Source organism: Physcomitrium patens, chromosome 9 (assembly GCF_059467195.1).
Source record: "Physcomitrium patens ecotype Gransden chromosome 9, ASM5946719v1, whole genome shotgun sequence".
NCBI classification, from domain to species: Eukaryota; Viridiplantae; Streptophyta; class Bryopsida; order Funariales; family Funariaceae; genus Physcomitrium; species Physcomitrium patens.
This window is the reverse complement of record NC_143418.1, coordinates 11,945,615-12,015,748: the sequence shown is the minus strand read 5'-3', so window position 1 is coordinate 12,015,748 and position 70,134 is coordinate 11,945,615. Positions and strand designations below refer to the sequence as shown.

The 70,134-nt window shown below is 34.2% G+C and overlaps 7 protein-coding genes and 1 long non-coding RNA gene across 16 annotated transcripts; 4 read left to right on the top strand and 4 right to left on the bottom strand.

Annotated features, from left to right (window-relative positions):
• Positions 1-33,154: 33,154 nt before the first annotated feature.
• LOC112287035 (uncharacterized) lies at positions 33,155-38,278 on the bottom strand. 2 transcript variants are annotated; one of them, XM_090253179.1, is made up of 11 exons: positions 37,982-38,278; positions 37,287-37,529; positions 36,998-37,159; positions 36,512-36,727; positions 36,062-36,244; positions 35,648-35,869; positions 35,233-35,349; positions 34,920-35,063; positions 34,520-34,621; positions 34,228-34,296; positions 33,155-33,850 (listed from the first exon to the last, which is right to left on the bottom strand). In XM_090253179.1, the coding sequence occupies exons 2-11, from the start codon at positions 37,518-37,520 to the stop codon at positions 33,656-33,658; spliced, it is 1,644 nt and encodes a 547-aa protein (XP_090109305.1). In that variant the 5' UTR covers positions 37,521-37,529; positions 37,982-38,278; the 3' UTR covers positions 33,155-33,655. The 2 variants fall into 2 exon arrangements, with proteins under 2 accessions (XP_090109305.1, XP_024385403.1); XM_024529635.3 differs by having other exon boundaries at positions 37,897-37,994.
• Positions 38,279-39,482: 1,204 nt separating this feature from the next.
• Positions 39,483-40,682, top strand: LOC112286794 (uncharacterized). The gene is made up of 3 exons (XM_024529065.3): positions 39,483-39,757; positions 40,160-40,212; positions 40,404-40,682. Exons 1-3 carry the CDS (start codon positions 39,670-39,672, stop codon positions 40,557-40,559), a joined length of 297 nt encoding a protein of 98 aa, XP_024384833.1. The 5' UTR covers positions 39,483-39,669; the 3' UTR covers positions 40,560-40,682.
• A 1,008-nt stretch (positions 40,683-41,690) lies between these two features.
• Positions 41,691-46,331, top strand: LOC112286790 (thiosulfate/3-mercaptopyruvate sulfurtransferase 2). The gene is made up of 12 exons (XM_024529058.3): positions 41,691-42,016; positions 42,162-42,425; positions 43,026-43,085; positions 43,296-43,358; positions 43,554-43,678; positions 43,942-44,098; positions 44,450-44,509; positions 44,723-44,781; positions 44,861-44,942; positions 45,097-45,160; positions 45,737-45,804; positions 46,040-46,331. The coding sequence occupies exons 1-12, from the start codon at positions 41,825-41,827 to the stop codon at positions 46,148-46,150; spliced, it is 1,305 nt and encodes a 434-aa protein (XP_024384826.1). The 5' UTR covers positions 41,691-41,824; the 3' UTR covers positions 46,151-46,331.
• LOC149988375 (uncharacterized) lies at positions 46,150-47,169 on the top strand. Its single transcript, XR_016504882.1, has 3 exons — positions 46,150-46,160; positions 46,497-46,633; positions 46,926-47,169. It is a non-coding gene; the product is annotated as an uncharacterized LOC149988375 (long non-coding RNA).
• A 129-nt stretch (positions 47,170-47,298) lies between these two features.
• Positions 47,299-49,646, bottom strand: LOC112286793 (uncharacterized). Of its 3 annotated transcripts, none has more exons than XM_024529064.3 (6): positions 49,270-49,646; positions 48,730-49,020; positions 48,352-48,420; positions 48,092-48,167; positions 47,889-47,953; positions 47,299-47,540 (listed from the first exon to the last, which is right to left on the bottom strand). In XM_024529064.3, exons 2-6 carry the CDS (start codon positions 48,838-48,840, stop codon positions 47,436-47,438), a joined length of 426 nt encoding a protein of 141 aa, XP_024384832.1. In that variant the 5' UTR covers positions 48,841-49,020; positions 49,270-49,646; the 3' UTR covers positions 47,299-47,435. The 3 variants fall into 3 exon arrangements, with proteins under 3 accessions (XP_024384832.1, XP_090109308.1, XP_090109307.1); XM_090253182.1 differs by having other exon boundaries at positions 49,266-49,403; XM_090253181.1 differs by having other exon boundaries at positions 49,241-49,342.
• A 167-nt stretch (positions 49,647-49,813) lies between these two features.
• LOC112286792 (protein CHAPERONE-LIKE PROTEIN OF POR1, chloroplastic) lies at positions 49,814-51,993 on the bottom strand. Of its 3 annotated transcripts, none has more exons than XM_090253180.1 (2): positions 51,854-51,993; positions 49,814-51,277 (listed from the first exon to the last, which is right to left on the bottom strand). In XM_090253180.1, exon 2 carries the CDS (start codon positions 51,019-51,021, stop codon positions 50,140-50,142), a length of 882 nt encoding a protein of 293 aa, XP_090109306.1. In that variant the 5' UTR covers positions 51,022-51,277; positions 51,854-51,993; the 3' UTR covers positions 49,814-50,139. The 3 variants fall into 3 exon arrangements, with proteins under 3 accessions (XP_090109306.1, XP_024384829.1, XP_024384830.1); XM_024529061.3 differs by having other exon boundaries at positions 49,814-51,251; XM_024529062.3 differs by having other exon boundaries at positions 49,814-51,111.
• A 789-nt stretch (positions 51,994-52,782) lies between these two features.
• Positions 52,783-56,488, bottom strand: LOC112286791 (protein S-acyltransferase DHHC9). 2 transcript variants are annotated; one of them, XR_016504768.1, is made up of 10 exons: positions 55,901-56,434; positions 55,432-55,525; positions 55,129-55,223; positions 54,781-54,948; positions 54,592-54,664; positions 54,340-54,392; positions 54,001-54,092; positions 53,774-53,826; positions 53,339-53,625; positions 52,783-53,114 (listed from the first exon to the last, which is right to left on the bottom strand). XR_016504768.1 is itself a non-coding variant. In XM_024529059.3 (10 exons), the coding sequence occupies exons 1-10, from the start codon at positions 56,047-56,049 to the stop codon at positions 52,848-52,850; spliced, it is 1,170 nt and encodes a 389-aa protein (XP_024384827.1). In that variant the 5' UTR covers positions 56,050-56,488; the 3' UTR covers positions 52,783-52,847. The 2 variants fall into 2 exon arrangements, 1 of the variants encoding a protein (XP_024384827.1); XM_024529059.3 differs by having other exon boundaries at positions 53,339-53,464; positions 55,901-56,488.
• Positions 56,489-59,717: 3,229 nt separating this feature from the next.
• On the top strand, positions 59,718-66,486 carry LOC112287016 (protein MEI2-like 5). 3 transcript variants are annotated; one of them, XM_024529598.3, is made up of 11 exons: positions 59,718-59,859; positions 60,922-61,322; positions 61,648-62,123; positions 62,341-62,499; positions 62,735-62,851; positions 63,079-63,230; positions 63,493-63,584; positions 63,803-64,252; positions 64,434-65,127; positions 65,322-65,406; positions 65,593-66,486. In XM_024529598.3, exons 2-11 carry the CDS (start codon positions 60,950-60,952, stop codon positions 65,848-65,850), a joined length of 2,856 nt encoding a protein of 951 aa, XP_024385366.1. In that variant the 5' UTR covers positions 59,718-59,859; positions 60,922-60,949; the 3' UTR covers positions 65,851-66,486. The 3 variants fall into 3 exon arrangements, with proteins under 3 accessions (XP_024385366.1, XP_024385362.1, XP_024385363.1); XM_024529594.3 differs by having other exon boundaries at positions 63,490-63,584; XM_024529595.3 differs by lacking the exon at positions 59,718-59,859 and adding an exon at positions 59,971-60,039 and having other exon boundaries at positions 63,490-63,584.
• The last annotated feature ends 3,648 nt before the right edge of the window (positions 66,487-70,134 follow it).

Genomic DNA, 70,134 nt, shown 5'->3' with positions numbered 1-70,134 from the left:
GCTTATATAAAATTAATAAATCAAGAATCTAGGCATATTGCTAAAAAAGATAATTTGATAGCAAACAAGTTGTCTTGAATCAAATATGAAAAAGAAGATGAAATAATTAAAGACATTGATGATATAGGATCAAAATTCTATTCAATATCAAATCTTAGTAAGGAAGACATGATATTATTTGAAGAGTTTTTTGAAGAAGAATTATTGGATATTGATTATTATTTAAATACCTTGACTAAACAAAAAAATTGATCTATAAAAAAATTTAAATAAAAAAATTAAATAAAAAAAAAAACATATAGGTTTTTTCTTCAAAAAAATTTTTTATAAAAGAGATTAAAGAAAGGAATTGAGATGCTACAACAAGTGATAGGAAATAAAAAAAAAATAAAAAAAAATTACTAAAAAGATTTTATGATATTTTATGAATAGGCCATATGAAAATTTGGGCTACTTTTGTTAAACTCAAATAATAATATTGGTAGAAAAATATGTATTAAGATATACTTTTATTTGTAGATTTGTGTAAAATTTATCAAGCATTTTCTAATATACAACATTAAGATGGTTTATATCCAATATATCTTTTAGCTATTTACTTTAAATGGATTGTTGATTTGATTATTATAGCAATTAGATTATGAAAAATGACATATTTGGTCTTGGCTTGTAAAGATTTATTAAACCAAGTAAAAGATAGAGTATTGAAAATAAAGTTTATAAAAGAAATTTGTAGATTTTTACTTAAAGATGATATTTTCTACTATGGATGTATATAAAAAATCACTAAAAATTATAGAGAATTAAATGTAAAAGTAGCTCATGATTTCTTTGAAAGATGAGGAATTAAGTTATTATTCACTATTACTTATAATCTTAAAAGAAATGCAAAAAATAAACATAGTCATCTATCAATTATAAAAGTATTAATTAAAGCTTATAATAGAAAGATTAGAGAATATCCTTGACTTTTTTCATTTTTATTGTAGATTGATCAAACAATTCATAGTTTTATAACAAGATATATGCCTATTGAGCTCATAACATGTCAAAAACCTATTATACCAATTAAAAAAAAATACTTATTTGAAATATACTACCATAGAAAAATGAATTCAAAAGAAAAGAGCTTTTTGCTATTAGAATTCAAAAACTTAAGCAAAGACCAAAATATATGCAAATGAAATTGAAAAGGTTAAAAAGAGTAAGGTTATAAAATAAGGCATGGTTTGATAACATCAATTGAGACCTAAAGCAATTGAAGAAGGTAATTAGATTTTGGTCTATGATAGTAGCTTAGATAATTAACATAGTAATTTAAAGAATTTTTTTAAAGAATGGTTTGAACCATATATGGTAATAACTATTGAAGATAATACAACTTATTCATTACAAGATCTAGATGGAATACAAATAAAAATATTAGTTGTAGGAAAGTGAGTAAAGATATTTAAACAAAGACAAATAGAAATAAATATAAAAGACCTTATTAAAGACATAAATTTTTTAAGACAAAAAGATGATTTTGACTTGAATAACAAAAATGATGAAAAAGACTTAGATGAAGATATAGAAAATATAATATGAATCAAATAAGATTTGGATTATTTGGTGCATATCATAGGATACACAAGTTTATAGAGAGTGGATGTTTTGTAATAATAAGAGTATATAGTGAAAATTAAAAATATGGATGTTATTATAGAAGAGTCTAATAAAAAGATATAATAAAAAAAATAAAAATAAATAATAGAAAGATAATAAAAGATTTAGTCTTAATATTATTTTTTATAGAAGGAACTACTATTTATTTTATAATGGCATAATTAAGTCAAATAAAAGTAAATGAGATAAAAAAATAATATATAAATTTTAAAAATAGATTTAAAAATAGATTAAAGAAAAACTTACCTCAAATTATTAAAAATTGATATTTGGAGAGGACCAATTATTAATTTGGATCAAAACTAGACCCTAAGGCACAAAATTGTGCCTATATAGTAATTTTGGAATTCTTTGGTAGAACAAAGATCAAGGTTTAAAAGCAAACTTAAAGAGAGATTTTTGGACATTGGTTTTATATCAATTGAATCAATATTGAGGTTGTGAGGGATTTTTTAAATTAGTGATGTTCTAGGTTTATTTAGATTTTGAGAAATAAAAATATTTTTATAAATTTAAAGATTTCTTGAGTTTTGTGGTTTTTCTATAAGTTAATTTTAGGAAATATTTTGGTGTACTAGTTATAAATGTGTATGTAAATTTTAAGGTCAATCAAATAGTTAGATCAAAGTATGTAAAGGTTTTTGAAGGTTGAGGTCTCAAAAATTGAAGTTTGACAGTTAGTAAATGTTTGTAAGATTTTTAGTAAATTTTCAATTGGATTGAAGTAATTTTTTTATATTGATAGTAGACTTGATTTTTAATGTTTAAATGAAATTTTAGAGAAATTTAATAATTCAAAAAGGAGATATTAGCACTAGAAGTTTAGCATTAAGCTTGGAGTAGAAAGCCCCCCAACATTTGATTGGATTATCTTGCATTTCTTTCAATTGAGAAGTGTAATTAATTTTATCTTTCTTGTGCTTGTTTCTTATTAAATTATTAAAAAATGTGCAAAATTTGAGTTGATATCAATAGTTTAATCATTGGTTGTTGAAGTTTCAATCTGTTATAGAATTTGTTAAGCACTTATTTAAGATTTAGAATTTGATTAAGATTTGCTTAAGATTTGGTTTAAGATTTTTCTAGGGTTTAGGATTTCATTAGGATTTTATTACAGTTTAATATAGGATTTGGCTAAGTTTCAATTAGGATTTTAATTAAGATTTGATCTAAGATTTGATTAGATTCAATTAAAATTTTAATTAAGTTTTGATCTAGGATTTGATTAAGATTCATTAAAATTTTAATTAAGATTAAATTAAGATTTGATTAGAATTTATTTAATATTTTTATTTTTAGTATTTAAAATATTCTTGATTTTTTCTTTAAATTTTTCTATTTTTAGTATTTCTTTAAGATTATTATTATTTCTTTAAAGTTTTATTTTTTATTTCTTTAAGTTTTCTTGTTATTTTTCTTTGAGATTAGGTTAAGACTTCTTTGTGTTTCTTTTATAAATTCTTTTAAATTTATTTTGAATTGATTAAAATTTGATTAGAATTATTAAGGTTTACTTAAAGTTTAAGATTCTATTAGACTTGGTAGGATTGTTGTTGTATTTCTACAAACCTTCCATAGCAAAGAGCCTAATACATTCTCAAGCAAGAATACATGTAATATGACAATGTATTTGTAAGTGATTGATGATTTAAAAACTTGGCCACCAAGTTGGCCATGCATTGCACACGTTGGCTATTTGTAATATAAGTTGGACATATAGTGCACATTTAAGAAGTTTATATTGCAAATTAGATACATGTCTTACAAATTAATAATATGTTCGAGATCCAATTAAATGTCACTATATAGCTTCTAATTAGATGGTATATATAGAAGTAAGAATGAAGCCTTTTTGACTCTTGTCAATTTATTTTTATTTTTAATATAGTTTTAAGAATTTTGAATCTCATATTCTTTGATAATAGCTATTCCAACTTTTTTTTTGATATACATATCAATTTATTCCTATTTTTTATCTTTCTTTAAAAAAAATTATACTTATATATTTATATTCTTTGAATTCTTATTCTTAATAAATAAACATGATTACATTTATACTGTTAAATCTTTTTCTTTCTTTAAGTAAGAGTAGATTATTCCTTTCTTTTGATAAGACATTAATATATTAGAAGTTGTAGATTATCTACTTCTAGAATGATATTGTTTTTAAAATTTTCTTTGTTCTCATATCCTAGTTTCTACATGTTGTGAGTAATATTAGATATCTTTTTTTATTGTAATATTATTACAAAGCTTATTTAAATGAATAATATATTGACACAAATGTAATAACAAGTAAAAGAGAGAATGCTTGCAATGTATTAATTTAATTTACTACCACAAGAAACAATTAGATTGGTAAGAAGTAAAGAGATAAAGATAATTGGAGTTGCTTCAACATCTATATCAAATCATATTATTTATTTTATATTTGAATATTTTTTAAGCATTAGAAAACCAAAAGTAGTCTTCTTTAAGAAGTTTGATGGTGTAAGATCAAAGTTTTGTAGATTCATTAATCAAATATAACTAGTGATTAAACTTCAACCTCAAAGGTATCTAATTCCATGATCATAACTTTAGTTTATTAGAATACTACTTTCAAATTTCGATTTATAACGATTTTCATCTTCTTTTGAATAAAATAATCTAATATTATATAATTTGGAGTTTTTTAAAAAAAATTAATATATGTATGAAAAACGTGATAAAATTTATATTACAACCAATAAGATTTATATTTTGGAATAAGATAATAAATTATTAAGATCATATATTTTATAATTTTAAAAACTTGTAATATTTATTAAGTTTGATAATACTACACTCATCAATCAATTTCTCTATAGATTACAATATGAGATAACGAAGTTCATACTAAACTTATTTGATCTTAAGACATTAAATTAAATAATTAACTTTGTTGTGAAGTATAAAAATTGGTTTTTTAAATTTTGATCTAAGAATTATTTAAGTTTATTTTTAAAAATTTATAATTTAATAACAATACTTATATCTTTTCAATACATACATCTAAAAGTAGAAGATATGAAAATTAACATGATATGTTTTAAATCTCTTATTAGGTAAGAAAAGACTTGTCTATAAAGATTTTACTTATATTTTAGAGAACTCGAGAAAATTGCTCAATATTGTCTAAAGAAGCAATGTTGTCATATAGTATTTATGCACAATATATAAAAACTAAATAAAAACTATGAAATACTTTAGTTCTTAGTTTAATTTCTTTTTTATTAAAAATAAAATATTAAAAAAAATTAAGTAATAAAAATAAATAAATAAATGAATTATAGATTAAATGATTTTAAAAAATTATATTTAAAATATAAAAAAATATATAGGTATGTGAATTTTAGTAATAAAAAGTATCATAGTTGTTATAAAAACTAAGTTTATAAAAGGAAATTAGGATTTAGGAGTACTAATTATTAGAAAAAATATTTAATATAAAATTTAGTAGATATATTTTTAATAAGTCTATAAATAAATATATAAATTTTTTTTAAAAAATTATAGATTACAAAAAATAGAAATTTAAAGAATAGAAAGAAAATAAATAGCAAGCTTATAGGAAAAGAAATTGAAGCTTTGGACATCAAGTGGTGGCTTAGAGCTTGTAGAGATAATAAGATGGATTAATAAGGTACTTAGGTGGAACTTAGGAGGTTCTAAGTTCAAACCTCTATAATAGTATACTATACAGATAAAAAAAGAATATTCTTTAAAAATCTTTAATTAATTTATTGATGATATCTAGAGTGTTGGCCCCATGGTGCTTTTATTAGGAGATTATATTGGATAACAAAGATATTTTTCATGTACGAATAATAGTGAGAAATCTCTTTTAATAATAATAAGTTGTGTATGTAATCTTATGACATTTTATTTATGTATCTTCCTGACAAAATTAATATATAGCTTATTATAAAATAAAAAGGCCACAAGTTGGTAGTAGCTAAAGTAAGACTAATATTGATCTTCTAATATCTTCAAATCATTTTTTTTTAATATAAATAGACTTTAAATAAAATAAGATTTAAGTTTTAAGTTTCAAGATTTTGAAAGGATATCCAATAGCTTCATATGCCATAAAAAATCTTTAATATGAATTCTTATTGTATTTATGAAGAAAAAAAATAGATCATTATAAATGTGTATGGATTATTAATAGCTCAATAAGTTTATTATTAAAAATAGAAATATAAAATTATTGATATCTAAAATTTTTAATAAATTGAATTATATCAAGATTTATATAAAAATAGATTTATAAAGAATATATAACTTAGTACACATTAAAAAAAGAGATAAATGAAAGACTACATCTTTCACCAAGTATAGGCATTTTGAATATAATGTTATGCCATTTGGACTTATAAATGTATTATTTTTTTAATATCTAATAAATGATATTCTTAAAGTATTTTTAGATGATTTTGCTATCTTTTATATAGAAAATATTTTAATCTATTATAAAAATAAAAAAGAACATAAATTCTATATTTATCATATATTATAAGAACTTAGAGATGTCAAAAAATTTGCTAAGATGACAAAATTTATATTTTATACTATTCAAATTGATTTAAGATATATCATTTCAAATAGTCTTAAAATAGATTCTAAAAATATTTAGACAATCATAGATTAAAAGCTTTTGAGAATATTAAAAGATGTTTAATTTCTTTTAAAATTATTCAATTATTATTAAATATTTATTAAGAAAATTTCTCAAATTTTAGTTTTACTTTTATATTTGATATATAAGGAAAAATTTAAGTCTAATAAAGAAGATAAAAAAATATTTTAAGCTTCAAAGATAACTTCTATTTTTTATTAATATTATATTCTATTAACTTTTTTAAAGAATATTTTATAGAAGAAATGCATCAAACTTTGCTTTGAATGAATTATTATTACAAATGAAAATAAATGACATAATTCAACTAATAGCTTTTCAATCAAGAATATTATTAACAATTGAAAGCAATTACAAGATCCATGACTAAGAACTTATAATTTTTGATTCATTTGAAAAATAGTGCCATTATGTAGAGGGTACTTCTAATCTAGTCATTGTTTATAGAAATCATAAGAACCTTGAGTACTTTATATTATTATGCATTTTAAATATTAAAAAAAAAAAAAAAAAAAAAAAAAAAACTTTTTAAAATATGTTCTTATCAAGATTTATATTCAATATCATTTATTGGCTAAAAAAACAAAAGAATTTGTCAAATGTTCTTTATAGACATTCTTATCTTACACCAAAAGAAAGAGATATAGCTTTTGATCAATAACAAATTAGTGTTTTGAAGCCAAAGCAATTTCATCTTTAAGCAATAAAATCAATGTTGATTGTTGATTCAATTTATTTCAATCAAGTCCAATTAAATGAATCTTTAAATCTTTTTGTTTAAGATATTCAAAATAATTCTTTAAAATCTTATGATACAATTAAGTTTGAGTTGAAGAACAACCTCTTCTATTTTGAAAGATGCTTATATGTTCCAGAAGATAAAGTATGATTACAAGGTCTTAAAGCTTTTCATAATTTTTAAACTATAAGATATTTTGGATAAAATAAGATCTCTAAATTAATCTTGAAAGATTCTTAGTGGCTTCAAATTTGAAGGCAATTAAAAAAAATTTACAATCATGTAAGATTTTTTTAAGATTAAAAAATCCTTAACATCAACTTTATAGACATTTCTAACTATTTTGTATACCAATACAACCATAGTCTTTTCTTTCTATAGATTTTATCATGGATCTTTTAATCTCAAGCTCTTAAAATTATATATTTGTTATAATAGATTATTTTACTAAGATCTAATATTTTGTATCATGTCAAAAATCTATCACAAATAAAAAAATATATTTATTCATAATAATATTTATTATTATTATAAATTTCTAAAGAATAAAATATATTATAATGGAATTTAATTTTTATCAAGGTTTTGGAAAAAAATTAAATATTGAAAGAAAACATAAAATTATCTTTAGCTTTTTATTTTTAAATTAATAAACAAATAGACTAAAAGAATCAAGTTTTAGAATAATATCTAAGATATACCATTAACTATCATCAAGATGATTTGACAATACTTTTATCATTGGCAAAGTTTTTTTATAATAACATAGTATTTTTTTTATTCAATAGATGTATTTTTTTTATTAATTATGGTTATTATCTATAACTTCATATTTTTGACTTTTCAAAAGTTAATAAACTTAGAACTGAGGATTTAGTAAATTATTTATCAAAGCTATATATAAAAATAAATATTCAATTAAAATAAGTTCAAAAATAACAAAAAATCAACACAAAATGCATATTGCAAGGAACAACCTCAATTTTACATAGGCAATAAGGTATGGTTATTTTTTTGTAATATCAAAACTATTTGTTCTTATGACAAGTTGGATTATGATAGATTTTGACTATTTTTTATTAATAAATAGATCAATTTAGTTGCTTATTGATTATACCTACCATAAGCATTGAAGATCTATCTAATTTTTTACATATCTTTTTTTAAGCCATGCAAAAATGTGAATATTTCAAAAGAATACAAATACCACCTTTTATATACAAGTGGATAATAATCAATAGTTTTAGATTGAAGAAGTCTTAAATTCAATACAGTGTTAAAATATGTTAAAATATCTTATATATTGGTATAGATATGATACTAGTGAATTCACATCAAAGCTATTTAAGAATCTTGAAAATTTACTAAATAAGGTCAAAGCTTTTTATCAACAACATCCATCAACACTAAGATAAAAAAAAAAATCAGCAATGTTTTACTCTAAAAGAAATGAAATTTAGTACAATCTTATTTTTTATTATATATCTTTGATTTTAGTTTCTTTGTATTTATGGTATAAAAAATATGTATAATCAACAACTAACTTATTCAACTCAAAACTATTCTTTGCTCAATTACCAAATAAGAGATTACAATTGTCACAACCTTTACAACGACAAATTTGAAATAAAGATCTTTAAGAAAGATATATTTTTTTTAAATAGATGGTAGGATACAACATATTTGGTACCATGATCTTGAAAAAAAATCTTATTTTTTGATGATATTATCAAAGGTAAAAACTACTCTTAATAATATTTTAAAAACTTTATTTGAAAGAATCTACAAAAGCCTCAACAACAATCAATATCAAGATGGTCTTTCTACACTTGTATAAAGTACTATCAATTATTGAAAGGACCTATCAACTACCTTAAAAAATAACAAAGATTAAAATATATAGCAAATATAAATTATCATATATTAGACTTTTTTAATACAAAATCATCACTCTTTGTGAAACTTTTTTCTATATAAAAAATAATATTATAAATATACATATTTACTTTAATTAGTATTTAAATAATATAAATAAATATAAATAAGTAAAAATAGATAAATATGATGATATCTTATAAAAAAGTTTTTTAGAAGTTGTATAGATGTGACTTTGTATTTATACATATCTATAAGTGATTGATAGTTTAAAAATGTGGTCAAGAAGTTGGCCTTATATTGCATATATTGGCTAATTATAATATAAGTTGGACATATTATACATATATAAGAAGCTTGTCTTACAAATTAGACATACATCTTGCAATTAGACAGATATCTTGCAAGTTAGATACATATTGAAGGTCCTATAGAATATTTTCACATAGCTCCTAATTAGATAGTATATATACAAGCAAGAGTGAAGCCTTCTTTACGTATTATCAATTCTTTTATTGCTTTTAGTATATTTTATAGAATTTTTATTCTTATAGTCTTTCACAATAACTATTTTGGTTTCTTTTAGAATATATATATATATATATATATATATATATATATATATATATATATATATATATATATATATATATATATATATTTATCTTTCTTTAAAAAATGTCTTACTTATTTATTACATTCTTTAAGTTTATGATATTGACATACCTTCATTAAGTTGGCAGCATTATTTTTGGAGGGTTTTTGATGTTATTTCATTATATTTTATACATTATTTATATTTATAATCATATTATAGAAAAAAAATTAGATTTATGGCTAATAATATTGTGTTGTAATTTTATTATTGATTAAAAGAAAAAAATACTTATTATATTACTAATAAGCTTAGTTCAAAAATATAATAGCAAAATATAGATAAAAGATAGGAAAATAATAAAATCATTTTTAAGTAATATTACATTATTTAAAAAAGATCTTCTATTTTCTGTACAAATATAAATAAGAAAAATAAATAAGTAAAATTAAGATTATAAATATTTTTAAGTAGAAAAAAATAGTAATTTTAATAAAAATAATATCTAAAAAGATTAGATGTTTATACTTAAAGAGGATTAATTGTAAACTTGAGTTGAAATTAAAATTTAAGATAAAAAATTTTAAATTCTTTATAAATTCTTTTCAACTAATTTATAAATTCTTTTCAACTAATTTATAAATTCTTTTTAACTAATTTATAAATTCTTTTTAATTTTTTAAATATATTTTATGATTTTATTAGGATTTTTTTTAAGGATTTTTTAGAATTTTTTTAAAATTTAAATAAGGTTTAATGAATTTTTTTAAAGTTTAATTAGAATTTGATTAAGATTTTATTAAGATTATGAGATTTTTTATTTATTAAAAAATAAAAAATTAACTTCCATAACCAAGTACTTGGTGCATTCACAAGCAAGATAATAAATAATATAATAGAGAGATTTTTCTATATGTACCAAGTGGATAATATTTATTAGTTCTATAGTGACATGAAGATGATTTCTTATAAATTGCATAGATTGGTAGTGATTTCAAATGCATGGTGTCTTTAAACCATTAGATAGTTGTAAGTATTTAACTATTTATTTTATAGTAAAAATATTTTATAGTAAAAATTAGAAATCGACTTTATTAATATTTTTCATCAATGAACTTAAAAAGTGACAATATTGATGATTTTGAGCTAGTAGAAGATATTAAGAAGGATTTTGAATTTGTTTCAACATTGGATACAACTAAGAGGTTTTAGGTCTAGAATCTAAATACATTTTATAAGATAAAATATAATTTTTATAGTATGATAAAATATTGGTTTTTAAAACAAATTAGATGTATTTTCTTATAAGATTGGAAGTCTAGATTCCAAACATGAATAAAAATAATACATATGGTCTTCTACTTTTAAAAAGTGGTATGCATTTGAGCTATTGCCATAGCATTTTGGAGCATGAAATACTTTAAACATATGGAAGATGAACTAAGAAGCACTTACTTCAATTGCTTAAGATAGATTACTATTGAGAGGCCAAAATAGAATTTATGACTACTCTCAAAGAAGGTGTTGTTTGACGTTTGATTCTTATCATAAAGGATATAGATCTACTAAAAGAAGGAGATAGAATATCTTTTAAAGCAACCATTAAAAAAATTATAGCATTAGATGTGCCCTCATATAGCAATATCCTGCCTATCTTGTCACAGATGACTTAAGCCATAAATATAACTTTGTTTGCAATAAGATGACTACCAACTTTTGAACCAATCCAATTGTTTATTACACATTTGAAGAGTGAGTATGGAAACTTCATGCATAATTAAATACAATATATTTAGGACTTATAACATTAATATATATATATATATATATATATTATGTATATTTATTTAACATAGTTTATATTTATTTATTGATAATTATTGATATATATTTATTGGTAATCAACTTATCAAGATCTTTTTGTCTAAGATTGACAAGAAACTTTTAGAATTGGCCACACAATAAATTATTCTTAACTATAATGGTAAGACAATATTGGCACAAGTATTTATTAAGGTTGAAAAATAAGACATGATTCTTTATTGGTATGATTCTACCAACATGGTTGTTTGGATGACAACTATTTTTAGATCTAAAAATATTACTACTACTACAAGTAACTTGGCAAAAAACTAGTGTGAGAAGACTTTAAATTATTGAAAGTGTAATGATTTAGCCACATCAATAATAATTTTAATTATTTTAAGAAGAAAAAGGTCTAAATACAAAGAAGCTTAAGTAGAAGATAAAGATAGCCAAAACAAGGAAAAAACTTAAAAAGAAGAAATTGAAGTATATTCATTTTGGTAAATTCAACCATAGTGATAATTACTATTTTATTTTACATTCAAATAAAGTAATATATATTAGATTTAAAAATAATAATAATCATAATAATAATAATAATAAAAAAAAAAAAAAACTAAGAAGCTAAGATTTTAGGATGTGGAAAGAGATTTAATAATGTAAATTCACTAAGCCAAGTTATCAAGTCTTATGTGACTTTTTGGAATGGAACAAGTTATTTTTCTTCAAATATTTATATGTTTAATGTATTAAGACAAATGGTAGTTGTAGTAACAATGTGTGCCTAAATATTGGCAAATATTATTGTACCTATTATGATTGAGGCATTAGAAACCTTACATGTTTGTCATAGCAATTATGAAAATTTTATTATTTAAGATTGATTGCCATTGTAATTTGGCCTCGCAAATGTTAATTCTATAATAAGGCCTTCTATTCCAACTTCAATATAAGATAAAAAGGACTATTGTTAAAGACATGTGTGAGCTAAAATAAACCTCAACTACTTGGAAGTTTATTCTAATTCACAACCATTGGTATCAAAATTACATTGTCTTAACTAAAAGACAACAATAAGTAATTGTACTTGTAAAAATTTACATTTTAAAGGCTCAAAATACAAAAGTATATCAAATCATGGACACATCATGGCTACAAGAATTGATTTCAAAATAAGAAATATTTCTACTCTATGTCAACAAAAACCTTATTTCGTTTGTAAAATTTTAGCTTGCAATCCTAACTGCATGAAACAAAGAAGAATTTAACATTTTGATATATTTTTTATAAGAAATATTAAACTATATTAAGTAGAAAGAAGTACTAGCAAGGATTGCATTACAAGACTCTACTTACTAACAAGGTGGTCACATGATGTAACAAAAATAAATAAAACTCATCAGTCTCGAAATCAATGATGATCTTTAAAATATGAAGATTAATGTCAATGCTCCAATTGAGTTAAAACAAGCAGCAATTGATTTATTCTAAGAATTTAAAGATATATTTTTTTGATCATATGAAGACCTAAAAGGTATATTGATACAAATTACAAAACATATCATTGACATTCTACCTAATATATTACTTGTACAACAGTGTTATTATTGTATGAATCCAAATTATGCCAATACTATCCATTTGAAATTGAATAAACTATTAAAGGCAAAGTTCATATTTTCTATCAATGTAACACCATATTTATCATCAACGGTCATTATACCAAAGAAAAGAAAAAAATTAAAAATATGTGTTGATTTTTATAAGTTTAATGTAACTACCAAAAAATCTTTTTTGTCTTACATACTTATTGTCTTACATAGAAGAAATTATAGAAAAAGTAGCAAATTATAAAATGTACTTATTTCTAGACTATTTTTCAAATTACTATCGAGTCACAATGGCCATAGAAGATAAAAATAAAAAATAATATTATTAATAGAAATAGAATCTTTTTAATTTTAAAAAATATCTTTTGGAGTAAAATATATATCAATGATCTTCTAAAAAGTAATCAAACTAATATTCTATCTATTCTTTAAAAAGTTCTTTTGAATATTTTTGAACAATGGAACAATATAAAAAAATTCTACCAATCATATAATCTACTTATAAAGTATATTTTAAGCTTGTTGAAATAACAATATTAGTCTGAATGTTGATAAATTTAAGTTCTTATTTTTTGCGAGAGTAATATTAGAATTCATTATGTCCAAATAATATGTCACATATACAAATATTTACTCTAATAATTACCTAAATAATACAAATAGATAAAAGTAGGTAAAAATAGATTAATTTCATAATATCTTCTAGAAAAACTTTCTAAAAGCTTTATAGACTCATTTTTACCTTTATACATGTTTATAAGTGATTGATAGATTAAAAATTTGGCCAACAAGTTAACCACATAATACACATATTGATAGTTTGTGGTAAAATCTAATAATATGGTGTACATATAAGAAACTTCCCTTACAAGTTAAAACATATATCTTACAAATAGGATACATATTAGAGGTCCTATAGAATATTGTTTCATAGCTTTTAGATAAATAATATATATAGGGGCAAGAATGAAGTCTTTTTTACTCTTTTCAACTCCTTACTTAATTCTAATATAATTTCAAGAGTCTCTAATTTTCTAATCTTTGGTAATAGCTATTCCAATTTTTTATTAAATATATTTATTTTCTTATTTTTAATTTTTCATATTTTTATTTATTCATTACTTATTTATGTATATTCTTTGAGTTCTTGTCCTTAACACAAAAAAAATTACTTGATTCAAAAAAAATCCAAGACATCTTTAATATGACACTAGCAAAGCACCAAAAAGAAATTTAATAATTTTTATATAAAGCAATTTGCACATCTTATTGCTCTAATAAGCACATCAAATTGAGTGGATTACAAATATGAAAAGTAATGGATACAAGCAACTCAACAAGCTTTTAATACTATAAAGTAGGTATATACAAATGCACCAATATTATTAGCACCAAATTGATCATTAATGTTTTGAGTACATATAGATGTCTCAAATGTTGATGTTGAAGTATTATTAGCTCAAAATTCCTCAAGCAAAAGCAACTAACTAATTACTTATTCTAGTCAATTATTAAACATGATAGAGCAAAATTATTCAACCACCAAAAAAAAGCACTTGCAATGATATATGCAGTTAAAATAAATTGCGATTATTTGCTTGAAAAAAAAATTTAATTTATTTTGGATCACTGCAGTCTATCATATCTTATTAATCAACTATTAATTACCAAATAAGTCATAAGCTAGATTATAATATATCTCAAATATAATTTTAAAATAATCCATATATTAAAAAAAACAACACATTATTGTAGATTATCTATCTAAAGATAAAATTAGTAAAAAACTAAAAAAAAAACAAACAAACAAACAAAAAAACAAATAAAAAATAAAAACAAAAAACAAAAAATTTGCTCAATGACACATTGTTGTAATACATGTTGTATTGTTTGAAAATGCACCAAGTACTTGGCTATAAAAGGTGAAGTTATGTTTTATATATATCCAAAAAAATCCTAATAGATTTTAATTATTAACTTCAACTAAAAAATCAATTTGTAGCTTAATCTTGAAGTCTTCTACTACCATGCCTAATTTCACTTTGATTCAACTAGTAGATCTTTAGATATCATAAAAATCCTACCTAATTCCAAACTACCAACTTTTAATATCATCTTGTATCAAAACCTAGATATCTCTCAATGGCTTCATTAGATTAATACAAAATTATACACACACTTAATAAATCCAATCAACCAAGCACTATCAAATTTTGAACCATAGATGTAAGACCAATTGCACAAACGAGCTAGAAATACTAGTTCTAATTGTATTGCATCAATTCCAAATCACCAATACAAATCCTATCTTTGAACAACAATTGCAAAGTCATTCCAAATCCTACAAAAATAAATCTTACACTTTTAGAATAAGCTTAAAGCTAGCTCATGAATCTTAATTGTTGATCTTCAAATCTCCGCCTATTTTGTTTTAGGTGGCTCTTTTTAGTAGTTAGAAGTCTGATCATAACCTTGTTCCACAAGTAGTCGATCCTCAAGTATAAATCCAACCTATCCCAAGATTTGTTTAGTCCATTCCTACTTTCAATTTAATCCTAGTCTCAATCATATTAATTATTTATCTCTTCTATTCCATTTTTATTAATTTATGGCCTTTCTAAGATACTAAAATAAATTCTATAATCTAAAAGGTAAAATTAATAACCAAACTTTAATCTACTAGCTATTAAGATAAGAAAATAAACTAAGAGGCTTTTATAAAATCCATATTTAAATATATTAAATTAATATTTAATCAAGATGATTAAATATTAATTAAAAATTTATTTTTGATTATATTTTTACCATATAGTTGTATTACAATACAATAGCATATATATAAATGATAATGATACAATCCAAAGATTTACAAGATATATATGTATATATATATATATATATATATATATATATATATCAATTTTTTAACAATGAGAAGAATATCAAATGGACTCACAAGAAATTGGCAAATAAATTTCATCCAATAAGCCTTTTCATTTATCTATATCAACCACCAATTATATAAAATAGGCATAAATAGTATTCCATATTTATACCTTTTGTAAAAATAACAACAAGCCATTATTGAAAAATTACACAAAAGATTAGTAGGATGCCTTCAACGGCCTGATACAATGGTATAAAAAAAATCTTTTTGATAGAATATTGGTGGCAAATTTTACATGATGATGTTTGCCAATATATCAAAATCTGACATACATGTCACATATCAACCATTAATTTTGGACATCAAAGTAAAGTTCCAATCTACCTATGTATTTTTTCTATCTTCTCAAAATTATATCCAATCAAGACACATACTTTATTAATCAAGTTATTGAGAAGTTGATGCATAAATATGTTATCAAGCATTGAATATCTATTTTTTATCATCTATAAGATAATAAACTCACAAAATTAACCAATAATACTTTAATAAAAATATTACAAAAATTTATTATAAGAAATCAAATTAAAAGGAATATTTATTTGTATATTGTTCTATGGGAATATTGAGCAATATATAAAGATGCAACCAAATATACTTTGTTTGAATTAGTATACTACATGCAACCAAACATACTTTGTTTGAATTAATATACTACATGCAACTTCTACTTTTGATGGATTATATTGCTCCAATGTTCTAAATCATAATCCTAAAATATTTTACATCTTCTAAGATTTTAGCAACTTGACTAGCAAATATATATTACATTGAAGAATTATGTAATAAAACAAAATCTAAGATTATTAGGAGCAAAATCAAAATGGCAACATATTATCAATCAAACTAGTCAAGGCATACATTCTATAAGTGCAACAAAATTTTGTAGTGTCCTTGAGATTCCAAAATCTATACTAGTAAGTTTAACTCTATATGGCAGAGCCCTTATTTCATACAGTTAGTTTTATATAATAAAATAATTTTATTCATAAGAAATAATCATTATAATTCATACATTATAATTATAAATACAGCCAAGCAGAAGCATTGTTATGAGTAAGACTCAAATATAGCGGCCAATCTAATGTTCCTCTAAAATATATTTGAACAAAATAATTCTTTAAACAAAAAAAAGACAAAAGAGTCTAAAAAACATTTAGCCATGAGTGCAACCTTCCAAACCAAATCCCTACCAAATTTTTTATTATTCACATCTATTCTATTTATATTGAATCAATTTCATTGCTATAACTTATTATCATTACTATCATGATCATGCATATTTACTTAAATAAGAATTTTTATATAGAAGAAAAATATAGGTAGATTTGATATTATTTTATGACAAAGCTTTTTAAAAGCTTCATAGATGTGTATTTGACTTTATACATATTTGAAGTTGATTGGTAGGTTAAAAATTTGGCCAACAAGCTAGCCACTTATTACATGTATTAATAGGCTGTGGTACAAATTAATAATATTGTGCTTATATAAGAAACTTCCTTTGGAAGTTAAAACATGTGTCTTGCAAAGTCAATATATATTGGTGGTCCTATAGAACATTATTACATAGCTCTTAGTTAGATAATATATATGGATGTAAGAATGAAGTATTTTTTATTCTTATTAATATCTTTCTAGTCCTTAGTTTTGTTTCAAGGCTTTTTTGTCTTCTTATCTTTAGCAATAGCCATTCTAGTGCAATATATTACTATCTTTAAGTGACTTTTTAGTCTTTTCAAGTAACACAAGAATGTATTGAATTTTTTTTTTTTTTTTGAGATTCATATATATGACAATTTGACAGGAGTCTTAATTCATTGTTCTTATTTTTTTCTAGAAATGATTAAGTTATCTACTTCTATTATTTTATTTTTGAAGGTTACAGACCACCTATCTTTAAACTAACTTATAATTTTTTAAAATTGATTCTTTTTCTTAAAAAGAATAAATTATCTTTCTTTGTAAAAAAATTCATTTGATATTAGAGGTTGTGGATTACCTTCATATAATTTGTTTGAGTTTTCTATTAAAAAAAGTTATAGATGCTACTTTTAAAAGAAGTGAGAATAGATTTGCAAGTATTATAAATCTTTATAAAATTATCCATATTTTTTAGGGTAGAAATCTCATGTATTTCTAACATGAATCATAGAGGTATTATTCTTATATCTATGGAAGAAATTAATAATAAAGTTCAAAGTTTGTGCCAAGAAATTATGCAATTAAGAAAAGCAAGTAAATGAGGTTCACAACTAAATCCAAGGAGTTTTGCCACTACAAGTATAAGGGAAGTAAAGATAAGTATGTCAAAGAATTTTGATAGAATAAGATCAAATTTTTGAGGATTTTTACAACAAATAAAGCTCTATTTAAGGTAACATCCTTCTCAATATTCTAATGGATTTATTCAAGTTAAATTCATAGAAGCACTTCTGTCTAAGAGTGCTCTTTTTTGATTTGTACCTTTGATGGAAAAAGATTCATGACTACTCTATGATTTGAATTCAATCTTAAAAGTGCTTAGGACCATATATGAAAAAATTTATTGAGAAAGGATAGTAAAGACCAAGCTTCTATGTCTACAATAAGGATCACATTTATCTACCATATATATGATTGAATTTCAAAATCTTTTTAGCAATATGGATTGAAATGACAAAGTCCTTATCTATTAATTTTGATATGAATTGAAAGATATTAGCAAGGATTTATTGTTAATAATATCAAGAATAGATTCATTAGATCAATTTATTATTCAAGCCATTGCATGCAACAATTGATTCTTTGAAAGGTTTTAAGAACAAAGATTTGATTAAAGATGTATAAATCATGCCTTAGTAATATCTTCCAAGTTTTTGGAAGCTTAGACATTCAGATCAATGCCTATGTAAATTAATATGATGTATTTTAAATCTCTTAATGAGGACAAAAAGATTCATCATTGTCAAGAAGTTTTATGCTTATATTATAGAAAATCTAAATACACTATTCAACTATATCTAAAGAAGCTACGTAATCACAAAATGAAGAGCATAATTGCAAAAGAAGACAATATGTTGGAAAACAAGTTTTTTCAGCTATAATAGGGACCATGCAATTAGAATCTTACATAATACCTAGAAAAGATCCTATTTTTTTCTCAAATCTCTTACCTTGTTTGACAATAGAATTTTGTTTAGGACCAAAAAATTACAAAGTCTTAGTCTTATTAGATTTAGGGATCTCAATTTGTTTTATAAATAAAAACTTTGTCAAAAAATAATAAATAATTTTAATTAAGAAAACCAAACCTATATATGTAGTGGTAATAAATGGTCATTCATTGTCTTCTAGAGATGTTACTCATAAAATTGTTCTTTTAGATATTGCAAGTAGTAATCATAATACTTTAGTAATATTTAATGTGATTATATTTTTTTAATTTAATTATTTTAGGATTATTATGACTAAAAAAATATAATCCTTAAAAAGATTGAATTTCTTATAATCTTGATTTTTTCCATAGTTAAATCTAAGATTTTATTAGTCAAGTAGAAATCCTTAAGTTCAATACATCCAAACTCTTATTAATAGATGCAAGAACTTTTCTATATGCCACAAAAGAAAGTTCAACTTTTGATATATACGATATACCTATTTTTGATAGAAAAAAGATTTCAAGTGGCATTCTAAGCCAATATCAAGATTATCAAGATATTTTTGAGAAAAAAAAAAATAGATATTTTTAGAGCATTATTTCTATAATTATTCCATTGATCTTCAAGAATGAGCTCAACCATCATTTAGACCAATCTATTGCCTATTACAAAACAAGTTAGTTGCTCTTAAAGAGTACATTGACAAGAATTTGACTAAGAACTTTATACACCATTCTAAATCTCTAATTTTTAGGGACCATATACAAGACAATTATTGAAGACCAAGAAATGGAGTTAGTTTGACATTAAAACAATAACTGAATACAAGCCAAAAAGGTCTTAACTAAACTACAAGAAGTGAGTTGTCGAGAGTGAGGATCTCCTCAGCCTCAACTCCTACATATTTTAGGTTCTAGGAAGATTCTTGAAATTTTTTCATTAGGCATGGAAACAAAGCAAGCCTAAGATCCTTCTTCAGCAACTTCCTAAATCATCTAAAGCCTCTTAGAATCTTTTAGGATCTCTTATGACCTTCTAAAAGTTTCTTAAAATCTACTAGAATCTTTTGAAACCTTCTTAGAACCTACTAGAATCTTCTAGGATTTACAAGAATCTTCTTAGAACATTCTCAAACCTTCTTTAGTTGTGTGTCCATGACATCACTTCTTCGACTAGCTTTGAGGTCTCCAAGAAGCAATGTTGCTACAAGTTGGTATATGGACAAGAAGGTGAAAATTTGCCACCTGATGTTTGCTATATATTCTAGTTATTTTTTGCAAGGCAAATGATTCATAGGCCCATGTAGCCATCAATAGTACTCCAAGTCTTTTACTTGTGACCAAGCATGAACTTTAGTATCTTTGTTATAAAATTGTCCTGCAAACACTCTTTCAAGATGTCATCAAATATAATTATTAGTAACCTATTACTGGATATCCTTTGATGTCTTCATGATTGAGGCTACTCTTCATCTTAGGGTCATCTCCGCGAGCTACTTAGTTCAGATGGTATAATTGGTAGGGTGTCTATCTATCAATTATTCATATTTTATAAAGTAGACAAGACCAAAAGAATATAAATATACTATAGTCATAAACTTGAACTACTAATTTATATTGTTTTACATATTTGAAAAAATTGTCTCTTCAGAGGCTATTTCATCTTCTTCTTTATGAGGATAAGAATTAAGAATTTTCATGGTGAAGCCATTTTATTAAGCTACTATATTTCATTTTGATGCTTTTGGTCTAAATAGATGTTGTTGATAGAACTTTTGAACCTTCATTTATACATTTACAAGGTTACCAACTAGTTCCCACATACAATTGTTTATATCATATCCCTGCTAATGGATAAGATATTTAAGCCTTCTATGTCTTATCCTTGAATCTAATATCTCTTCTACTTCAAATTCAATATGATCATTGATTTCACTTATAGGAAGTGGTGGTTGTCTTTGACATAGTATATTTGATTCTTTATACCTTTCCAAAAGTGAAACATGAAAGACTGGATGAATCTTCATGAATGAAGATAATTCTAAGTAATAAGTTATATTATTGATTTATTTCTAAATCACAAATGGTTTCAACCTTTAGTAGTCCGACTTATTACATGGCCTGTTGGTTTTTATATTGTGCCAAACAAGCCACACTTTGTCACCAACTTGGAATGGAAGATTTTCCTTCATCAATTCATCTACCAGTAGCTTATAACATTGTTGAGCCCTTTTGACGTGAGTCTTCATGGTTGTGTCACGGACATGTATATTTACCTCAATAGTTACTTATATGATTAAGTAGAAGTAGGTAAAATAGAATAATTCCATAAAGTCTTCTAGAGAAGCTTCCTAAAAGCTTCATAGATGCGGTTTTGACTTTAGATGTGTTCGTAGGTTAGAAACTTGGCCAAAAAGCTAACCATATATTGATACCTTATAGAACAAGTTACTTCCATGTAGTAGCTTGTGAAACAAGCCAACTACGTGGCACATACATAGATAACTTACCTTGCAAGATAAGACATGTGGCTAGCAAAGTCAACACATGTTGGAGGTCTTATAGGACATTTCCATGTGGCTCTTAGTTAGATAGTATATATGGAGGCAAGAGTGAAGCCTTTTTCACTCTTGTCAATGCCTTTCTAGTCTTGGTCTTGTTTCAAGATTTTCTAGTCTTCTTGTTTTTAGCAATAGCCATTCTAGTTAATATTACATCACCTTTTGAGTGACTTTCTAGTTCTCTTCAATGATAGAAGAGTGTATTGAGGATTTCCTTTCTTTGAGATTCATGTCCTTGACATGTTGCTTGAAATTTGGCCAACTTTGTAGCAAACTCTTCTACTACTGGATTTGCTAACTTTGAAGGCTCTAGCATATCCAACTTTGGATGATGACCGTAATATGAATAGAATGGCATTTGTTGCATAGATGCATAGATTATATTTTTATATGAAAATTCTATTAACGACAAGTAGGAAATCTAATTGTTTTATTGATAGCTAATAGTACACTTCAAATATTGCTCAAGAATTTGATCGATCTGCTCTGTTTGACTATTAATTTGAGGGTGAAAGGTAGAAGAAAGGTTGGTGTCAACCTTTAGAATCTTGAAGAATGTCTTCTAAAACCTTGATACAAATTGTGGTCTATGATTTAATACAATATTATTTGGCAATCTGTCGTAATGATAGACATTATCAATAAAGAGTCTTGTCATCTCTTTATTAGTAATTAACTTCTTATAAGGTATAAAATATGCCATCTTGATCAATTAATCAACAACTATGAAGATAGTGTCAAATGAGCTTGATGGTAGAAGATCTATAATGAAATCTATGGAGATAAATGACCACAGTTGTCTTATTATAGAAAGGACTGAAGAAGTTGATATAGCCAATGTCAAGGGTTCTTTGACCTTTAACAAGTATCACTTGATGGTACAAATTTTTTAACGTCCTTTCACATTTTAGGCCACCAAAAGTCTTTAGACAGAAGTTCCAAGGTTTTATTGAATCCGAAATGTTCTGTTGCAAAGAAGTCATGGTGCATTTGAAAAATACAAAGGCGAGTTGGTCCTTTAGAAATGAATAAATGTTCTTCAAAGAACAAGAGGTTGTCTTCATACTTGAATTTAGAAAACTCTTTAAGAAGGTTTTTGGTGAGATGCTTGATATTAAGAATAAGAAGGTCCATATTTGAGGCTTTATAAACTTGATCAAGAAATAATAAATCTACAAGCATTGAAACATTGATTGCTCAAAGATGAAATTGATCAAATTTTAAAAAGGTTGCCCATTGTTGACTATATACTATCTCGCCTATTTTTGGTTCAAAATAGGAATGTCTTGATAATGCATTTGATAAACTTTATTGGCTCTTGGATCAATATGTGATGCAAAAATCAAATTATAATAAAGATATACTCAAACGCACTTGGTGACTCTTAATGCAGAGTCTGAGGCATCAATCTCCATAAAATAGGGCTTGTTAAAATCTAGATGTATCGAAATTGGAGTTGTTGAAGAACAAACCTTATCATATTTACCAAATGCTTCTACAAATACTGCCAAAAATATTTCAAAATTGTACAATATATGAGAATTTTTTTCAAATAATGGAACAAACTAAGATAAAATTTGACTTGAGAGCAAGATTCTAAATAAACCAATACAAGATATTCTATTGGAATATTTTTGAGATTGAAGCAAGGTGATTAGCCATACTTGATTTACAAAGCTACAAAATTTTGAGCAAGTGCCATTGAAATTTTTTGGAAGACTGATCCTTGGTTCTTTTATTGTTATTGTTGTCAGATCATTACCTTGAGTGGATGTACCTTCTATGTTTGAAGCAGATATAGTCTTTTGAGAATTTGGAATCTCTATTGTCATTTGATGTGGTAGTTGAGGTACTCTAGCTCCTTGACCATGATGTATGATCATATATAATTCTTCATTTTGCTTCGACAAAGTCTTTGTCTTGATCTTCAATCCTTCAATAGCATTAATAATAGAATCTATTTTGATTTCTTTTGAGTTTGTCATATTGATTTTTTCACCTTCTACCATAGAAAATCAAAAAAACACATATGTTCAAAGAAAAAAAACTTGATCTATGGTATAAAAAAAAAAAAACCAAAAGAATATTGAGAAACGAATAATATTAGTCTAAAAGAGGATAATTTGCAATCTGTAGAATGCTATAGTATTTTCAAGAAGAGGGATAATCTACTCTTTGTTAAGAAAGACTAAGCTTATAATATTATTTTATGGCAGTCTCGACAAACTATTAGAGACCATATACAAAATAAGGATTCAAGACCAAAAAATGGAGTTAGCTTGACATTAGAACAATAATTGAATATAAGGCAAGAAGGTCCTAACTAGACCACAAAAAGTGATTTGTCAAGACTGAGGATCTCCTCAGCCTTGACTCCTATATATTTTAGGTCTTAAGAAGCTTCTTGAGAAGTTTTCATTGGGCTTGGAAAGAAAGAAAGCCTAAGATCTTTCTTCGGCAACTTCCTAAATCATCTAAAACCTCTTAAAATCTTCTAGGATTTCTTATGATCTTCTAAAACTTTCTTAGAATCTATTAGAACCTTCTAGAACCTTCTCAAAATCTACTTGAATCTTCTAGGATTTACAAAAACCTTCTTAGAATCTTCTAGGATTTACAAGAACCTACTTAGAACCTTCTAGAATCTCTTAAAACCTTCTTGAAGCTTCTTCACTTGTATATTTGTGACACTAATAGGGACTTTTATTTTATTTGTGAAGAAAAAAAAATTGATCTCTATAGATGTATATAGACTATCAACAACTCAATAAGATCACCATGAAGAATAAATATCCTCTATCTTTAATTTCAAGACTTTTTAATCAATTAAATTAAGCAAATATCTAAACAAAAATAGATCTACAAGGAACATACAACTTGATATGCATTAAAGAAGGAGATAAATGGAAAATTATATTTTAAATTAGATATGACCATCTCAAATATAATATCATGTTATTTGGAGTTACAAATGTACCATTTGTTTTTTAACATCTAATAATTCATATCTTTTGTGAATTTTTTAATAACTTTGTTATGTGTTATTTGGACATCTTAATCTATTCTAAGAACATTAAAAAGAATTCTCTTTATATTTGTCGTGTATTACAAGAACTAAAAAATACACAATTATACACCAAAATAAAAATATATATATTCTATACTATTCAAGTTGACTTTTTAGAATACATTTTATTAAATGATGGCCTTATAATGGCTTAAGAAGGTCTAAACTATTAAAATTGGATGATCTCAAAAATAGTCAAAGATATTTAATATTTTTTTATTTTCTAATTATTATAAAATCTTCATCAAGAATTTTTTTCAAATTATAATTCTTCTTATGTATTTGACATGTAAAATAAAACTCAAATAGAACAAAGAAGCTCAAGCATCTTTTGAAGACTTAAAGACATCATTTATTTTTACATCAATCTAATATTATATTAATTTTTTGAAGGTATTTTTTACAATAATAAATGCATCAAACTTTACTATGTATGTTGTTTTGTCACAAATAAGAGCATATGACAAGCTCTATTTGATAGATTTCTATTTCAAAAAAATTTAATAGCCAAAATTAACTACAAAATCGACAAAAAAGAATTTCTTACAATCATGGATTTATTTTAAGAATGGCATCATTATCAAAAAAAAATACTTCTAGTCCAATTACTATATATAAAAATCACAAGAACCTTGAATACTTCATATTCCATGTGATTTGAATTGTTTCCAAGTCTATTGGAGCATGTCTTTATCAAGATTTGATTTTAAGATTATTTATTGACTTGAAGAATAATAAGATTTATCAAACATTTTTTTTAGATATTTTTATCTTATATCAAGAGAAAGAGATACAACTTTTGATCAATAAAGAATAATGCACTTGAAGCCAAAATATTTTTATCTTTGAATGATGAAATCAATATTGACTTTTGATTTTTATTTCTCAAATAAATTCAATTAAGTATGACCTTTAATTTTTTATTCATAATATTAAAAAAATAAATAAATAAATCTCATGATGTTTTTAAGTTTGAATTCAAGAATAATCTACTCTATTTTAAGAAATAATTATACATTCTAAAAGATAAAGCATAATTATATATTCTTCAAGCTTGTTATAATTTTCTAACAGTTAGATACTTTGGATATAACAATACTTTGGAGCTAATATCTAAGGATTTTTGGTGGCTTCAAATATAGAAGGCAATTAAAAACTTTCTACAATCATATGACATTTGTTCAAGATTAAAAATTCTTTGTTATGAACCTTATGGACTTCTTTGGTCATTATCTATTTTGAAACAATCATGATCTTTTGTTTCTATGGATTTTATCATGGATCTTTTAGTCATAGGTTCATATAATTTTATATTTATTATAATAGATTTTTTTATAAATATAGTAAATTTTATACCATATATAAAATCTATTACATATAAAAAAATAACTATTTTTTTATAGCATCTATTATTATCATGAATTATCCAAAGATATCATATTAGATTTAGAGACTCAATTTATATTAAGATTTTGAAAAACCCATTTAAGATATTGAAAGTAGATATAAAATTGTCTTTCGCCTCTTATCCTCAAATTGATGAACAAATGGAATGCATGAATCAAGTTTTAGAGAAATATTTGAGGTTTACTATCAACTATCATCAAGATGATTGAAAGATTATTTTTCCATTAGTAGAGTTTCCATATAATAATTTGATACATTTTTTTATTCAACAAATATCTTTTTTTACAAATTATGATTATCATTTATAACTTGATGCTTTTGACTTCTCAAAATTTAATAATCTTTTAACAAAAGATTTAACAAATTATTTATTTAAGCTTCATATATCAATAAAGATATAATTAAAAAAAATTTAAGAAAGACAAAATACTAACACAGATATATATTGAAAGATATAACCTCAATTCTACGTTGGCAATAAGATATAATTACTTTGTTGGAATATTAAGACTAGCCACCCTAGCGACAAGTTGGATTAGTATAGGCTTGGACCATTTTTTATTTGTGAAGAAATCAATCTGGTTGCTTATCAATTATATCTACCAAAGTCTATAATTTTCTATCATTTATTTCATATATTTTATCTTAAGCTATATAAAATAATGAATATCTTGAAAAAAAAAAAAAACAAAAACAAAAACAAATGCCACTTCTTCTTATAGAAATAGATAATAATAAAGAATTCAACGTGGAAGAAGTCTTAGACTCAAGGTAGTACCGAAATAGGCTAAAATATCTTATTTATTAGCATAGATATGATATTAATAATTACACATGGAAGCTTGCCAAGAATCTTACAAATATAATAAAAAAGATTGATACTTTTTATTAACAACATCTATCAAAAATATAATAAAGAATAGCAAATCTTTATTATTAAAGAAATAAGATCAAAGAAAGATGTTGATTGCTACTTGTGGAACTTAAAGATGGAAGTTTATACCATCTTTAAGTAACTTTTTAGTCTTTTTGAGTGACATAAGAATGTGTTGAGTTTTTCTTTTTTTGAGATTTGAATCCTTGACAATCATTAATAAAATATTGGAATTTTCATCCATCACACAATTTAGATATGTCAAAATCTACTTAAAGATTCCTATTGATATCTCTTCACCATAATTATTGTCCACACCAAAAGATCCAAATGCACCCTCAAGAAGTCATCAAAAAAATAAATATAAGAAGCAACACCTTAAACTACTAGCTATTCAATTATCCCACAAATTGAATTCATTCTCTTGCATTATCCTTATCACTATTAAATATATTATAATATTTGTTGTTTTGTGTCTACATTTCATCTTGATTCACATTGGTTTTTAAAAATAATTAGGATAATGGTAGCCATGAATTTCTATATTCATAAGACTATGATGGCATGGCATCAAAGGTAGGACAAAGTATGGGCAAAAGATATCAAATTATTTGATTCTATACCAAATTTTTAAAAAAATATGCAATACAAATTTGTGTGCATAATTCATTCAATTGTTGAAACTTGACAGTGATTTTTTAATCAACATAGTAAACAGTGTGGAGGTACATTATACTCCATTCTACTTAATAAAATTGTATGGTTGAGATTTTGAAGGTGTGAGTTTTTGGCATAGTTTGAAATGCCAATACAATTGACCAAACATCACACCTTTTGTTAGCAAGGTCAAACTAATCAACCAAGCATACAATATAAAAGAATTGGCAACAATACTTCTTTCAATAATTCCTTCAATTGAGATAGTCCAAATCAAGGGAATTATAAATATAATTTTTTTTTGTTAAAATTATCAACAAGTTCTCAAAGTATCTAGAGTTATATTTCATGGCATATAAGGGCAAAAAGATCAATTGGGATATAATCGTGGACCAACATTTCCTGCTAGAGCTATCTAGAAGCGACAGTACACTAATCAGCCCATTTCTAACGAAATATTACATAGTACTTAGATATGGTTCAAAGGCACGGCATTCTTCCAATATTATAAACACTCGCACAAATCAGGAACAACTTGCCTAGCAACAAACAAAGCACGGAATGCACAATTCAATTTCATGCAAAGAAGGCATGAATCAAAGAAATCAAACCCCCGAGCCCCCAGCAAAACCTGTTTCGGAATCAGCAGAGTCTCCACCAGTACAAGTTGGCTATCTATACAAAGACACAATCAATCGTCATCTTCACGCCGTTTTAGATCTAACTAGAAATCTATTAAATTGTGTAGAAGAAAAAGAAGAATAGGCACAACAGCTAATAAAAAAATAAATAAAGACTTGAAAGAGCAACTCCGTATCAAAGCCGATCAAGCAACGATCATTTTTAAGCTATGACGACAATAAAAGGCGTTAAAAGAAACAGTACAATTGCAAGAGACCAGTAAGCAAAAAATGCAAAAAGACATCGACACATTACGCGTAGAACGAGATAAGATTTAGCAAATAATCACAGAATACGACAAACAGATAGCTGCATTATTTTGGTAAATAGCAACATTGGAGTCCAACAAGGATACGATCAAAAGACATCACAATGATCTAGCAGCCACTAATGACACATTGCAATGAGAAATGCTTCAATTGTCCGAGATTAAAAGAATGACGGCAACTGAAAAGACACAATGAAATGAACAACAAGAAAAAGACCGAATTATTATAGAAAACATGACGCAAAATCTTATTGCAAATTGGTTTGGCTGGCTCAAGGAAACAATTACGATGATTGTTGATCAAATATTAACAGTAATCAAGTAAAAATCAAACATCCCATCCCACAAAAAGGCGTATTTTATCTAGAAATATATACAAGAAGCGGTGAATTCGATATAACTACTAGACGAAGACAAAAGATGGAGGCCTGATAATGGAGCATGGGACAATCATCACCACAACACCATCCCGACAAATGTAGCCACCTCCGTAGTCACTGAAATATCAAAACCATTTCAAAATATCATACTACCTCTTGTCTCAAGACCAGGTGCACCAGCAGTCATCGAATGAACCCCGGAGGCGGCTAGAGCCAAGGCATCACTTCCACCACCCCAGATTTATTCACATACATACCACCGTAAAACCCTAATGGCCTGGAAGAGTAAATTTGATCAAAAGAGTACAAGTTTCAAAGAAGACGACAAATTACATCGTGACTGCGATATAGCAGTACTTGGATATTTTGGAAAAATCACAGATTGTATCGAGTTATATAATGACCCAAACGCAAATACAGAGTGTATACTTTGTCCCAAAAGAAGGACAACAATGCGCAAAATATATCAATATACGATGGTTGTAAAAGATAAAATACTTCAAATGCACCAATCGCTCGCCAAAGTTCTTCACGACACATATGGTGGAGTTCCTCCAGGAAGCACAATTTTGCAACCACCAAAACCAAGAGCATCAACAAGTAGATCACCAAAGGACATAAACGAAGTTATATCAATCGTGCATCTGAGGACAGAATGCGAGCTAGCAAACATGGTAAAATGTAAGCTAATAAACCTCAAATAGATGAACAACAGTAATATATTTGTTGCTTAGGGTATCGAAGTTTAAAGCTAGCAAATTGCAACGATGATAAGGTAGAACAGACAATAATAGGTAGATTATAGTATAACTAGAGTTTGAAAGAGGGACTCTTTCTCTCTGACTTTGGAATGTCCCGCCTAATAGTCTACCGCCGCTCTACAACCATGCTTCGATGAAGTGCGAGTCTAGTGGTATTCCAATAGGGAATTTGTGTATTACATGATCGGAAGTAAAACAAGTATTTCAATTACGATTAATAACAATATCTTACGAGGATCTGTCTCAATCAAGTGCACCATAGAGTTAGGATTCAGAAGCTCCGTTTTTCCAAATTTTCCAATAAAAATGTGCAGCAAATAAGAGAATTATTCCAAGGTTAAGTCAAGTTGACATTGTCTTGGCTACGATATTGAGTGCCCAGATACTAAGAAATTAGTCGATAATAGAACTGACAAGGCTAGTCAGGCGGACCAGGTTGACCCAGCGGGACAGCAAATAGTTACCAAATTTGGATCAGATGACTTTTTTGAGAAGTCTTGGCCTGCAATAAGCAAAGATAGATGCTTTGCAAAAGATCTTAACACCAATTGATGTTTCATGACTTTGAGCTTTTTTTTACTTAGCAAATTACTATAGTTAAATTATCAAGAATTTTGGATTTATTCCCAAGTCTTTAATTACTTTTATAAGTAAGGATCTACCATGAACTTAGGATTGTGAACAATAGTATGCATTTGATACATTGAAACAAAAGTTGGATTCAATTTTTTTACTCTTATGTCCAAATGCTACTAAATCTTTTCAATTCTACATAGACTAGAGTGCAATAGGATTGGGAGCAATCTTGACAAAGAAGGATAATATATGGCAAAAATTTGTCATTGCATTTGCTTGTAGAAGCAATAACAATATAAAGTACAATTATTTATCTTATAAAGAAAAGCTTTGGTGGCAATTTGAGCCATTGCTCACTTCCAACTTTACTTGTATAGGCAATGGTTTACATTAGTAAGTGACCATCAAATTTTAAAGTAGCTTATGAAATCAAAAAAACTTACTTACAAGCTTGTTAGATAGACATTTTTGCTTTAGAAATAGAACTTTGAGGTTGCAACAAAGAGACAATTTTTAGATAACATGTAGCAACATACTTTGCTTTGATGACATACTTTATATCTATAATTCTTGATTAATATTCAAATAAGAAATTTGATAGAACCTAAGTAATTAGTAATATATAGAAGGATCTTATGGGCTTTCACAAATTTCAATAAAAGACATTTCTTTTAGCTATCTTTGTTATAGAGTAAAGTAAGATTATTCACCATATAACAAGGTTTTGTTGGAAGAATGATTTATTATATTATATGTGGTCTAATAAAGCTAAGCACATAGTTCTATGGCCACATCAAAAAGTTTTTCTAGTATGGCAAATATATGAAGAGCTTAGATATTTTTAGATGCACAAGATACATTTTATATTATACAACCAATATTAATAGACTAGTATATATGAATAGGTTGTTACATATGTTTTTTATTGTGAAATATGCAATTAATTTAAGTCAAGTTTTAATGATTTATTATTGTAGTTGAGGAATTTATCCATCATGGCTTTGAGCTATCATTGGTCTTTAGACTTTGATAGGCTACTTGCTATGACTCCACATGGAGCATTTTAACAAGTGAATTGAACTTGTCACTTTTATACAAAATTCTTCAAAGTTGTCATCCATGACTTTTCTTGATTATGTTTTGACAAGTTTTAGAACTTGTGTTGAAGACTTGACAAATTAAGTGACAAAGTTTCTTAGGTCTTTTGAAGCTTTGTCTACTAAAGATTTAAAAGACCATCACACCATACCTATGAATTATCATGAGGTAAATAGCTTAATTGAACAACTAGTAAGAATTGTGCCCTACGTCATCCTTTTATTAATAATTTGGTACAACTTGAATTAGCAATTATGCTAGATAGTCTCTTTTGTTTTGTATATGCCAAGAAGAAAAGAATTGCTACCTGCTATTATATGATTAGTGTCAATGTAGGTGGCAAATAGTATATTTGACACCATCTCTTTAAATTCTTCTTTTAAGAAATTGGATTGTTTGTATAGTAATAAGTCTTCTAGTCATGTTTCAACTATTCACAAGAATTGATAACTTTTGCTTCTAAGTTTGCTACATGTTTTGGTAATCTCACTATCACAACATTAGCTTTGACATATACAATATGTGTAATAAGACCACTATGACATTCATCTCTAACAATATATGTATTGTATTCTTAGTTGATTGTTGGGGCTTCTAATCAATTAATAAGGGCACTTCAAGGTATATTTGTTATGCATTTTTATTAGGTTTTTAAAAGATGGTTTTTGGCACTTAATCTGCTATATATGACAATCTTTATTTACTCAACAATTGTCATGTGACTTAGCATTGGGTGCCATACTACGTTGGATAGATGTAATCTACTTTAGTTTAGAGAGTTTTCATCTATTTAGTGCTTTATGTTAATTGACCTTGTTAATGTCAATTAGGATTAAAAGATTTTGGGTGGAAAAGTCTCTTGACTTGGCATTCTTTGTCAAGTCAAATCTTGGGAGTGTTTTTAAGACATAAAGTTCTTTATGAAGAATCTTGCTTGAATATGGTGATTTGGCCATTGAATAAAGTTTAGGATTTTCTCTACATATTTTTTCTACACATTTGAATATTTTCTCTCTCTTTATGGCATAAGAGACAACTTGACTTTTGACACTTTATCTTTACTTGAAAATGTGTTTGTTATGCATTCTTATTTGGTTTTGAATTGCATACTTGATGATAATTTTTTAAGAATTTCAACATCAGCAGATATTTAAAAAAAATGGATTTTTTCCTTTTTTCTTTTTTTTTGTAGTAGAATAAATTGTCAAGAATTAAAATCTCTCCTATCTTAAAATGCACATAAGATATTTTGTTACTACCTTAAAATAATCCCAAATTTTAAAGTTGTGCATACAATTATTTTTTTGATGTTTCAAAAACATAATACATAATCCTAGAAGATTTATGGCAAAGTTGGCTAAAACTACTACATTTCAACTATAAAATTTAAAACTTGATCTAAAATTTGACCTAAAATTTTTAAGTAGTCTAGATTCTTTAATTCTTATTAATAACCAAAACATTACACTTGAATCAAGCTAAAAACAAACTTCTAAATCAATTTCAAAAGATAGTTCCTTATAATTTATTTAGCTCAAGGGGAGTTCTAAATTCTAGTTTGGACAACAAATTCAAACATTTTTAGTTTTGTGTGGCTTTATCATCTGGCAAGAAATGAAATCAAGTAATATTTGTTATTAATCCAATCACAAAGTCAGAAGATTTTTAGTCAGAAAATTCTCAATGTCTGGTGTTGGTATTGGTAATCTACAAGAACAGTGAAAAAAAAAACAATCCCAGAGAAATGGAGTGGAATATCAAAGCACAAAGCACAAATTATCTCAGAACTGCCTCAAATTATACAGCTACAAACAAATAGCTGTCCAGACTTCTCTTTATTGGCCAACCGGACCTTACATTCGACAAAGAAGGACTTTGCTGAAAATAATTAACCTCGCAATCAGGAACTCTGGCAACATTAGAAACGCAACGTTGCCTCTATTTTAATCTGAGACTCAGAAGAATGCTGCCATTTCAAGTATTTATGCTAAGTGACACTCCAGTTTTTGAGCTAATAGCATTGCATATCTTTGTGTCGCCAAGCATCACGTTTAAGTACCCCTTGTAGTTGGCCTATCCTTGAAATTGTGGCTCACCATCAGTCACATTCCACAATCGTCTTCCTTCATCGAACTCTCAAATGCAAAAACAAGATAACCTGCGACCTGATCCTAAGCAGGTCCAGGGTATGCCTTGGGCATACAAAGTTTTGCACACTGATCAAGGTAAACTATGGTGACTACGGCTGACAAATCTAAAGATGAAAGTCTACAGGTTTGCAGAAGAATTTCAGATATTTCTTGCCAAGGTTTTGGCAGCACCTATGTAGGTCTCTGGAGTCAACTCCAACAATGATTTCTTAGCCTCATGCGGAATCTCTAACCCCTCAATCAATTGATGCAGTACCTCCTTGGAGACCTTTCGGTCCCGCGTCACAGCCTTCAACTTTTCATAAGGCTCTTCAACAGCATACCTACGCATGACCTGGTTTCATGAAAGACTGTCTCCATTAGAAACCAGCGGCAAAAACAAGATAAAAAAACGTAAAAGAAAGATAACTGAGTGATCCATGGTAGCTGAATAATGCGTGTACAAGTAACGCAATATCAAACATAAGGTCACCAGTTTCGAGCTATTAATCATTTCAGAGTTGACATGTGTTGAACATGTGACCAAATAGAAATCTAGAGGGTCTAGACTCCTAACCACAAGAGACAGCTTCGATCATTCATGATCATCCAGGATTTGTTATTTGACTTCATCATGACTAGACAAGACTAATATCCCCAGTGTTAGAATCTTCACATTCTTAAAATTTTCACCTTGTAAAAAACAGACTTCTTCAAGAGTAGAAGACTTACAGTTTGGATAGGCTCAGCCAAAACCTCCCAGCATTCAGCCAAATCTTCTTGAATTCGTGCCTCATTTACCTGCAAATAGAGACACGAGGTCCGTGAACACACTACTGAGACAGCGATTGATAATATATTAAAACTAGTGGTTAGGAAGTACCATGCAAGACAAATAACGTTCAAGGAACTTGAACAAAGCAGAGAGTGGCATCTAATTTGAGTTTATAGATATTAAGAAACCACCTCAAATACAACACAATCTACGTTTCAATCCAGCAAACTAAAAGAGAAGACTGAATACCTGCAGTTTTCTGATTCCCTTCAGCGTGCTCTCATAGGCAAGCACTGAATGGCCAAGTCCAACACCAAGATTGCGGAGCACAGTTGAGTCGGTCAAATCTCTCTGCAAGTTAAATTGACAAGTTTAGGATAGGCCCAGTGATCTACGACCAGAAATAAGAGATCATAATCTAAGACAAGTGTTATGCACGAAAATATGCAATACATCAGAATCAAGTTTAATAAATGGAACATGGTCAATTAAAGAAATTTAAATCGTAACACGATTCAAAGCCCATTCGATCGAAAATGAAATAATGCTAGTTTCAAGAGACTTGCTCAGAAACGATGTACATCACTGGAAAGTGATTGCAGTGCTAGTTTTACTCAGGAAATATTTCGCATGAAAAATTCATAAATACCTGCCAACGGGAAATTGGAAGCTTTGAACTCAGATGAGCCATGGCGGCGTTGGCCAAGCCTAAATTTCCTTCACTGTTCTCAAAGTCGATAGGGTTTACTTTGTGGGGCATAGTGGAGGACCCGACTTCACCTGCAATTACTCTCTGGAAAATGACAATGACAACACCACACGGCTACATAAATACCGACGCTGCGGGAGCATAGAGATGAAAAACAGACATTCGGGTTATGTGATTTCTTTAATTTCATTAGTAGTCTATCGTTGTATAATCAGGGCTTGCAGGGGTTCGCTTTGGAAATCCAAATAGTCACCTGCTTGAAATAGCCTAATGAGATATAGGACCACACATCGCGGTCAAAGCCAAGCAAAATGTTGTTAAAGCGAATCACAGCATCATAAAGCTCGGCAATGTAGTCATGAGGCTCGATCTGCATAATAAGAGACAAGAACCCAAAAATCAGAGAAATGTGTATGTAAATTGAAAAGGTCCTCACCAAGTGTATTAACTTCCATGCCGACTATCAAAATCCTCAGAGCGCAGCCCTTGTACAATTCAGGATAAAGCGATACAATCCTCTTCCTCCGTTACTTGTCAGGAATTATCTAATCATACACTATGATTTATAACAGAAAGTGTGGAGTTTGGTAGTGCTGCAAAAAAGTACTGCAAAATATTATCGTAAGACATGACATGAACCTGTCAAGGAGGAGTCAGCATAATCAAACCTGGGTTGTGTATGGATTGAAGGTTAAACCCAAGGATGTGACAAAGCTTTTTGCTACATCCTCCCAGTCAACGTTGGGATAGGCAACCATGTGAGCATTGTAATTACCCACTGCACCAGCAATTTTGCCAAAATAAGGCACTGCGGCTACTTGATCTATTTGTCTTTCTAATCTGTAACAGAAGTTGGCCATCTCCTTTCCTAGTGTGGTTGGTGATGCAGGCTGCAAAAGATCAGAAACCACTAATGTCAAATTCAATGGCAATTTGAGATTGATTTTCAATAAATTGATGTCAGTCTTACTCCAAGGGCATTTTTACAAACATCCGACTATATATCTGAATAAAAGTCCTAGAGCCAGTAAAAAAATAACAACTTTATAAGAAAAATACTAATAGAAGTTGAAAATAAATACCTGGCCATGAGTACGAGATAACATGGGAATATCCGCAAATTCGTGTGCAAGGGACCGAATAGCTTCTACCGTTGATTTCATAGTAGGCAACACCACCGAGTCCATAGCTGATCTTAGCATCAAAGCATGAGAAAGGTTATTGATGTCCTCTGATGTGCATGCGAAGTGTACAAACTCCAGAACCTGAAATAGTCAAAAAAAAAAAAAAAAAAAAAAAAAAGGTTTGATCCACACGTCAACAAAACTCAACTGAGACCCTACCAGGACAATAAGTACCTTACCAATCAAAGTTGCAGTAGGGGCATCAAAAGTACCGAATCAGCATAAGCCTTTTATTGCAAGTATTATACCCAAATGTGGAAGAAAAGCGCATCCTAAAGAAAACCGAACCTAAAATTCAACAAGTTCCCCCATAAGCCAAACTTCACAAAAAGGAGCAAGGGAACGAACTTTCGAAAGCTCAGCGTCAGAACGGATCTTGTCTTTAAGCACATACTCGATGGCCTTCACATCATGGTTCGTTGTGCGCTCAACCTTTTTCACCAAAAGAGCATCCGCTACTCTAAAGTTTGCGAGAGTGTCTTCAAGAAGGCTGTTCGCTTTATCACTAAATCTAGGTACTTCCTCAATTCCAGAGTTGTTGGACAGCATCTGCAACCAACGAACCTGAAAGCGCATCGCAAAGGCAATTGTTAACGACAAAGTTATCGACGGATAATGATTCGGTAACCGTATCCTCTGAATTTTCTACGTAGAATTGGACTTATCCCGAAAAACCAAACTATCACGACAATAGAAACTCCAATTCCAGCTAACATTCCTAATCATTAGCTAACCAAAGAAAAAGGACGATTTATTCGTGAAAGGTGCCAATCCATTAAAGCTAACATCCTGTCTCCATGGCCTACAGCGATTAGATGATAATGAAAAGGATACCTCGACAAGAACTCGGTATCTAATGAGCCCAAATTCACTGAAGATTGCCCGCAGCGGCTTCAGTTTGCTCCCGTAACGGCCATCCAAGGGTGAAATTGCCGTCAGCTCTGTCAATTCAAGATCTCTGTCGACTTCCAGATACCCTAAGTCGATGTCAGCAACCTGACGAGGACGAACAAGGAGGCTTAGTATCCAAAACACTGCGATTACAATCCAAAATAGAAAGTCGTCCAAGAAGGGAATCAAAATCAGGCACCGAATGCTCGAGACTGTATGCAGACAGCTTTACCACGGGAGTGTGGAGGTCATGGTTGGCAACAGCATTCCGCATGTGCGGTGTGCCTTCCACTCTGGCGGGCGCAGGCGAGAAAGAGGCACTAATGGAAGGAGACGCCAACGACCGTTTGGTACTGGGAACTGCGCGCGCAGCGTGCACGCTACTCTTGCATTCCGACTTCAAGGCAACCAATTGCCTTGGCGCCACACCCACACTGCCCACGGCAGAACTCAACGTCGCATTCATCACGACGACCTGCACAATCGCCACCACACATCTACATTCACACACGACGACAAACGAAATTCCGGCACGCAACCCTCTCTTCTCGCGGCCCAAGAAACCAAATTGAACCTCAACCCTCTCAGGCTTCAAAACCAAAATCTCAAACACCCCAAAAACTCAATGATTCCAAAACTCACCTAGGGTTCAGGGTTTAAGCATCCCATCCAAACCTTCGCAACTAACCATTCTCATTCTAAACCAAAAGCCATACAAAATCACCACAAACCCACTTCCACAGCAACCTCATTCAAACAAAAAAAACAACACGGAAAGCTCACATGATCGCAGCCTCTGCAAAATACCCAAAACGGAAAAGGACCCACAGCACAAAACGCACCTGAGACTGAGGCGAACCAACAACTGCAGGCCTGCAACACTAGCAAGAGCAATTGGAATGCGTGCGACTGCTGATAAGGACTAACCTTGAGGAGCAGAAAGTAGAAGTAGCCAAGTGCGAGGAGATGACGATGGGCGAGACAAGATGGACAGCAAGAGGAGGGGGTCGGGGGGCGTGGCGAGAAGATTCGAGATGCGGGGCTGGGCTAGGGGATGAGCACTGGGCTGGGATTGTTCCGAAATTCCTCCATATCTTGTGCAGCTGCTGATTCCTCCCCGTCCTGCTAATCATCCTCCTCTTCTTCGTCCTCTTCAGCAACAGAGCATCTGCTTGATCCTGCCTGTCCCGTGGATTTCTCTTTCTCTCTCTCTCTCTCTCTCTCTCTCTCTCTGACTGAGTGAGTGAGTGGCTATGTCGCTCGCATTCCCCACCTCGCCGCGGATGCGTGGCCCCGTCGCACCAACGATGCGATGCGCTGCGCTCTTGGCGGTGGAATTCTAGCCCTAATTACCGTGAAATTCTGTTTTATCATGTTCGCCCCGATTGCTCCTCCTCCTTTTTCATGTCATAAATGATAGCAAATGTATATATTTATATATTAAAGGAGCTTAGGTACAGAACAAAGATGGCTCCTCTTTATTTTTCATGTCACAAATGATGGCATATGAATGCATAAATATATATATATATATATATATATATAGATGAGAAAGGAGCTTCGGTATAAAACAAAGAGACAAAGAAGTCTTCTTGTTGGCCAAAATCAAATTTATCATAAAGCAGCCGAAATCCCTGCAAAAGCTGTAGAGAGACCTCCAGTTTATTTTCTGTAAACAGTTTTTTTGTGCCCAACAACACAAGTTTCTGGTGCATATTTTTATATGTATAAATACATATCTAATTTCCATCTCTAAACCTATAATGTGTGTGGTAATATGTTCAGACTTGGGACAGCTGGTCTTGAAAACTGGAAACTACGCAATGTGTTGATTAATATAATCAAGGTTTTGATTAGGTTTTAAATTTGTATATGCAAAAGGTACTTTAAATTGGTGATTGGTGAAGTTTGCTAAATTTTGACAGTAGCGTTAACAGAAGTCAAGATAATAGAATCCACAAATATTTTTCCTAATAAATCTAAATTACTAAATACATATTTGACATACATGATATGGACTTCAACATCTCGTTGCACACACTCTACGAATTAATCCATCCATTAAAAATTCACAGATTCACAGAAATTCTGGGTTTCTTGCCCACTTATTCAATATACGATAATTTTTAAGTTAATTGCAGTTTGGAAAAACCAACTTCTGTATTCACTTCTACTGATTTATTTGTGTGTATGATTGGAGGCGGATTATTACTCCACCTTCTGTAATAATCAACGACAATGGTGTGCTAAAGAGAATCGCAGATATCAATATCACCAGACCTCATACGAAGTATCAATCTCGGACTCGTCATATGCCTCAGATGGGATTGATACCCGGCCGTGAATCCCAGCAATATTCAGTTCAGTCGGTGCCTTTCAGCCGTAACTCAAAACCCTAAACCTCAGTCATCCTCACGCTTTGCACATCTGTTTAGCTCCTTTTCTCATCAGCTGTTTTCCAGTCTCGAATCTCCAGAAGGTTGTTCCGGGATCGAACCGTGGAGTGCGGGCTTGAATCTTTTTAGCTTCTTTGATTTGGGTTTCTTGGATAGGGGAGGTAAGGTCGGCGCCATTTTGGGTTGAATTTAGTTCAAGGTAGGCGAAGGCGGGCAATTATGACGCAGAAGGGTGGACTCTTCAAAGGGCAGAAGAAGAAGACAGCTGCGCCCAATCGCCACGGGAAAGAAATTCACATACGCAAAGGTATGAAAAAAAACCTTAATTTTGAGGGCCGTTTCAAGAGTCTTGCTGTTAACTGTAATCGCTAGAACTTATACTTTAGGGTTGGCTTCGCGGGTCATTGTCCATTTATTTTTACCGAGGATTTGTTCGCATCTTGATTATTCCATGAATTTTGTACGCCGGGAGTTTGGCATTGATAAGGATGACTTTTAAAGATTTTGTTCACAACTCTGCTCATTGTCTGATTACAGTGGATCACAAACCTTTGTTCCTATGAATGTCTCACGGTGTATTTATACTCTCGAATGCGTCGAGAGACCCGTGACTGAGGGCATGTTGCATACTGAGAGGTTACAGAGTGTAATGTGTTGATGGAAGATATTTGTATTGATGTTACTTTGTCACTTCTCTGGAGTGTGGCAGGTAGGCAGTTCAAGCCATCTGCAAAGAAGGAGAAGAATCTTGATGGACAAGAGGTGAGCTCTTCCTCCTTATTCACAGTTGCGGCTTTCTCTTTTTCTGCATAATTAAAAATTTAAGTTGCCTGTGACAGTTAAGATTCAGAAGTGTAGGCTCTAACTTGAAAACTACCATGTTTTCTGTGACGTTATTAATGCATCAATTTAATTTTAGAGAAGGCTTTTCTTACTGAGTGTCAAACTTGCAGGAGGTGACAAAGTTTATCAATGCTGCCAACGAAACCAAGGCAGCCACCGCGGCAGCCAAAGAAGGAGCTCAATTGCGACTTGTAAAGCCTCCAGAAGGCGTCAGCAAGTCTGCACCATCAGCAAAGAGGCCTTCCAGGAAACTGTCAAAGAAGTAGATTTTTGGTTTTTTGTACTTTTCTAGTGGTTTTCGTTTGCCATTCCAAACATTTCCCATAGCTCACTTAGCTTTGAGTGTTGTAAATTAAATTCTAATGCAATTCTCACTGGTTTGCTAGTAATTTTATGAGATCTTATGAAATTCATTTCTTATGGTTTCATTGGCTTTGCTACCTGAGTACCTGCTAGGCTCTTGTGCGACTTTGGACGGTAATGATTATTATTATTGTGCTTGTAGCATTAAGAAATTCCGGTTATGGGAGTGGTACTGACTTCATTTTGTCACTTCGACCGAGTGGCTGAGGGGTGTGCTTAGGACTTTCTTGTGGAAACCTATGTTTCTTAAATTTTTAATGACTGGCTCAAGAAGCTTCCCTCACTCTTGCTCTCTGAAGTATCTTGCAGAATGCTTTTACTGCCCGGTGCCCAATTACGTGGTACTTCAGCTTCTATATCGAATTTTGAATCTCTCAGCGTTTTCTATTACTCGTTAGTGGCCATGGTTAACTATTCTCTTAGTCTAATACATTCTCATACACGCAGAGCATGGGGATCCTGTAGTATTGTAGCACCTTGCATTGAGAGAGGGAAATCTGTCGTTAGCTGTGAATATGTGTGATTTATGTGAGCCACTTTGTGAGTCCTTTGTTGCTCTTGATTTTCGTTGGATATTGAAGTTTCTATTCACGTAAAAAAAAATTATCTTATTTCTCAACAAAATTTAGTGTGGGAAGGAGTTTGGACATTCTGGTACTCCCAACCAATTTTCAACACAATGACACAATTGGCAAAATCTGATCAGAATACGAATAAACCTAAGATGTCGTGATTTCAAATAATTCAAACTTTAAACCTCTTCATTAAAAGTCTGAAGTCACTAGCAACCACCATAACTTCTCAAGTTAATGAAAAATATTCAAGTTTAGTATACGCAAATTATCTACATACTTGTAAGACCCTAATTCAACAATTCAGGACGCCAAGCAAGTGCCGAAACGTCGGGATTTCATAGAGGATGTCAATCGGGACCCTGCGAGGTCTTCTAATCCTGGATGGATCGTCTTTCTCACAAGGAATGCACGAGGAAGGGATGTAGAGGGAGCCTCGAAGCCTTCCTTCAAATCTCCTGCGAGCACCCAGCGTTACCTCGTCAGCTTTGGTTGGCTACTGAAATCCATTTTGGTTAGATACGCCGAGCATTGGCTCTCGCAAGCTTTCATGCAGCTGTTGCCTGTTAATTACCTGTGACTTGTGATCTCAGGCAATGCAAGGGCGCTTGAGCAAGTTAGGGAAGTATTTGCCGAAGATTCCAGTTATGGCAGCGTCTTCGTTCGCTACTCTGCAATCCCAGGGTCCAGCAGTGCCGCTGGGAGCGATCAGCTGCAGAGTTGTGCATGCTCGGAAAGGATTGAGATCTTCATCGCATTTCGTGCTGAGAAGTGTCAGCAATGGAGCCGTAGGTTCCCGAATCTCCTGCTCGTTGCCATGTCTGGGTTGTGAACATCGCCATGTCGTGTCGAATTATGAGATTTACGGGAAGCGCTGGCAATTGTTGAGCGATGCTGTGGTTGTTTTTTTGAAATCACTTTTCGTCTTTGTAGGCAGGGGATGTCATTTCTGGAAGCATGCGAAGGTTGTCAGTGGCGGCAGCAGGCATGGCGACAACTGTAGCGTTGATTGGTGGACCGAAGTCGCCAATGCGCAATTCCGGTCGCGAGCCCTCTACGTTCGTCGCGTCCTTGGGTCGAGTGAGGTCATCAGCGGCCGCTGCGTCGGAGTTTGGTGCGAAGGTCACAGATGAACCTGCAACCGTGGTAACTCCAAAGTGGCTTCATGATCAGCTTCAAGCTGGTGCCAATATCAAGGTTTCTCCTCTTTCCTATTCTGCTTTTTCTCAGGGAAAAATACTGTTGCGCGTGTAATGTTTCCTGAATCAATTTATGCATGTATAGATAATCTCGCAATGCCAAGGAATGCAAGTAGGTGAAATTGAGATCAGGATGGTTTTTTAGTCTACTTCTCTTGCAAGCACAATTCACGTGAGATCCTTCGAGAATGAGGAGAACACCAGGCTTCGTTAGAGCAATGAGCATCTTTTAGTTTCAGCATGTATGCCATTTACATTGAATGCATGTCATCGATAGTGAAACTGAGCCAATTATGCCGAGTCGTGGTGATTACTGAGTAACTGTATGTTGAGGGTTTAGGGCTTAGTTACGTCATTAGAGATTTGCCGCAAATGCTGGAGCATTGTAGCGTCTTCGTGCCCAATTTTGTGTTCACATTGGAATATATTTTCTTTGAAATTTTTATTTTGAAATCTTTGTATTTTTACTTGTATCTTGCAAGTGTGAATGTTAACTTTTTGGGTCCGAGATTTTTGGATTTGAGGCAGTAAATGTGTTCTATCTGATTGAAGACTTTAATAAGCGTGTTCTTTGGTGCCTTTCACTTCCTGTGTCAAGGTGGTGGATGCATCTTGGTATATGCCCAATGAAAACCGCAACACACTTGAAGACTACAAGGTACAATTCACTTTAAATGATTCATTACAATTTAATCCTCTCGAGTAGATCTATCTAATTGCCAAGTCAAAATCCACTAGGCTTGTAATTGGGGCTGATTATTTGTGGTATGCACATGAAGATCAAGAGAAAATACCTTTCTTGGAATGTGTGATCGACGGTGCATCTGTTTCTGCATGTCCAATTCTGCTAAGAAAATTCTTCTTACAGGAAGAGCACATTCCTGGAGCAGTTTTCTTTGACCTCGACAAGATTTCCGATGTAACATCAGACGTAAGTGCCATGTTGCGTTTCTCAACCTGTTTGTACGGTAGTCTATGTTACTTATATATAATTTTGTTCGGAGGCTGTTATGCAGGGACAGCAGGATCTTGTCTAGAGTATGATGCATCAATCTTGTGGGCCTTTCCGCCTTTTTAGTGTGATTATATGCTCTGGGATGATAACTTGATCTTTGGGACCTTGCAGATGCCTCATATGCTGCCATCCGAAGCTGCATTCGAGCAAGCGGCTTCTACTTTAGGCATCAAAAATGACGATGGGGTTGTTGTATATGACTCCAAAGGCATCTTCAGCGCAGCTAGAGTTTGGTGGTATCGTCTTGTTTCTCTTCTAGGGTAGAACATGGAGTATTTGTATGGAGTGTTCAAACATTATCGCCTGTTAAATAATCTCTTACAATTTTTAAGGCTTTGCTCTTGATCCGTCGGAAGCAAATGTCTGAATGAAATCCCGTAGAAGCAGGTCCGTACAATAAAATCCTTTTAAGCTCTGGTATAGTATAGATTTCACTCAACCTGATCATTGGGATTATCTGTAAAGTTGTTCACAAGCACATCACTCTGAAATCATGCAGGATGTTCAGAGCATTCGGCCATGAGAAAGTGTGGATCTTGGATGGAGGTTTGCCAAACTGGAAGGCCAGTGGCTTTACTGTCACCTCAGAGGGACCTCAGCTACTGCACGGAGAGGCTGCTGTAGCAGTTGTGCAAAAAGTCTATGCTGGAAAAGAGGTATTGTAGCACATCGTTCCTCACAAATTGCTTCTCCTGGAGCAGATTCGCATCCAGTCCGCAGTTTCTCTTCTATGCCCTAATAGTCTAAGGTGTGCTATTGCATCGTGTTATTCACCTACTGGTTGTCATTGATCTTCGGCCTTAGACGGTATTTGATTTGGATGCATTTCCAACTTTCACTTTGGTCGTAGATGTCTACTTCATTAAACTTATTCGTAGTTTCTGGATTTTTCACGTCTGGGATTTTTGCAACAGCGCTAGATGCATGCACAAGAATTCATATTTTGGCAATGAGAACGCATCTTTGGCTGTGCTTTCATTTAAATCTGTGCCATTGTTTGATAACAGGTGCCCAAAAGTCAATACAAGGCAACACTACAACCTCACTTGGTGTGGTCTGTGGAACAGGTTGATATTTACACCTGTAATTATCTATTGTGTCGGTGCTCTGTTTCTTCTGTGCAACTAAATTTTAGTGCTGAATGCTAATTTTTTTTTATTCCATCCTTAAATTATTTCCAGGTCTTATAGAGTTTATTGGTACAGAAAACCCCAGTATGCAGTGACCTTCAATGTGTACGAATGTAGCTCACAAACAAGTTTGATGTTTGTGCCATTCAGATGAAAGATAACCTTGAAGAGAAGAAGTTCCAAGTTATCGATGCACGCGGCAAGGCTAGGTATAAACTCATTCATACAACTTGCCAGTTTTCCCACTTCATCTAATAGAAAGTCATTTCTAACAGACCCTTTTTGCAGATTTAACGGTACTGCACCAGAGCCCCGCAAGGGTGTTCGTGGTGGGCATATTCCTGGCAGCAAGTGTGTACCATTCACTGAGGTATTAACAGAGATTACCTGGTTTATTCAATATCTTCGAGATTTTAGCATTTGCTTATTAATGAAGAGATTCGTTGCCGTTTGAGAAGGTATGTCCATAATTTGCTCACCGTAGTATCAACGGAGACAGTAAACTCTCTGTATACGTTTTGCAGGTTCTGAGCCCGACTGGAACACTTCTGCCTGCCGAGGAGCTCGGCTCTAAATTCGAAAATGCTGGTAAGCGTTCCATTCTCTAAAACGTCGTTTCTTTGAGACATGTCTTTGGCAGATTTGGATCGTCTTTAGAACTATTAGCGCACGTTATGTTGCCAACTGTTTTCATGCTTAAAAGGTTAACGAACTCATCCACTTTTCTTAAATCCTTGGACCGAGCAGTTCCAACGAATTGATCCTCACTCTCATCCACGAATGGGTAAAGGCGGATGATAAAAATCTGCCTCCTATTTTTCTTCGTAGGTTAATTTGATGTCTAAGATATCAAATTTATGTCGTTTTCTCTACTATGATAAAGAGAGTTCTATGGGTCTTGCAAAGTCTCTGGGCCATTTTTATCCGTGGGTGAGCGTGTAGCTTTTTCTCCCTAGCCGGTCGTAACAAGGTCTGCCAAACACAGTTATTAGCATACGCTCGTTCATGTGGTGGTCAGGGCAAAGGATTCACTTAAGACATTTTCTACAATAATTGTCAAGGATCTTAAGATGCTAAGCTAGCAGCACAGATGTTCTTCAAGATACCCATGCATATTGCTTGTTAGATCCTTCCTGATTTAATGATTTTGCGAACTTTATTTAGGTGTACCTACTGATGGGCCAATTGTGGCATCCTGCGGCACTGGTGTGACAGCTTGTATTTTAGCTCTGGTGAGTCAATTTAAGAGGTTCTGAAGTTTTTCATTTTTAGAAATGTGCATATTTTGATTGTTTGATGGCATGACATTGAGACCCTCTTATGTTTGTTCAATGCAATGTCCTCGCGTCACATACTGGGTTTATTAGTATACATCAAAGAGGCTTTAAACATGCAATACTTTTGGTTTTGCACTTACCGGTGAATTCTACTGTTGGTGACTTTTTTAATTCCTGTTTCTTTGTGTAGGCTCTGCACCGGCTTGGCAAGCAAGACGTTGCAGTTTATGACGGTTCATGGACGGAATGGGGTTCTCGCTCTGATACCCCTGTTGAAACCAGTGTTCCTAACATGGCATGATGTGTGTCGGGTTTATACAAGATATCTTTAGTTGTAAAGGAGTACCTTTGATGCTTTCAACGGGAGCTTTCTCTAGCATATTATAGTTTGGTACAGATAATTAGTCACTGGATACTTTCGGAGGTTTATAATATTTGGATGTTGAAAACAATAAACAGCGCTCCTGCATATCTTAAGGCTACGTCCCAGTGATCTTAGTTGCTGTGAAACCTTCAAGAAAAGCATCTCACTATTTGGCTTGCAATTCTGGAATCCGATGTCTATTTTATGAATTTCTTAATTCATTGCAAGGTATTTCTACCTCGTTAACTAAGCACTGATTCACATGCCACACAATCTGTTCGAGGTTTATTAGGCACTGGAGCTGGTGTGAACAGTTCAGCCGACAGAGTACACCATCACACCGACGATCCCCGACTGCCAGTGTCTGCACCGAAGCTGACAGAGATGCTTTCGGCTTAGTCGTATGGTTGTCTGTCACAAGTAAGCAACGAACTGATTTGTGTCAAGTTTCAAAATCTTATTGTTACAATGAACTCCTGTAGGACCCTGGCATTTCTGACTAGATTCCCATTCAAGTCGTACATGCTTGAGTGATTTGGGTGTGGATCACTTACTGCGGTCGGTTGCATGAGCTTGTTTGGACGTACAATTTCAAGGTCGAATACAGGAAGTGAAGCTTTCAACCCTCTCTATTGCGTAGACAAAATATGCATTTACCGTGGGATGTCCGTACCATGATCCTGTTGACCGACTGTGTGTGGCATCATGTCAGTACTACAACAGATGATGCTTCGAAATGGGTCTTTTCAACGAGCATAAATCCTCATTCTTTCCGAGGACTCTAGGTCGTAATTGGGGGTAGTACATGAACTAATTGGTGAGAAAATCTCCTGTCTACTTTCGACGGTGAGCTCCTGATTCCGCTTAGGTTCATTAGTCTGTCAGTAGTTGACACTTGTGGCCAGCTTAGCAACTTGCCAAGTTATTTCAGGAAAGATTGCATACATTCTGGACCATCTACGTCTTAGAGAAAGACTTGTGCACAGCCCTCAACTTTGCTTACTTTCTGCTAGCACGGTGCAACGACAAAAATCTCTAAGAATACGATGTGTGCAGTAGATGAGAGACTCTTGAAGCACACATGATTTAGTTAACGAGTTAAGCTCCACTTTACTTGCAATGTCACGATCGATCTGATCATCGTCAAAGAGAATAATCTGAGCTAAAGTATGTTTTGTCCTGAAAGTATTAATTTTGAAGACGTCTCCGACTTGCGAAACATCTAAATTGGTGCCAATGGCGCAGCAGGACCATTTAAAGGTTTAGAGGCTGGCTTGATGTAGCCCATCGATCTGAGTTCTTGAAATAATCTTTGCTCTGCAAATGCCTGTCAACACATAAACTACTGCGTCAGAACATTCATAGAAAAAGAAACCTTATAAAACGTCAGAATGCGAAAAAGAATGTAAATTGTGGGATTCACATCAGATGATTAGATATTTCAACAAACTCGTTAAACAGATGATTCTACTACAGCTATTAAGTTTTATAGTAAACGAGTTTGTTGAATCACGCTCAACAGTGTGTAAAATCCACTATTGACACATTCCCAAATGAATTAGCTTTTCTGATGAACAACTAAGGCCCAGGATTTCATTCAACAAGATAATGCTGGAGAAGGAAAATAAACCTACTCGAAGAAAATAGGAGGTAAAGTTTAAAAGGATGTAAATACCTCAAGCACTGGGGCGTTGGACGGAATATTGGAAGCCAATACTATGCTCCAACCAGTCCTCATTGCTGCAAGTTCCAGACTACTCTTGTCAAGAAAGAAAACAAAAAAACAAAGAACGATAGTCATAGAAATGATACCAACACTCATAGACACACACAAATTCCAGGACAGTGAAGGTTTACAGAATGATATGAGATACATACAGAGTCGGCGAGCCATACTAGCTCCAGTACTGTCCGCCCCACCTCCGACTAGAGCTGCTACACTTGCAGTTTTATCCTGCCAACCAGTGCCAGGATTTTAAACCATGTAACTGTCCATGCGTAAGGTTTTCGTGCGATCTCAGCAATCTGAGGTTCCGAAATTCAAACCTACTAATGAAATGCAAACATCAATTAAATCCCATTGTAACTGTCTCTGGAAACACAGTAGCCATAATCAATTGCAGGGGTGAGGAAGATACCCATCTCGTAGGGAGAGCTGCATATAAATTTCCCATACGAGCGGAATTGCACCCAATCCAAACATACAACTGTTGAACTCCAAGGAAACAACAGCAAATAAGTGATTAATATGGCCAGAAATCATAACCTAAAGACAGCCTGCACACTCGGGTTATCCTTAAACCATATTAATAATGGTGATCCAACTTCAAAGCAGACTTTCAGATACAAGGTCACATAGAAGTGGTGCAATCTACACAGAACCCTAATTTAAACCCTAAGACGAGTGAACACAAACTTTGGTACTCGGACTAAGGCGATCCCAGTCACGGACTGAGACCAAGGTCAGTGAACCACTACGAATAAGGAGGAAGTGCAAGATGAGAAACCTCTCACACCTGATTAGTCAACCGCAGAATCTGAAAGTGGAAAGTGGAGTCGTTGGATTCGTCCGAGAACTGTGTCACTTCTAATGAAGGTTCGACGTCTGGTGCAGGCGCAACGGCCATCACTTCGGTTCTCGAAGCTAGCAAGATCGCTAGAGAGCGATCGGTGTGTCTGGACAACGTCAATAGATGATCGGCAGCTCCGAGATAAATGATTTCCTCAAACCCACTTCTCAAGAACTTCTCCAAATCACTTCCAGGCAGATTGCTGTACTATTGCGGTACGTATGTGCTTGTGGGTCTCTGATCAAATTTCCAAAAATATGATAGGTTAAGTGACCCCGTTGAGACGAGAAATTGGCCCCTACTATGATGAGAACCTTCTTTGATTCTAAAAAGAATACAACACCTACGCCACGAACTCAACAGCACAAAAGCCAAATTTGATTTTTGCAATAAAAGAACGCAATATATTCTGATTTAGCACTTCAAAGAAAACAATAAATGATACTGCAAGATTCACCAGCTCAGACAAATTCCGAATTCACCTACAACGTTGAAGAAGTAGGATCGGGGAAATGCGAGTAATTTGAAGCAAGATTGTTGCTGAATAGCTGGACCGGCGTGCATGTCGAAGTAAATGTATTAGATGAAAGCATCCATCCACTTGTTCAACGAATGCATACTAGGTGTGTGTTTACTTTAAGACCTTGGCAAGCAGGCATTTGGCACTCCCGCTCTTTGTAGCTGGGAACTGCCTCTCAAAAGACTGCACAGTATTTGGTTGATTTACGTTCACAGTTCCTGGTTCTTGCATACTCGGTGGTTGCAGCCAAGATCACCAATCTGGATAAAGATGTTTACAACTACCAGATCCAGATAGTAATAATGCGTTGCAGACGCTTGAATTCTGGTTAACTAAGTCAGCTCTTCATCAGACAACACAAGAAAGAAGGGATAAGTTCACATCCTGACCCAACAAGGAAGAAGATTTTATTATAACATTATGTTTGAAACCACCGACACATATTGCAACTTGGGAAACTCTAGATTCCATTTATGATTGTCTCAATTCTGTGAACGTGTGCAATCGAGAGAACACATAAAACCACTGTTTCTGTTATTGTCTCCAAAACGTCTCACAAAACAAATCGGAAGAGAAATAGGTACAAAAATGTCCTCCCTCCAAACAAATGAAACCAGATGAGGAGGCTACCTGTTAAAACAGCTAACCAAAAGATACAATCGCAAGGCAATAAAAGGTGCCAATGGTACCAACTACAATGTCGCTCATCTCTAAACTAAGGTTGGAGCTCCCCGCACGCTGCAATTCTTATTGAAAGAGCTTTCCAATTAAACGCCTCAAGTACTCTGCTTGTGAAACACCCTAATGTCTCCTCGCTGCAGAACTGCACCTCGTCTTTATCTCAAAAATGTGCACGAAAACCACAAGAAGACGTAGGAGACAAGAGCGGTGGAAAGCTCCAAGGACCAAGCCCTCGGAATGAGCTGCGAAGGAATGACGGGGATCAAGACGGAACCAAACACCCAGCCCACAACCAAGGAACTCAGGCCCAGCATAAAAGCTCTTCCGAGGCTCTTGAGTCGGAGATTGATGAAATAGACACATGCAGCAAGAGAAACAGCTACTTGGAAAGCAGGGCCTCCTTCTGCAGGATTGAACACACTCCACACACCCAGTAAGAAAAAAAGCGCAGCTCGCTGTCCGATGATGGTTTTGTTCGGAACTTCAACCATGTTGAGAATGGCCCGCACCCATGGGGGCGACTCTTCCACCTTCTTCTTCAGGTTGGTCTTCAAGTTGATTTTTGAAGCTTTGCGCACGCGATAGCTGTGCATGATAATTTTTTCGTATGCTGCCTCAATAGCCTCCCGGCTGTACTCGTGACCGTGGTATTGCTCCGTCAGATAATTCTTGGCTTCGCGGATTTCTTCCTCGGATGCGTCGGAGCTCAATCCTAGGAGCTTGAATGGATCTCGGACATTACGCCGCGGAAACACGGGTGGCTTCATATTCTCTGCGCCTCCAAAGGTGGCATCCGCCGCTCGACACACCAATCTCTTTGGCATGGCTTGTCTTGAACCGAATTTCCTCAAGGCGGGTGCGGGGAATCCATACGATTGTAGGTTGTGCCTCAGGTTGACCAACCTCTTACAGCTCAAATCCTTCGACCCTCGCACAGTCATCATCTTGCTTGCCTCGCAAGTGGTATTCACAGACGGAAAGCCGCAGGCTCTTCCCATCAATGAATGGTGCACAATCTTTTCGTATGTTGCGGCCATCTTGAAAGGCGATGTATTAAATGAGAGGAAGAGGCTCAAAGAGTCTGCTCCTCACAACGAGCGTAGCCAAGCGGTTTGACCATAAGTCATCTGCTCCAGCGATACAAGAATGAAAAATTTATTGGATGAAGTACAGTGCGATACGCCGCTACAAACAAGAGACTGGACGAGTTTGAAGTGGTCACGAATATAACATTTCCGGGTGAATTCAGTCTTCGAGTACTCGCATACTGCGTTGCAACCCGTTCACAGAAACCTAAAATTAATTCTTCCACAATTGAGTGAATTCAGCTACATCATACTACTCTTTTCGTCACAGAAACAAACTTTGAAACAAACAACAAAGACAGAGAAAGTCCCAGAGCAATCTCAACCGCCGCATGGGAAAAAAATGTAAATCTGCTGTTTGTAAACATGTACACTAAAATCAACTCTCTACCCCGAAAGCTTAAAACAGCATCCTCAACGTCTCACAATAATTGCGCCACAAAATTGTATTCATGAGCATCCACTGGCCAGCAATATTCAATCCACTTAAAATACCAACGTAACCAAATTACCCCAAACCCCTAATTAGCACCCTCAACGCCGAGCTTCGCATTGCACATCCCCATCTCCCACCCAGAATCCCAAAACCCAGAACCCACACACTAAGCAACTAAAAATATGCACGCAGTGCTGAAATTCCTCTCACTGAAATGAGCCCACCTCAATTGGGTGATTGAAAATTCTCTCTTTCATCATTCAATGATCACCCCACGCTACAATGAACCACAACGTCGTAGCATTCACCACAAGTGCGACAAGGATAAGATAGGCAACAGAAGGATACCTGTAGGAGCAAAGCGGGTTGTCCTTGAACTGCTGAGCCTCGCAAACTGAGATTGTTGGATGGTGAATGGTTGTGCGGGCCCTCGGGTAGTACCAATCTCAATTTCTACCAAGAGGGAGCGCCAACAACAGCAAGTGAGTGCGGGAATGGATAAAGAGTGCGAGAGCGTCGCTTGTTTTGAACGGGTTAGGCGATAGCTGGAACCTTCCAAACTAGTTGCTGTGTGAATGAGGTTCAGTTTCACTTGCATGCTAAAAAGTAGAATATTTTTCGGGCTCACATTTCTGAGTCGAAATGACCTTCTCCGACATGGCAAGTTATGCAGTGCAAGGTAGGTGGGGTTTAACGTTCCAAAATTGCATGGCAACAAGAGAGATCAGTAGCTGGTACCGTTATCCAGCTAGTGGTTTGGTTCCTTGGGATCGTACCTTCATGCTGCTAGCAGTTTTTCATTAGATCTCAAAATGTGCAAGTCACTTCAACAGCAGAGCGTATTGCGTGACTAGAAACAGTATCCTCCAGTCGTATCATGATAATCGATCATGATCTGCAGATTTGAGCATTCGAAAGCAATAGGAGTGCGTGCGTTTTTACTGAAGATGTTAATCAACTCCATTTATGTTGCTGTTTTAACATCAATGACAAAGAATCGCACCAAACCAGGAAACCCCAGGTGCCAAGATGTTGGGACTGCTTTTAGTGTGGGTTTTTCATTCTCTGAATCTTAGGAAGGTTACTATTGCTTCCGGCGGGCAAGACTTAGACATTGCTCGTTTTGAACAGAAAGTGCAAATCTGAAACGTCCCATAATTGGCGACCTAAGGGATGTAACTGAGATATGATAGCGAATTCTGCAAAGTGAAGATTTCAGTGGATAGAAACTAGGCTCTACGTTTTAACCTCGCATCAACGCACCTACAAAACAATCGTGTATCAAGGAACAATTCAAGAAAACAAATGGATGTTAATCCTTATACAGCACAGTAGAAAATAGCTACTGCTTCTTCTTCACTACACGTCTGACTGAACGTTTAAATCCTTGAGGATTAAGAACCTCGAAAACATTCTTCCAAATACCTCTATCATATATATTCCTCTCTTCTAATTTGGGTGCACTACCCCAACAACTCATACAACGTAACCACCCACATTTGCCCTGTGACTGCTGCCTTTGCTCCGCAGATGGGATATCTTTGGCTTCACTAGCCTGCTTTGTCGCTTCTACTTCGGCATACCGTTTAAGTCTATCCCACTTGTATGTCTGCATCAGGCAATCACTTCGAAGATTGAGAAACAGATTAATGACTTTTGAATAAAATCTCAATGATTTCCACAAGCTATCAATCGTTTATGGTTGTGTTGTGTGCCATTAGAAACAGACAATAACTAAAAAAATCCCAAAAGTAACAATAAAATCTCAGATATATTTGAACCTGTCATCTTAAACTGGATAGTTCAGTGGTATCAGTAAGGAGAAGGACATGCCTCGTTTGTGGTTGTGTTGTATGCCACAAGGGACAGATGATAACCAAAAAATCCCATAAGTAGCAAGGATATCACCAGCAAAAATATCACCAGCATTACTTGTGTTGAATAATAAGCCAACAACCACTGTTCCAGTCCACCACAAGCTAAATTAGAAGCTACAGTTTGATTTTAGCGCACACAACAACCTCATGTAAAAAATACTTGAACGTTCTTGAAATCCAGCCAATGTCCTACACAACCAAAACCAATAGAACTGTTGCGCAGGGTCGTCCACTAGTTGTTGCCTGACAAACCACTCAGGAAATATAAAGGTTGGAGCACGAAGATATAGAAATAAAAATAGGTTTTTCATTTAATACAGGTAATGTAAATAATTCAGGGAGAATGTCTTTCTTGCACTGCTTTGAAGATGAGCAAAAGAGCAAAACAGACCTGAAAGACATGCGGATATATGTCATGGAATGTTGCAGGCCGACCAATGTACCCTGATATCAACAAATATTGCTTCAGAAATTGCATTCACACAAAATAAACCAGCTACATCAAATCTTTTGTCCAACTAAAACTGCTCAAACAACACCAAATCACAGCAACCTTAAGCCGCACATTTTCTATAATAGAATGTGTAAGACCTCCCAAGTGAAAACAACAAAGCTTACATCTTATTGCTCGAATAACATTTCGCTCTTCAACATGACCCGCTAGAATCATAACGAGCACCCAAGCCCCATACCAACATAGCAAAACATGCCTGGCCATACATAAATTTTGCTGTGTGTTAAATAGTAACTTGCGTAGGGAAAAGGAAGTCATAAAAGTTTAATGAGCCAGAGAAGATCTAAGACGTGTTTATGTCCTATGTTCTATGTGATCTCTGTATCGTATTATGTGTTTCATACGTATAGATATATGGATGACTAGGATGAATCTTAAACGGAGGTCATAGAACACAATGTAGTGCCTTTCAAAGACCATAAAAAATTCTCGTAGACACTCACCAGCCAAGAAACGACAAAAAATATCGCAGATTGCCTTCACCAATGCAGTTATTCTGGCACCTCACACAATTTCATGTCTCAGAAGCATTTGGATCAACAAGTGCTGCCATTCAACATAACGCATATGTTGCCAGTAAAAAGAAATATGAAAATTTGAACGCAAAATGAACAATTGCGCAGATGAAAGATTATGAGATTATTGCCTAGGGTACTAAGAAGTAGAAAATAACACATATGGATTGAACGACTAACCATCCAGGCACAATGGTGATCAAAACGAGCCACGCATTTGTTGCAGATGCTACAATGCTTCGATCTTGCAGGCCTGTACAATTCGAGACATCGTTTTGAATAGGAGGATGTAGCATGCTCACATGAACCGTGCGATGTGAAGCTTCAGGGAAATTTAAGAGAATGTTCCGTCATCGTCCTGAAACTTACCGAATGATTTTGCAGGTAGAGCAGGTTTTCTCCTCATAGAGAACACCATCGAAAGGGTACACCCCCAGGTGGGACTGCACTGTGGACTTATCAATTGTCCCAGAATCTGTAAAGCTCGTAAGAAGGAACAAGCAAAGACCAAAACACGCAGCAACTGGACCTGTATATCTGCAAGTATCAATAAGAGGAATCACTGTTTAAGGGACGATAGGGAAGCATACAGCAGAAAATTCAAACACACAAAACATTACATCACATCACATGTATACCTCCCAATATGAGAACGAAGAAACAACATCTAGAATTGCTGAGTCTATCATCATGTAATTGTAGTCTGTGTGGGGACACCTGTGGTAAAAAGATATGTAAAGACCGGGAATATATTGCAGTGAGGTCCACGTTAGCGTGAAATAGCAACCGCCAAGAATGCTCAAATAAAATAACTGCACCAAACCAAAATAAGTGCAATTAAAACAAATTTAAATGCTACCTTCACCGCAAAAATAGATTCACCTAGATTTCCAATCACCAAATTGTCAAGGCTATTACTTCACCCACCTTGTAATTGTACATGCCCTGGCAGTAAGGTCGGCGGAACAAAATTTTGCTAGAATGGAACAAAGGGGCAAATCAAATCATAGCGTTTCCCACCTGTAAAGCAGGATTTGGTTTATCACAGCAGTAGGTCTCCGCTGCAGCACAAGCATTCTTACCCCTTTGACCAAAACATACACCTACCAATCTCCTGCACGCGCAAAACATCTTGAATGAAAACGACAATACTCCGTTTCGAAGCTAAATGTTTGGAATCACGACCTTCAATCACATCAGACAATTTCCCATAACGGACCATCCGGATATCTACCGTTCTGACTTCATAAACAGAGAGTGATTTCGGGAAATTCTATCAATTTCGAAGCAGTTTGGCGCACTCAAAACATTAAATCCGTAATGCAATGAATCAAAAACCCTAAACCTTGAACACCATCTAGTCGATTTCGCTCTGGAGCACTGAACTCCGGCCAGAGGTGCAATCGCCACAATAAGAGCATATTATCCAACACTCACAACACGTCTTCCATTCATGCATTAATACCCCCTTCAAGAATGAACACCTTACACGCAACAATCACAAGCACCGCCGGTGAGAAAATCATGCGTCCGTTCCACAAACGTCCCTTTGAAAATGGGGCGATCTCCACACAAGAGCACCGTGAGAAGCAAGGGGCAGAGACTGAGGTACACCCCGAGCAGCCACCACTGCCCCATTCCTTCTGCTTCACCACGTCAGGCTCTCACGTCCTCATCCTCATCGACACAACTCTTCCCCCCACCCTCTCTTCAAAAATCCTAAAAAACCTAAAAGGCTCTTCAAACCCAACTCCAGAATCCCACTACCTCGACATATCTCTACATCTTCATCATCTATCCTTGAAATGAACTCGCGAAACTCGCGCAGTGCGTGACAAAAGCTTAAGGCGGTGAACATTCACTGCGTATAGGACAGATATCGGTTGAGAATTTTCTGCTGCTGCAATTCCTCCCTGCTGCGATTCTTTGCTTCTGCATCTGTTGATTGTTTGTTCCTGTGCATAATCGATCAAATGCAGAGTGTGACGCTAAGCTCACGTCGCTGATTGATTCCGGAGGACATTGCAGGGGAAGCGCATCCCAGCTGCACGATGGACCTCGACGGTTTCAGGGTCTCCTTCTGAAGCGCGTGGAAGTCCAATTTTTATTTTTATTTTTATTCTTATGGGTTCATTGCTGAGGTGGATTGGGACTATGATGTTCTTTTATTATTATTATTATTATGCCTTATTTTCTTTCTTTTTTTTACTTTTACCACCATCCACTTGTCATTTTCTTTTTAATTCTAATCAAATATTCTGTTGTTGTGAGAATATATATATATATATATATGTAATTGCATATATATATCATGTAAAAATAATAAATTTATTTTAATAACAAATAAATGAAACATTCAACATAAATGAATGATCATTAATCAACATACAGTAACAAATCTAAGCATTTAGAAATTATGTTACATCAAATATTTTTGATACTTCAGAATGTAATTGATTTCATTATGTGCAAAGAAACAATCAAATTGAGCCACTGATCTCCTGGTGTTTGAATGTCTTGTATTTCTTTTGTTCATTGTGGCATTGTACTAGTTTGCCAAATTTTCATTGGAATAAAGAAATGAATGCATTTTCAAATGTAAAAAAGTTAACATGAAAGGAGATTTGGTAGCAAAATAATACCGTGAAAGAGCAAAATGTTGAATAACCTTGGTAGTAGCTTGCAGGTTTGCATTATCCAGACAAAGTTTAGGATTTAAGGCTGTCTTTCCAGATTGATCATACATGGTAACACAATTTATATGCATTCCATGCAACTTATACTAATTAGAAACTAGAAATTAAAAATCCATATTTGATTTGGTCAATCTTAAATTCATCAATGATACACCTATTAAATAAAACTATATAAATCGACAGCTTCTTTTTCTCTTTCTAAAATTTATTATTTAGTTAACCTTCAAATAAAAATAAAGTTTGTATTGAAAGAAAGTAAATGAATTGGTGGTAATAATTGAAAGCATTAGATTCTCTACTTTCAAAAAATGTATACAATTAATAAAATGCATGTTGAAAACATTCTCCTACCACATCATAGAAAAGTTCTTTTGAATTACAATAGATTTGAGAAGTACTGAGTCATTAAATGTATGTCATTCATGTTTCAAGTTTAAATTTGAATTTGACTTCAGAAATATGCTTCATTTGCCACACAATTCAAAACAAACCTTAAAATAATTGACCTTCCATTGTTTCAATTCCTACTTACAAACAATTCTTTGACTTGGATACTCAAATACTCGAATACTCAGATAAGTTTGACTTGATGATCACTTATACCAAATAAAAATGATGCAAAAGAGCTTTTTTATAAGACATGATACACATTTTGCATTAATGATGTCATGTGGGTATGCATGTACATGAATATAAATACAATTAAAAAAATAAATTACTTCACTTTTTAAATTAATATGGAGTGTAGAAGATAAAACACCATTGTTTAACCAATTAACTAGTATGTTTAAAAAACGCTAAATACACAATATTCTGATGCAAAGTGAAGCAGTCAATGATACTGTAAAATCCATAAAGTATCATTGACTGCTTAAGAGATATATATATGAGTATGAGATATATGCTTATGAGATATATATATATATATATATATATACATACAGTCAATGATACCATAATGATACAGTGTCAATAATACTGTTTATGATATATATATATATATATATATATTTGTTTTTTTAAATATGATCAAGCTCACAAAAATTGATTGATATTCACATCAGATAACAAAGATATTCAATTTGACATCGTTGTCATTATATATATATATATATATATATATATAATAAGTTATAAAAATGTCAAGGACAAGTTATACTCAATTCAACATGTATTACATACTGAAAGTTTCATTCCAAGTTAAAACAAAGACCATGTAGATGAAGGATGTTGCATCCTAATTGTGAAGTACAGTCCAATTCCCAATTTCAAACCTAAAATATAAGAAACAATCTCAAATTAAAATATTTCTTGAAAGCAATCTTTTGAAAATGATGAAACTGTAACATATGTTTTATTTAATAAACAAGTCAAATATTTATTTGTGATGACAATGATGATGACAGAAATATCAAATTGTTAATCAACCAGAGAAAAATTTGATTCAAAGAAAATTATAACCAACATTGCACAGCAAGTGCAGAAGATTGAACTCACTAGTCTAATTTTAAAAACATTCAAATTAGGAATTAAAATTTATTCGCCACAAAGCCAACATCGCTAATGTAACTTTCTAGGTGCTAAAACAATTTCTTCAATGAAAATCATGCACTCAATCCTCATGATTAAAATTTGGCCACCTTAACTCCAGAACACATAAACCCTTGAAATGGGTTATTATGAAATGAATGATGTTTCATTAGATAGCGAATAAAACATTAACCCCATCCCAAAATGGGGTTGAGTTTGGCCAGAATCCATACTAAATTTGGGATAAACATGATCTAAGGAATCTCCACTCAGCACTGACTCAGTACACTGAGAACGAATGAAAAGCTCTGGAAACGGGACGAATGAAAACTGGATGTAACACGACGGATGAAGGAATATACAGAATGGATGAGACTGCGAGTACTTGCGCGTGAGCTGTGCATCGTGACGGGCAGTACATGAATGATATTCATCCAGAAAGCCTTTATAGGAAGTGTGAACGGTGCCCCACGGGAATGGGTCCCACAGGAATGGGTCCAGGGGCGAGCGGGCGAATGTGGGACGCACCACGCCCCCGGTTTAGAATTTGGGGGATGAATCATCGTCAGCTCGCACCCACCGTAAAAATATTCATCGGAAGGGAGGAGTAGTAACTTTACATCACTCATCGCGCTGTTGCGGTGCAAGCCATCCTCCCGATTGTTATCCTCCGCGCTCATTATTATTACCTCGTGGTGATCGTGACGCCCTGTCGCTGATTGCGTATGTTGGGCTTTATCGTCGCCGTGTTCTACTGGCGCACAGACACCGTCTCGGAGAAGGTCCACTGTAGGTGGGGTGGGACGACGCAAGGGCCTTCATTCGGATTTTGCTGAGGAGGGAAACTTAAAAAAAAGAAAATAAAAAAAAAAGAAAAAACTTCGTTGCATTATATTCGACCTCGTTCCCACCCCCACACACCCACCCATCCTCCTGGTTCGGCACGGTTGAGTGGTGGCTTGGAATGGCTCTGGGTACCATGTTGTCAAGGCGTTGACACGGGAGAAAGTTGTTGTTGCTCCTTCTGCTGCCACAGCTGGTGAGTAGTGAGAGGCGAACGCTGAGGAATGTTTGTGAGTGGTTGATACTGGAGGAGAGCTTTTTTTCTTGGGAGGCGAGGGCGTAGGGCGTTGGCGGAGGACAGCACTGGCGCCAACGGCAGCGTTGTGAATAGATGCTGCTGGAGCTTTGGATTAGCATGATACCGACGAAGTTGCGCCAGGTTCGCGTCGCTGCTTCCTTTTTTTTTTTTTTTTTTTTTTTCCCCCGTTCTCCAGAGGTGGTCTTCTGGGGGGGGAGGGTCGAAGGTTGTCTGTCATAGTGGAGGATGGGAGTTCCCGATGGAGAGGAATGTGGGGGAGGTGGAAGTTTGCAGGTGTGGCGCAGACGAATAAAATCAAAGGTTGGCAGGGCCTGTGTGCAGTTTGTCGGATTTGTGATGATGAAGCTATTCGTGAAATGGTCGCCCGGGGGGCTGCAGGGTGGTGGTAGTGGTCGGTGGTCGGTTCACGTGCTCACGTGGATCTGGATATGATGAGTAGCTTATATTCGCCCTGGCTGACTGTCCTCTTCGGTGTACTTTGTTGCTTCGTGCAACTCTGATCGACGTTGATGTGCCGCATGCGAGGGTTTTGTTTCCGCTTCTGAGGGTATGGGTTGGTTGATAAATTCTGAGAGGCTTTAAGAAAAGTAAAGATTGCAGACAGGATCCTTGTCCACGCCAGGTTTGTTTTCAAGGAGAAGATGTGGTCCGTCCCCATCGTATTATCGCCTGTCCACATTAATGGATCCCAACGATCACTAGCAGTGAGATAGAATAGGGTTCAAATACTCGCCTGACACTCCCATCAGAGAATATTTCCGTGTTCTCCCGGTCGCCTGTTATCCGGTTAGCTTCTAAGACACGAAAGTTATTATTATAGGCAATAGGTTGAAATAAGTGCTGTCTCACAGCCTGCGAAGCTCTTCTTCTGCGTGTTTGCTGTAAGAACTTTGCATTGCCTCATGGTAGGATGTGTTCAGACTGATCCTGTACTCGTCAAAGTTTGAATTCGAGTTGGCGCTCGTGTTTAAATGAGAAGAATTCATACGTTTGGGGTTTCAAGAGTTCCCATCCTCTTCATTATCACGAAAATCGAGTCGTTCAAAGTGCTGGTCATGTTGTACTGAGGGTAGCATGATGGCTCTGCCTGCGGGCGTGACATGAGGAGGTTCAGCGCAAAAGTTTGTGAATGCAGCGAAGTGAGGGGAGTGACGTGTGATAGTGGACGGTGTGTGTTGCCAGGCCACAGTGTAGCATCTGAGAGCGGAGTATGGAGCCAAGCAGGCGGACGATGTCGGGGGGGTACGCCAACAACCCGCCCCCAGGAATGGGCCCTCCCAGGGGGTTAGGATCTCAGCAATGGTCGTTGAGCAATCAGATGAATCGGGGTGGGCAAGGGGACTGGGCAAGGGGCAGTCCTCAAAGCGGGCAGCAGGGCAATGCAGAACAATGGAGAATAGGTGCAGCAGGGGAGGGGAGATCGCCCAGCGTGTCGTCGTACTCTTGGAGTGTGGCGAATGACAGGAGTGATGTAGCGGGACTGTCGTCGTCTCCACTGGTGGATGGTAGCCTGGACAATCTGGAGTCGATGAGGGCGATGGACGCCAACTTCTCGACGTCGTTTCCGGCAATTTTCGAGAAATGTAAAGCAGTGACACGCCACTCCATTTGTTGGTAGGACGTGTGTGTAGCTGTGGTAGATGGTGAATGGTGGTAGTCCAGGTGTTTGCGTTTCGGTTGTCGATGCAAAGTTCTGGAGGCGTGCACAATGCCATGTGTACTGTCGGTGGCGGTCCTGGCGAAGGTAGCCCTGGTTACGTTTGGGTAGCGCACCGTTGGGTGCCCTGGGAAATGGCCGTGCATGGTTGGGCGAATTGTGAGGTGCAGTAGAGGGAAAAGTGTGTTGTGAAGCCGAGGGGGTTCAAGTTGAAGAGTTTGACACGAAATGTGCGGTGGGTTGTTTTGCAGTGAGGTTGTCGGAATCAGAGAACCGTGTGGTTCAGTCTTTGGACGCTGCTTCGGCGCACTTGATCACCGACCTGGACCCGGACGACACGCTGGCATATGGGTCGTTGGAGGAGTTGGAGTTCAACACGATCGGGAACCTGCTTCCGGACGACGAAGAAGAGTTGTTGGCGGGGGTGGCAGATAGCTACGACATTCCGCAGAACAGGAGGGACGAGAATGCGAACATGGAGGAACTGGACGAGTTCGATCTGTTCAGCTCTGGAGGTGGGATGGAGCTAGAAGGCGACGCTCAGGATGCCCTTGGTGTGTACATGAGCAACCATCGGTTAGGAGACGGGTCAGCGGCGGGGCTACAGTCCGGGGCTGCAGGATCCGTTGCTGGAGAGCATCCATACGGGGAGCATCCGTCACGGACGCTGTTTGTGCGGAACATAAATTCGAACGTGGAGGACACGGAGTTGAGACAGCTGTTCGAGGTACTGTTGCAGCAGGAGGGATTAGCATGACGATGGTCATCGTGATGCATCGATCTGAGTGTGGCAGGGCTATGCATGCGAAGTCATGTGTGAAGGGCAGCGTGGTGATAGAGCAGGGAGTGTGTCGTAGTGTTGGGAGTGCGGAGTGAGTGGTACGTTGTGTAGGTAGAGGTCGGGGTAGCGCTGACGAGTGGTGTTATTGTGCGGTGTGCTGCAGCAATACGGAGCCATCCGCACGTTGTACACTGCTTGCAAGCATCGAGGGTTTGTGATGATCTCGTATTATGACATTCGAGCAGCACGGAGCGCGATGCGAGCGCTGCAGAACAAACCGCTGAGGCGGCGCAAGCTGGATATTCACTTTTCGATCCCGAAGGTGAGGCAGCGGGTGGGTGTGTTACGAGGAAAACTAGAGGTTCTGGGTGCGTGGTGTCGGTTGGAGTAGGTTGTTGTTGGGGTTGATTGCATGTTGGTCGCTCGTCTGGTGCATGTGGTGAAACGCAACGCAATGCTCGGTCGGCGGTGAAAGCGACGGGGTTGGGGTTGCAGGGAATGGGGTAGTTGTGTGCAGACGCTGAAGTGGTAGTTGCGATGGCATGTGTTGGGTGCAGGATAATCCATCGGACAAGGACGTGAACCAGGGGACGCTGGTGGTGTTCAATTTGGACGCATCGGTGTCGAACGACGAGCTACGGCTAATATTTGGAGTTTACGGCGAAGTGAAAGAGGTGAGCGGGATGTGAAGTGGTGCCCGTGTGTTGAATGTGGGGCGAAACGGACAAGAGCATGGGGGTGGTGAGATGGGTCGCGAGTGCCGTAGAGTTGTGTTGCGGAACTGGGGAGGGTGGTGCGAAAGGCGTGGGTTGTTTGTGATACATAGGATATGCTATCTGGGCTGAGCGGTGTTGCGAGGCGGTGAGGCAATGGTTTGATATGTGTGTGGAAATGTGGGTAGATTCGGGAGACGCCGCACAAGCGGCATCACAAGTTCATCGAGTTCTATGATGTTCGGTCGGCAGAGGCGGCATTGCGGGCTCTGAATAGAAGCGATATAGCCGGCAAGCGCATCAAGCTTGAGCCAAGTCGACCAGGTGGAGCGCGACGGAGGTTAGTCCCTGGTCCTGAGTGAAGGTTCGAGTTGAGGTGTCGTGGGGTTGTCATAAAATTGAGAGGGGGTAACGAAATGGCGTGTGGGTTCCGTTTGGAGTTGGGGAGGTCGGAAGTGTAGACGGACTGCGGCGGAGCGGGGGCCATTAGAGGAGTTAGGATTTGTCGGTCGAGTGAAGTGCAATGTGGGAAGTGAGGGGACGATTGGTATGGAGTTATTGACGTTTTGTTGTGTTTGGAATGGGATTGGCGGGTGTAGCAGCAGCTTGCTGCAACAGCTGAATCAGGAAGCCGGGGACGAAGACCCCCGGGCGAGGCAACAACCTCATTCGCCGCTGAATACGTCACCTCCGGGTAATGATCTGTAGCCCTAGCAGTAGGAATTGCTGTGAGGTAATGACAGCCGAGTGGCGTGTGGGAGGTGAGATGGGTCGTGGTTGGTGGGTACAGTGATTGTGCGTGAAGTAGAAGGACGTTTGCTGCATAAGAAGAAGGATATGGTGAGGGGAGAGCAAGTAGGGTGAAGCATTTGGTGACGAGGGGGTGATTGGAACGGGGGTTGGGGTGTTCAGGGCATGGTTCCATGTGGAATGGCGGTGCCGAGAACGGGTCGATGCGGGGAATGTATCCGTTGCTGGGGCACGGGAATTTCCAGTCTCCGAACAAGCCCCCGAGCGTTCCGAACTTCGCGTCGCACATGTCTCAACCGATCAGAGTGGGCACGATAGGGAGCCATGTGGGGCAAGCGAACCACATGGAAGCGGGAGGTCAGTCTCTGGGACATGGGGGAATGGGTGGGTATCGGTTGCCCCCTCATCCACACTCGCTTCCGGAGTTCAGCAAGGGTGCAATGAATGTCGGGCAGTTTGGAACACCTGTATCAGGCGGGTCCGGGTCCAATGCAGGTGTGATGAGGGCGCGCGAGGGTCGGGACAGCATGGACGGTGGGAGTCGTTTGCAACGGACGACGAGCGGGATGACGAGCTTCGGCGACACATCGGTGCTGGAGAATGCCAGCGGAGGTGCGTGTGGCGTGGGGCATTGCAGACGTAGGTTTGGGGATTTGGGGAGGTCGGAGCTGGGTGCAATGTGGAAAGTTGCATGGGGGAGGGAGTGGCGCAGTGACAAAGGGTTGTTTTGCAAATTAGGGTTTTACTGGATGTGGTGTAGGTGCTGATGACGCGGTGGTGCGAATGTGTGCAGTGCGGCCTGGTAGCGGCGGATTGATGTTTCCCAGCTCGAATGGGAACGGTTCCCTGTCCGGGCAGCAGTTCAGTCTGTGGGGTACTCCGAGTTCCTCGTTTTCGCACATGTCTCAGAGTCCGCCTCCAGCTCTGTGGTCGAACTCGTCGTCGGTGGGGCAGTCGTTTTACGGAATGGGGCAGGCACAGCTGCAAGCACACGCGTTCAACAGCAGCTTATTGTCGGGTCTTTCACGTCACCACGTGGGTTCAGCGCCATCAGGGGAGCCGTCGCTTTTGGAGAGGCGTCACAGCTACATAGGAGGGGAGTCATTGGGGGAGTCGAGCTCGCTGTTGAGGTCGTCATCGGGGACAGGATTGGGAGGGAATGCAGCCCATGCGATAAACATCGGGGTGAGTCACCAGCATGGGATGATGAACTCGAGCAGTTCTCTGGGAGGCAGTTCGGGGATGGAGCACGCATCGTCGCCAAACGTGGGGATGATGTCTCCTCAGGCTCGGACACGTTTTCTGCAGAACGGAGGTCCGCTGGGGCCGAGTTCAATAGAGGGTGCGTCGGACAGGGGTCGGAGTCGGAGGGGCGAGAGCGTTGCTGCGCAAGCGGACAACAAGAAGCAGTACCAACTGGACCTGGAGCGGATATTGCGCGGGGATGATCCGAGGACCACTCTGATGATCAAGAACATCCCGAACAAGTAAGTGGGTTGACGATGTAGCGGTCGGTGATGGGAAGAGTGCGGTGGGAGGTGTTGGGAAAGGATGAGGTGGTGAAGGTGTGAATTCGGTAGGGCTTTGGGAGGAGCAGTGCAGATCGTGTGTCGGAGGTGGTGGGAAGGATGTGGGGCTTGGTGATGTTGTTGGGGCTGAACGTGTTGCGGTGGGATGTCAGGTACACATCGAAGATGCTGTTGGCCGCAATCGATGAGCATCATCGGGGCACGTACGACTTCATCTATCTTCCAATCGACTTCAAGGTACGTTGACCGGCACTGTGATGGGTTGAGTATTTGGTAGTGGTCGGGTGGAGCATAGGTGTGCATTCCAAGTAGGTTTGGGGGGACAGAACGAGACAGTGGGTGAGGTGTGGAGGGGGGCACGTGTGGGGTTGTGTTTGGTGCGAAGGCGTGTGGGTAACGAGGTGGCGCGTGATGGGTGCGCAGAACAAGTGCAATGTTGGGTATGCGTTCATCAACATGATGTCGCCGTCGCGCATAGTTCCGTTTTACAAGGCGTTCAACGGGAAGAAGTGGGAGAAGTTCAACTCGGAGAAGGTGGCTTCACTGGCGTACGCCCGAATCCAGGGCAAAGCTGCTCTGGTGGCTCACTTCCAGAACTCGAGCCTGATGAACGAGGACAAGCGGTGTCGTCCAATCCTATTTCATTCGGACGGGGCTCATATGGGAGACCAGTTAGAGTAACGCGCGGTGGGAAAAGTTTTGCGAAGTGAAATGAGTGCATTGTTTTCGGAAGGCGGAAACAAGAAGGCAGGTGCTGATTATAGTGCGTATTGATTTGTTGGTGAGGGGGGGGGGGATCTAGTTATTTGAGGATGTGAGGATGTGAATTGTAGATATCAGTAGGATCAGGTTACTCTTCAATCAGGATACCACATGGAGGAAGTGGCTCTGTATCACTAGCAAGATGTGTGGCGTGTGGAGTCGCGGGACGTCTACTTCGAGTATGAGAATTGTAGATACATTAGCATCAGCTTGCTGTGGATGTGACAACCACCATGATGGGTGTCGGTGGGACTTTGATAAGGCGGGGTGAATGTAATAGGGGGCGTCTGAACTGAACGGTGGTGGAAGTGTTGCGGAAAAGCTGAGGTGAAAAGTTTTGTGAGTTCTTGATGACAGGATTCCAGGGGAAGCAGTGTCAAATGGGGGTATCCTTGAGTAGATGTGGCCTCTCGGCATGTAAATCAAAGATGAAAGAGTTCGTGTAGTTTTTGAGGAAGGAATAATGCACATGCCATTGAATTGATTCTTGGGACCTGCTGGCTATTGGGCTGTGCTGAGCCCTTTAATGAATTTTTGTTTATCATTTTTTGTTTATATGACTCTTCAGTAGCTTCTGACATGGAGGTGTTTTCATATAAACTGATATAGTTGGAGTGTATGTGAATTTCAGTTTATCATCACTGTTTTTAGGCGGCGGTTTTTTTTTTTTTTTTTTTTTTTTTCCTGCGAGTCTAGATTTCAGATTTCGATTTGTGAATGTTGTTTATTATTGCAGTGTCCACATTGATGCGATTGTCTGTTACCTGTGTGGAAATTGTAGGATAATGAGAGACGAGCCTTAACGCGCAATGTCATGTATTCTTCTAAAGAACTACACGAAACTTTTGACACGAAGATGTTATTTTGCATGCAGAGAAAAAAATATTCCTTGAAAGTGGATGCTTGAAAGAGGTATTAGATCGTCAATAGAGCGTATTATTGAGGTAGATATTAGCATTAAAACTGGAGGAGTTAAAGTGGACGTTCTCAGTTAGATAGAGCGGCTTGTGGTCAACCCCTCACACGTACCTTATCGAGACATTATACTTACCCAGTCCTTTTCAACACGCACAAATAGGTTATGGATCGACATGGACGACCTGTCCTGCATGTGGAGAATGTGCGCTAGAGACCAGAGGGGCACCAGTGACGCAACGATATGCCCACGAGCTCCTCCTGATTGGCGTATGTCACAAAGTGGGTCACTTGCTCCAACCATAAGCAGAAGAGGTCATTCTGATTGTATGTACTGAAAATACGCAGGCTTTTGATCTGAGAGACGCAACGTGAGGTTGAGGTGGATGAAGTTAGAGCAGACCACCAGATGGAAAAGATTAAAGAGACTTTTGTAATGTTTGGTGAAAGTGAAGGTATCTGAAGCTGAGCTGAAATGATAAATCTCAAATTTAAACAGTATAAGCTGGGTAAAAAGAGTCTTTGCTGTCCGCTTTGAAAAACAGAGAATTTTTCTGCCTTCGGGCAGCCTCTAGAGAATCATGAATCAAATTAATTACCCTAACCCCAAGTTAGACCCACCTTGAAATGTTTTTTTTTTTTTTGGGTATGGATCTCTAGTTTTGATGCAACAGTTGCAAAGCATATGGGAGTGACTTCATGAATTACACTATACAAGTTTGATGAATTTTATTTTTTTCATTGTAGAATGAATAGGAAAAAAAAGGGTAATATATATATATATATATATATATATATATTTTTTGAATGATTAATTTTAGAAATTTTAATTTTTTTTAAAAATTAAATAAAGAATAGAGAAAAATGATATTGAATTTAGATTGGAAAGTGGATAAAGTGGTGAATAAGAGCAAAACAATATATAGTGATGGTAAATTAGGCAATATAACTTTAACTCCAAATATATAGTGATGGTAAATTAGGCAATATAAAAAGTTGCAACATAACTAGATTTAAAAAAGGTGTAAAACATGCAAAAGATTGTTTTACACTTCCAAAGATATTCCAACACTTTGATATAACTTTGTAGGTAGATAATAAAACTAATTTTCTTTACTAAAGACTCAATTTTTTCAAGGCCTATTCTAAAAAACTTCTATTTTTCTTTCAAACACATTGATTAGATCTGAATAATACTATTGGAAAGGCTTAAAGTACACCAAATAGAAATTTAGGATTAATATTCAAACACTTATATCTCAAAGTTATATAAATTAAAAGCAATCAACAAAAATAAGTTTTTAAATAGATTTAATATTTTATAAGGTTGAATTATAACATAAATTATATATTATCGAATTAAAATTCTACAAAATATCAATTTTAGAAGAATTATTTAGTCTCAAAAGAGGTTTGGACAACTATATATTACAAAAGGCACTAAAATAAATCTTTGTCAAATGACTTCACTTGTTTATTAGCTTCTTGTTACATATAGCATCATAAAATGTCAAAGTAAATAATCAAAATATCTATAAGAAAAATCTAATATTTTTTTAGTTAAAAAAATCGAATTTACTTTCTAAAGATATTTTAGAAATTATATATAATTTTTAATATTAAATATCTATTTTTGATGTCAAAGCTATACTAAACTTAGATACAAATTAATTGTATTATAACTATCTAAATTTCTTTGTTGATGATACTTTGAGGCTTTTAAAATTTTAATTTGATTCAAAAATATTCAAGTAACAACTAATATTTTTTTAATTTTATATTTTAATATTTAATATTTAGTATTTTATTAATTTTATTAGTTAATTTAATAATTATTATTATTTTTAAAAATAATATTTAGAAATTAAAAATAATTAAAAAATTATATACATACATACATCAACTTATATTAAAAAAATGGTATTTTTTTTGTTTATCTACAAAAATCAGTGATTAGTTGAGAGATAAAACCAATTATATAAAGAAAGGAAAATCTACACAAAGAAGGAGGTATAGCCTTAGTAACCATTCTACCATGTGGTTGCTTCATTCTAATATGCAACTCAATAACTTCATAGCTTTATTTCTTGTCCCAATTCCCTCATCCTATGTCTTCAATCTCAATCCCTCTACCCTTAGTCCCCATTCTTAGTTCCATCTTCCATGTCTTCCAATTCTCTTATTCTTCTTATCCACCAACTCACTCCTTTCCCTTGTCTTCTAATCCCTCCATCCCCTATTCCTATTCTCCATCCCAATCCCTTTGTCCTCTTATCTCCATTTTTCCTAATTCCATTTCCCTTGTCCTCATTTGTCTTATTTCTTGTTGCCATCTCCAACCTCCTCTTCTCCCCTCTCTTCTTCCTTCTTTCTTTCTTTTCTCTCAATTTTTTTATTTAATGCATCTTCCACATTTATTATGTATGAATTTTGATTTTTTTTGAAACATTTTTTAAGAAATAAATTCATGTAAAAATAAGAATAAATAAATTTAATAAACTTGATTTATTCATGTATGCTCTTTCTTAATTTAAATTATTGAGATGGTTTAAATTATCATAAAAATTTCATTTTCAATTAAAAAAATATTGCATAACTTTTAAAGATTATAATATTTTTTGATAATTTTTTTATAATATATTTATATCACAAGAAAATATCTATTATATATAAATATCAATAATTCAAGGTTATTATAATAGTTATACAATCATTTAGCTTATTAATTGAGTTATTTTTAGTATATGTATATATTTATTTATTTTTTAATGAAGCATGATAGCTATATACATCTAGATAGCTAATATAATTAAGTAGTGGAGAATATATGATACCATTGATCATAAGAAAATAATGTAGTAACCAATAGTAGTTTGAAGTGGTAAAAATAAATAATAGCAATTACTTTGAATATAAAAACTAAATTTTTAATATCCCTTCTTGTTGAACATTCTTTTATTAATCTAGTCATGAAGTTAATATAGAAAATATCAAATATAAACAATAAAATTCATGATATATGGATAAATTTTCTTAAGATATTGATCATATTAGTTGGAAATGTCAATCTATGAATTGGATAATGTAGTAGGAGTTTTAGAGTAGTAAATCACATAGTCATATAATTTTATAATTTTATATAAGAGTTTATTTTAATAAAGTATCAATGGTTCTTAAAACATTATACAAAAACTTACCTTATAAATATATATGCATAATATAATTTAGGAATAATATGTTTTAAAGAAACTTCTTTAAGAATCCACTTTTGCTCAAAGTGATGTTTTA

What these genes read in the sequence shown, in the direction of transcription:
- LOC112287035 (XM_090253179.1), bottom strand. Translation starts at nt 37,520, where the DNA reads ATGAATGCGACGTTGAGTTCTGCCGTGGGCAGTGTGGGTGTGGCGCCA. An exon ending in CTGACGCTGAGCTTTCGAAA is followed by an intron (nt 36,245 to 36,511) that starts GTTCGTTCCCTT and finishes TGACTATTTCAG; the next exon opens with GTTCTGGAGTTTGTACACTT. An exon ending in TATCTCGTACTCATGGCCAG is followed by an intron (nt 35,870 to 36,061) that starts GTATTTATTTTC and finishes GATCTTTTGCAG; the next exon opens with CCTGCATCACCAACCACACT.
- LOC112286791 (XM_024529059.3), bottom strand. Translation starts at nt 56,049, where the DNA reads ATGGGGCAGTGGTGGCTGCTCGGGGTGTACCTCAGTCTCTGCCCCTTG. An exon ending in AACCAAATCCTGCTTTACAG is followed by an intron (nt 55,224 to 55,431) that starts GTGGGAAACGCT and finishes GGTTTGGTGCAG; the next exon opens with TTATTTTATTTGAGCATTCT. An exon ending in ACAACACAACCACAAACGAG is followed by an intron (nt 53,115 to 53,338) that starts GCATGTCCTTCT and finishes TGCCTGATGCAG; the next exon opens with ACATACAAGTGGGATAGACT.
- LOC112286790 (XM_024529058.3), top strand. Translation starts at nt 41,825, where the DNA reads ATGCAAGGGCGCTTGAGCAAGTTAGGGAAGTATTTGCCGAAGATTCCA. An exon ending in TTTCCGATGTAACATCAGAC is followed by an intron (nt 43,359 to 43,553) that starts GTAAGTGCCATG and finishes GGGACCTTGCAG; the next exon opens with ATGCCTCATATGCTGCCATC. An exon ending in CTCTAAATTCGAAAATGCTG is followed by an intron (nt 45,161 to 45,736) that starts GTAAGCGTTCCA and finishes AACTTTATTTAG; the next exon opens with GTGTACCTACTGATGGGCCA.
- LOC112286793 (XM_024529064.3), bottom strand. Translation starts at nt 48,840, where the DNA reads ATGGCCGTTGCGCCTGCACCAGACGTCGAACCTTCATTAGAAGTGACA. An exon ending in TTCTGCGGTTGACTAATCAG is followed by an intron (nt 48,421 to 48,729) that starts GTGTGAGAGGTT and finishes GGAGTTCAACAG; the next exon opens with TTGTATGTTTGGATTGGGTG. An exon ending in CAGCTCTCCCTACGAGATGG is followed by an intron (nt 48,168 to 48,351) that starts GTATCTTCCTCA and finishes ACTGGTTGGCAG; the next exon opens with GATAAAACTGCAAGTGTAGC.
- LOC112286792 (XM_090253180.1), bottom strand. Translation starts at nt 51,021, where the DNA reads ATGGCCGCAACATACGAAAAGATTGTGCACCATTCATTGATGGGAAGA.
- LOC112287016 (XM_024529594.3), top strand. Translation starts at nt 60,950, where the DNA reads ATGGAGCCAAGCAGGCGGACGATGTCGGGGGGGTACGCCAACAACCCG. An exon ending in TCCGGCAATTTTCGAGAAAT is followed by an intron (nt 61,323 to 61,647) that starts GTAAAGCAGTGA and finishes GTTGTTTTGCAG; the next exon opens with TGAGGTTGTCGGAATCAGAG. An exon ending in ATCAAGAACATCCCGAACAA is followed by an intron (nt 65,128 to 65,321) that starts GTAAGTGGGTTG and finishes GTGGGATGTCAG; the next exon opens with GTACACATCGAAGATGCTGT.
- LOC112286794 (XM_024529065.3), top strand. Translation starts at nt 39,670, where the DNA reads ATGACGCAGAAGGGTGGACTCTTCAAAGGGCAGAAGAAGAAGACAGCT. An exon ending in AGAAATTCACATACGCAAAG is followed by an intron (nt 39,758 to 40,159) that starts GTATGAAAAAAA and finishes GGAGTGTGGCAG; the next exon opens with GTAGGCAGTTCAAGCCATCT. An exon ending in AGAATCTTGATGGACAAGAG is followed by an intron (nt 40,213 to 40,403) that starts GTGAGCTCTTCC and finishes TCAAACTTGCAG; the next exon opens with GAGGTGACAAAGTTTATCAA.